At 38.1% G+C, this 60,948-nt stretch overlaps 2 protein-coding genes, 1 long non-coding RNA gene and 1 other non-coding gene across 6 annotated transcripts; 1 reads left to right on the top strand and 3 right to left on the bottom strand.

The window, feature by feature from the left end:
* Positions 1–1,702: 1,702 nt before the first annotated feature.
* Mynn (myoneurin) lies at positions 1,703–15,827 on the bottom strand. 3 transcript variants are annotated; one of them, XM_005332496.5, is made up of 8 exons: positions 15,158–15,826; positions 13,911–14,207; positions 8,796–9,586; positions 6,990–7,149; positions 5,130–5,308; positions 4,185–4,268; positions 3,035–3,121; positions 1,703–2,119 (listed from the first exon to the last, which is right to left on the bottom strand). In XM_005332496.5, exons 2-8 carry the CDS (start codon positions 14,174–14,176, stop codon positions 1,857–1,859), a joined length of 1,830 nt encoding a protein of 609 aa, XP_005332553.1. In that variant the 5' UTR covers positions 14,177–14,207; positions 15,158–15,826; the 3' UTR covers positions 1,703–1,856. The 3 variants fall into 3 exon arrangements, with proteins under 3 accessions (XP_005332553.1, XP_013217056.1, XP_077899737.1); XM_013361602.4 differs by lacking the exon at positions 4,185–4,268 and having other exon boundaries at positions 15,158–15,827; XM_078043611.1 differs by lacking the exon at positions 15,158–15,826 and having other exon boundaries at positions 14,041–14,180.
* A 1,099-nt stretch (positions 15,828–16,926) lies between these two features.
* Positions 16,927–16,999, bottom strand: Trnav-aac (transfer RNA valine (anticodon AAC)). The gene has a single exon. It is a non-coding gene; the product is annotated as a tRNA-Val (tRNA).
* Positions 17,000–17,337: 338 nt separating this feature from the next.
* Positions 17,338–21,253, top strand: Actrt3 (actin related protein T3). Its single transcript, XM_005332498.4, has 2 exons — positions 17,338–18,726; positions 19,233–21,253. Exons 1-2 carry the CDS (start codon positions 18,527–18,529, stop codon positions 20,149–20,151), a joined length of 1,119 nt encoding a protein of 372 aa, XP_005332555.1. The 5' UTR covers positions 17,338–18,526; the 3' UTR covers positions 20,152–21,253.
* A 742-nt stretch (positions 21,254–21,995) lies between these two features.
* On the bottom strand, positions 21,996–26,962 carry LOC144376318 (uncharacterized). The gene is made up of 2 exons (XR_013436631.1): positions 25,512–26,962; positions 21,996–24,697 (listed from the first exon to the last, which is right to left on the bottom strand). It is a non-coding gene; the product is annotated as an uncharacterized LOC144376318 (long non-coding RNA).
* Between the last annotated feature and the right edge of the window lie 33,986 nt (positions 26,963–60,948).

Below are 60,948 nucleotides of genomic sequence, written 5' to 3'. Positions count from 1 at the left end.
TATAGATTAAACTAATCTTTCCATTTTGGCAAACTTCTTGAAGAGGCTTGAGTGTTTTAATTTTTTAAAATTTCTTCACATTCAAATTTCCTACTGAATTTACGCTAAAACAAATTAGCTTAACATTAAACTTTATAGATTTTATTTAAACCCAGTATGTTAACTTAATACACATGCATAATTAGATTTTTTTAACTAAATGACCAAACATTAAATTTGCATTATACAAATGTAGCATTTTATACTCTATTTAATTAAGTCATTTCCACTGGTGGCAATTTATTGTGAAAATAAATTGTGTGTGCTAGGAAATGGTGAAAATTTCTTAGTCTACAAAATTCACTGTTTTTATTACATCCTTCAATATGTTCCTATGATTTGGAGCCCAAATAAAGAAAATTGTGATTAAAGAAATCAAGATGAATGAACACATTAACTTTATTATATGTGTAGTTTAAAACTCAAAAACAAATAAGCCACAATTAATGCATGGAAGAAATGAGAAATTATGTCACCATGATGTTCTATCAGCATTATGGGAAATGACTTTGTGAAACAATAATAATTTAATGTTCAAAGATCAAGGGTAAATAAATTAATATGTAGGAAAAGTGAGATGGAAAAGAGTGGTAGCAAATATGAGGATAAATACTGATTTTCCTCTTGGAAGATAAAGAACCAATATAAAACCATGACAACAACCCAAAATTGTGATTCAACTTAGAAAATTTAAGAACACAAAGCTTATATAAAATGTTTGATAAACTGAACTTTTGATAACCCAAAATGTTAACTGTAATTGAAGTTGATTTCTTCTTTTCCTTTTTTGAAGTGCTGTGGACAGCCAGTGCCTCAAGTTTGCTAGGCGAATTTCTTAAATCTTTATGCAATATAATGTATCAAATTTAGAAGCAAAGTGATTTCTAGTTTACACTATTTGTGTCCAGAAAATTCTTTTTAGAATATTTGTTTTAAAAAGTGTATAATAATCATGAGAGGCTTATCAAAAATTTTCAAAACTCAGTATATATTCCTCATTTCCAATCCAAAAACTCAATAAGATATAAACTGAATCAAATTTCAAAACTGTCTTGACTAGATTAAAAACACCAAATGTCTATTTAAAATACATTTTGAAAATATAGTCTCCAATAAATCAAAAACACCGACTCAACTGACCATTGGTTTAGAACCCAGAATATTGAGTTCTAAATGACAAAAATTTTTATAGTTTCCTAGTTTTTAAGAAAAAACAATTCTTTTGGTTTCATTAGAGAAGTTACCTCTAATGGAACATATAATTATAAAAACAGCACAGCTCTTACTCAGTAACTGAATTTTCATAGGTGGAAATATGAAAAAATTTTCCACCATAGTTTATGGTTTGATCTATGGAGCTTACAACACTTTAGGACTGATACTAGCATGGATTTTGTTTAAATTTTGAGCGGGAATGGGGCAGGGGAAGATTAGAAAATCCCACAGGTCAAAACAGAAGCACTACAAACTGACAGATTCTACTTCAATAAATGAAGGCAACTCTAAAATTCAAATAAAAATGGAATTAAGGAGGCTCTAACTTAAAAGAGAATAAAACTAATCCACCCACCCAAGATAGTGCTACCATAGAATTAATTCATTCCTTAAAAAGCTGTGTATATACTCTAGACATAAAAGCCCCCAAACAAAACAAGCACTGCAGTTATGAATGCAGCATCAGGTGCTTTTACTTCGGTGAATGAAAAGAATGGTCACAATTCAAATGAATGAGAATTTAATATGAATATATGCACCTTACCAGAGATGTTTATGCTTACTACCACAGATGTCTTAGCAATTCCACATTCCTCACAAAGTCAGTACAATTGTTGTAAAAAAATCAACTGTGGTTCTGAATATCCATTCACAGTTGACCTCAACAATGTATCTGATGTAGGAGACTGATTATCTGTGACAGGCAGAAGCATGTGGTGGTCCTCAGTCCCAAGGGGAAGACTTAATGGTAGAGTCATATCAGAAGGCTTCACATCCATAGTTTCTGACAAAGGACTTTTTTGTATTGAATCTTGTTCACTCAAAGTATGATCCTCCATATTGGGATCCAGAGTTTTATCTGTACCTGAAATGGAAGGGGAAAAAATTCACACAATCTTTTTTAAAAAACCCCAAATGCCTGAACCACACAAATCTACTTACTGGTCCCAGAACTGCACTAAACCTTTGCAGCTTTGTGTTAGCATTTTCTCTTTTACTGATATACCTGCCTTATTTATACATACTCCATCTGGGTCTCAAGGCTAATTTAAGCACCAACTCCATTATAAAAATGGAACTAGTTATTCTAGATAAGAACAAACTTTTTTTTTATTTACTTCATTATACATTTGTAAAGTTTCATATACTGCCTTGTGGCATCTCTCTCTCACTGCTATGTAACAGTCTACCTATATATGCCTTGAATCTTCAACTAGGCTGTAAATTCCTCAAATTTTACTCCAGTACCTTCTAAATACTGGAAAATAAAAAATTTGAGTGTTTTATTATTCTGTAACTCAAGTTCAGATAATGGCACTTTCATTTATATTAAGAGGTCAGAAATTCTGCTTTACTCAAGAGGGAAAACTTTCTACTATCTTTTTTTCTTGTTTTGTATTGTTTATTTCTTTAGCGATACTGGGGGTTTGAACCTAGGGAAGTTCTACCACAGTCACATATACCCCCAACCCTTTTTATTTTGAGATGGATCTCACTAGGCTGCTGAGGCTAGCCTAGAAAGAACCCTCCCCTACCCATGTCCATTCTTTGAACTCTCTTCATTCCTAAAATTCCTAAAATTAGAACTTTCCTAATACCCCAGAAAAACTATATCACTTTTGTATCTACTATGTCCTACATTTTCCATTTATTTATTAGATTTCTGGTCTTAGATTTTAAGAACTGATATCTAATTTAAACTGTTAAAATGTACACTCAACATTTTAACGAAACGCAGCAATGGGAGAACAACAAATTTTTTAAATATACAAGTCCTTACCAGAATGGACTTTTGTTTTGTGCTTCTTTAAATTTTTAATATCTGTGTAAGAATTTCCACATAATTCACAGATAAATGGTCTTTCTCCTAAAAAGCAAGTTAAAACTTTAATATTCACAAAACTGTTGAATGTTCAATGTTTATGAATAAGGCAAAAAAATCATTATATTTTTTAAGTTTGGTTTTAATCTACCATTTTAATCGCTTGGTTATAATATACTGAAATGAGAAATTCTATACACATAGGCATTCTTGTACTTCATAGTATATCCCTATTTCAGAAAAATTTGAGTATTTTTTTTTCATTATCTGAAATTTGTTTACAAACCAGAAAGTAACCTACTCTTTTACTTCTATCATTTAGGTACTTATTGAGTGTCAATTTATGCCAGATCCTGGCTAAAAGAGCTAGAGAAAACAATGTAATTATGGTTTCTGCTCTCAGCTTATAAATTAGAAAATTCTTAAATAATGACAATAGGGTACAATATTATAATTCTCTTTTTTCCCTTTTTTGTGGTGCTGGGGATAGAATCCAGGGCCTTGCACACATTAAGCAAGTACTCTATCCCTGAGCCACATCTCCAGCTCTGTAATTCTTTTGAAATAAGAGCGATTCAGTGCTTCACACCATAAACCAAGAAACATGAGAATACAGAAGTTGCCAATAAATTGATTAAATCTCTACTAGATATTCACACTAATCTACTTAGGAATTATGAGGAAGAATTCTTTAAAATAGTATACTTTAAAAGTGGTATTTCCTTTGTTTTAAATATTTTCTTTATATGCTTTTGTACTACTTTTTACAATAAAATGTTTAAATTTCTTGCATACAGAAAATAAGAAAATCTGATATTTTCTTGATATTATTGATTCCTTTTTGTTTCTTGGTACATTTGTGTGATTTAATTCAAATCCTATTGATTTCTGGCATATTTCTTGGAAAATCTTTAAAATTCCTGACCAAATTTAATTCATATTTTAAACAAAAAGAGGCAATTAAAATGTTGATATTCATACATTAAAATATTGTTATAGGTAAATTATGACTAGATACCATGTAGTTCATAATGGTTTAAAAGCCAAGGTTTACATTAAAAGAAATTAAGAGAGAACAAAAAATAATACGTTCTCCCTAAACACAGACCTGTATGGGATCGAAAGTGTTTGTTGAGCTCTCCTGAGGAAATAAAACTTTTCCCACAAATACCACATATGTATGGTTTTTCACCTAGATGGAAAATAAAAGATAGCGAAGTGGTGTACTATAACCAACATAATATTTGTCAATTACAAATAATCTAAAGTAAGCTTTCTAAAATATTTAATTAAAACCTATGTTGTATTTTAGAGGTATTTTCAGTGATCCAACTTATATGAATTATTAATAATCATTTTATTCTGTTCTTATAACCTGATACTTTTCATATACTGAAACTTTATTCCTACAAATGTCCCTTCTGGTAGAGATGAACTGGGCAAGTAGATTTTTAGGTGATTAAGATTATGTACATTCATGAATCCATATTTCAGATCTTGCATCTATTATATTATTCAAGGAGAATAAAGCACTTAAGGATGATTCTCTTTTAAACATACCTTACCAAAAAATGAGACTCAAATCAATAGTATGCTTCAAGACTGATAATATGCTGCATTATCTGTTTAAGTTACAAATCTCAGAATGTCTGTGTAGGAAAGTCTTAAGAAGTTTAAATTCTGTACCACCTAAACCTATTCCTACCTCTTAACTTCCCTCCACAATTTACCCAAAGGAAATAAATTCTCAAGAGGCTTAGGATGTTTTCTAAAGTTATAAAACATGTCTTAATTCAAGTTTATGTAAGTATCAAAATTACCTCAACTGATTTTAATGTGTTACATGATAAAAAACTTCATCCACCTGTATTATTCTAGAAAATGTGTCAGATTTTATATCTAATATTTAGGTGAAAATCACAATAGCTTCAAGAAATATGAACAGATATCTAACTATAAAATCTATAATCTTCCTTCTATAAAGGGCCAATTCCCCTTTTTCTTTTATGTACAACTTTCCTTATTTTAGGCAATCTCTGTGTTAAACTCTTACCTGTATGTTTTCGAGAATGAGTGATAAGAGAACTAGAGACAGCAAATGCCTTCCCACAGGTGTCACACACATATGGCTTTTCTCCAGTATGCCTACGGACATGATAGGTCAGGGTGCTGGCCTGGGCAAATCTCTGTCCACATCTATCACAAACATATGGCTTCTCTCCACTATGCTTCCTATTGGTAAATAAATATACAATTGTATTCTGTTAAGTAAAACAATTTAGAGGTAAAACTATGCAGCAGTCATTTTGCAAATAATATTTCACAGAGTATTTTATTTCAAATTAAAATCAATAGTTGTTTCAATGTAAAACACTGCCAAAATTAAATGTTAAATAAAATTATTAAAACATTAGTTCTGAGAGCCAGGAAGTTTTGCTATCATCTTTACATGGTTGCCAGTGAGTTCCTAATACTGCACTTATTTTTATTGGTCCGTTCACTCATTTGTCAAAATTCCTTCCTCAAATCACCAGCATATCCTCATCCATCCTTGCTCCCAGCTGACATCTTGCCTCCTATATCGTTTTGTTTTCCTTCTGGAAACAAATATGAGGATGACAGTTCATCTGAATCCAGAGAGACTATTTGTACAGTACTTGAAATCCTACTCAATGGCATCACTCCTACAATATACCCCATCCTATACCATCCATCCCTGCCACTGGATCACAGCATACAAACAGTATGTCTTCCCTCTTAAAACAAAAACAAACCTGACCCAGCTTATTCCTCCATTTATCTGTTTCCTTTTACCAAAACTTTGAGTCTCTAAAACGTTTATTTCCATTTCTTCTCTACTCACTTCCTTCTCTACTAACCTCTGCTAATAAGGCTTTTGTTATGAGAATTGCTTACCTCCCATTTCACTAAATTCAAGTAAATTCTTAAGTCTTCATCTCCCTATCACCAGAATTTAGGAGGTGATTATGCCCTTTTGGAATAATTGTCTTCATTTGGATACCAGGGCAGCCCATTTTCCTGGTTTTCCTCTTACACTGGCCCTTCTTTTCTAGTGACTGCCTCTGCTGGTTTTTGCACATATCCCAGATCTAAGAGCTCCCTAGAGTACTTCAGGATTTAGTCTTCCCACCTTTTTCTATCCACATTCATTCTCTTGGTGACCATAGACTGATGACTACCAAATTTGTCTCCTAAGCTCCAGACTTAGATAATAAATTGTCTATGGCACATCTCTTGTCAGATGTGTAGTAGTCATTTCAAATTTAAAATTTTCAGAACTGTACTTCTAAACTCTTGAGCTCCTCCTTAAACAGCTCTCTCTATAACCCTCCTCCATTAATGTCAGCTCCATCCTTTCAGATCCTCAGGCCCCAAACCTTGAAATCATCTTTGACACTTCTTACAGATCCTGTATCCAAGCTGTCAACAAATTCTGTTAGTTCTATTTCTAAAATGTCTGGTACCCATCCCCTTGCCTATTATGACCCTGCCCTAAGTCATAATCCCTTCACTTGAATTTTATGAACAGATTTCTAACTGGTCACCCTGCTTCCACTCTTGCAATCCTACAGTCTTTTCCTACTAGAGCAGCCCGAATGATCCTCTTAAAATGCAAGTCATATCACTTGTTTCTCAATCTCAAGAGGTAAAGCTCTGCAATGGCTTATGGGGTTGGGGGGAACTATACCATCCAATCACCATATCACCCTGACCTTATTTCCTAGTTTTTAGCCCTTCTTATTACCCTTCAACTACCACATTTTCTGGATTGTGCTAAGAATACTGAAGGCTGGAACCACTACTGTCCGGAATTTTAATATAGCAGTATATTCATAAGATTATGGTGATTAACAAACTAAAAGTTAAACAAGTCATTTTTTGTTTGTATTACCTTGCATGAATCTTGAGATTGCTAGAAGTTGCAAATTGTAAATTGCACGCATCACATTTATAGGGCTTTTCCTCACCATGATGCATGCGACTATGGAAGACTAGCTGGCATTTCTGAGCAAATCCTTTATCACATAATTCACATTTGTATGGCCTCTCACCTGAAGGAGCAAATAAATATGTTAAGAAGGAAAAATTCTGTTTTAGTTGCTAAAGTCATTTAAGTTTTCAAAAGTGTTCATCAACAGTACTAGTTTTGGTATTTAGAAAATGTTAACTGCTGGGCTGGGGATGTGGCTCAAGCGGTAGCGCGCTCGCCTGGCATGCGTGCAGCCCGAGTTCGATCTTCAGCACCACATACAAAACAAAGATGTTGTGTCTGCCGAAAACTAAAAAATAAATATTAAAATTCTCTCTTTCTCTCTATCTCAAAAAAAAAACCAAAAAGTAAAGAGGACCTCTTTCCAGACTATTGAAAATATTGGTAGAATAAAAGAAATTAATGTTTCTCATTATAATTCATAATAGTGAAAGGTGATCAATAAGAGAAATATATATTGTATATAAAAAAGCATAAATGTAAGTGTACCAATGGTGCTCATACTTTGCCACCAGAAAGAGAACAAGCAAAATAAGGTAAAGGTAGAAACTGATGAAAGAGTGTATATATAATTCTTTTTTTTTTTTCCTTCTGTACCGGGGATTGAACTCAGGGGTACTCAACCACTGAGCCACATACCCAGCCCTATTTTGCTATTTTGTATTTTATTTAGGGACAGGGTCTCACTGAGTTGCTAAGTGCCTCGCCATTGCTGAGGCTGGCTTTGAACTTGTGATCCTCATGTCTCAGCCTTCCAAGCAGCAGGGATTATAGACATGCACCACTGTGCTCATCTAAGAATGTATATATGATTCTTTTTTTTTTTTTAGTTGTAGTTGGATACAATATCTTTAATTAATTGATTTTTTTTTTATATGGTGCTGAGGATTGAACCCAGGGCCTCGCCCGTGCTAGGCAAGTGCTCTACCGCTGAGCCACAACCCCAGCCCCTGTATATATGATTCTAATAAACATGTTCAGAAGTCAACAAAGGAGCACATAATAAGAGTGGTTGGTAATATGTGAAAACTGGCTTAAGTTGTGATTATATTTTCTCTTACCAGCTGTAATCCTGTCTCTGTTGAATACTCAGCAAGCTAGAACCACGTTTATGCTTATTTTGAGAAAAAAGAAAATAAGGAACTAGCACCTTAGGATTTAAAATGTCAATTACAATAAAACTAACAACCATTAAATACTTGCTTATAATTACAAATAGCTTTCCAACAGTTTAACATTGCTAAATACTTCTATGAATAAAAGAACATGGCAAATTTTGATCATAAGTGGAAAATACTGTATGCTAATATGCTGCCTATAAAAATACTATTTTAGGTCAGGGAATAGATATTTCAGTGGTAGGCTGTATCCTTAGAATGTTAAAGGTTCTGGGTTCATTGCCCAGCATCCCCCACCCAAATCCTTGTAGCTATAGTATTAAAAAAAAAAAAAATCATCCTGGTGCAGTAGCACACTACAGTGACTAGGAGACTGAGGCAAGAGGATCACAGTTTAAGGCCAATCTCATGAGCTTAGCAAAACCCTGTCATAAACAATGAAAAAGGACTGGGGATGTAGCTCAATGGTAAAGCACCTATGATTTCAATTCCCAGTACCAAAACAAAAACAAAAACCACACACACACACACAAATCCAACAACAACAAAAAACAAAGAGTTGAATATTCCCACAGTCAACCAGTCTTACCTGTATGAGTTCTTACATGCGTTTTCAGCTGATTACACTGGGTAAATGCCTTTCCACACAAGTGGCAAACATAAGGTTTCACTCCTTTATGTATTCTCATGTGCCTTCTCAAGCTGCTGGCTTCAGAAAACACTTTCCCACATGTGTTACATGTTGGCTTGGCCTTGGAATACCTCTGATCCAGCTCTTCCCCAGAGTTCTCCAGCTCATAAGGACTCTTGATACTGGCTATATTAGACATAGAGTGTTCTTTCAGAGCACAATTTGGCTGTGATTTTCCACGCTTCCGTTTCACTCTAACAGTTTGTACAATATCTTGTGCAGGAAAAGTATTTTCCACAACTGATGTCAACTCGAGTTCTGAACTGTTTGTCTGTGCAACTTGTTCGACTACAGGTGTGGACAACTTATTTGCATCTAGAAATAATTCAACAGATGTATTCTCTAAAATGTCACTGGGATATTGCACTGTTTTATTCTGCCCTGTTTTCTGGGAGTTGAAAGTTTTTTTCTTCTTTTTAGTTTGAGAAGACTTCTTTGCTAAAGATCCTCGTTTAGAATTTGCCTGAACTAAATCTGTAGATACTTCTGACTTTTCCCGATTGTTATAATCTCGAAGAGTAAGAAGACAAGTCTGTTGATTCAATTCAATGTTTCCAGTGATACTAGATATCTCCGTAGAAGAGGGATTAGCAATAAAAGCAAAATCTTCCATCTTTATTTTACATTTAGTTACTACCTCTTCCACTTTGAGATAGTCAGCAGCCTGATGAATTTCTTTAACATTCCAACTGTAAGGAAACAAGGCTAAATGACAATACTCTGATCGAAGAAAAACTGTTTTTGAAACAGAGCTACACATATTTTAAAGACCAAATGAAACAGAATACTGAAAAAGGTATAACTTAACAGCATATTTACATAATTTAATCCATTCAAAATAATGTTTAGGCAAAGATCTTCAATTTTACAAGATATGAAAAGATGGAAAATAATGGCTACAGCTGCAGGTGGACCACTATAGGAAAACAATGCTTAATTATCTGGTTGCTTTTAAAAAACCATGGAAACAAAAATAGTTGTTGGCAACTCCCTGCTTCCTCTCATTCACTCTGAAATCTCTTCAGATAGCAACCCAACTTTTCTTAATTGGCAACAGGAAGAGTCTAATGAAACTTGTCTTCAACTATTCTGCCCTGCTCCTCTGGGAGACTTTTAACTGCTTCTAAAATTTCACTGTGTATGTGACTCACCCAGGAATTGTGTTAAGTAAAGGTTCAAATTCAGGAAGTCTTTACAGAGCCTGACATTCTACATTTCTAATATATGCCCTGGTGATGTCAATGCTTCAGGTCCATGGATCATAGCCGAGAAGAACAATGTTTTAGAATGCATTAAGCTCCCTCTAGCAACTTTCCCACATTTTTGGTGATACTCAGAATCTAAGTTGCCTTACAGTTTGTCATGTTAGAGTTATATAGAAAGACAAGTCACTCTGTTCAGCATTCTAACATGAGTGATACTGAGAGAGATATTAAGAAATATCAAATAGTCCCTGCTTACCACAAGTTTACAATATAGAGAAAAATCACTAGATTTGGCTGGTAGTACTAATAAATTAATTTGGGTGAGTCTGTACCTTTGGAAACTCCAATTTTCTGGCTATAAAATTAAGAAAGTTTATGTTATCAATACTAAAAATATGACCAAAGTGTCATACTGAGTATAGATACAAACAGACCACCTTCAAATAACTTTCCTTACTTGTCATTTCTCTCCTAAATTATTTGGTCCTCTAAGATGATCTCTTCTAATTTTAATTGTAGCTAATACTAATATAGTGCTGGTAATATTATTAGTTTTAGGACTAAAATTTGAATTTTAATTAAAAATAATAACATCATGAACCTCTAGGATATCTACAAGCATTCTACAGTACCTGCAAATCTCTACCTATTTCTCATCATCTTCCAATTAAACCTGCCTTGTTTTCTCTTATTCAATCTAGCATTACAAAGTCTTTTAAAAATTTGTATTTTATTGCAAACAATCAATTTTCAGTTCATTACAGATTAAGTAGATTTGTAGGCTAATTTGTAAACCTAACTTCCATCTTAGAATATTTTATTCTCTCAGAAAATCCACCCCACATTCTTAAACAGATTACAAATAAATTTTTGGTATAGTCTCAGTCTTTCCCCTAGATAAGAAAATATTACCTAAGATATTCTTATTGGCCATTGCTATAATTTAAAAATATATAATGACTCTTTGTAATCATGTTAATTCTCTACTTGCAAAATAGCACAAATGCCCCAAATATAATTATATTCACTTTTTATCCAATTTTTTTCTTATGGGTATACAGCATTATCAGTATCTAAAAACATCTTTCAGCATTTTTATTGACTTTATAATGTGTTACTAAAAGTACAATTAATGAGAAACACTACTAGGATAAAAATCAAACTTCCTGTACCACTTATTATACTTAACTAAAACAGATCTTGTGGTCTTAAATTAATATGCTCTGTGTTGCATAAAATGAACCAAACTACCAGGTCAGGTAGCCTTAAAGGCCTATAAAACTAGCATTAAGACACATTAATTGTTCAATACTGAAACAGTGATTTATACAAATTATTTGTTTATTTCATAGTCTATAATCTCAGTAACAGTTAAGAGAGCCAGTCAGCATTTGTTTTTTTTTTCAATAACTGATCTTTTGCTTTTGTTTACAAACACAAAGTTACAACATCAGACTTCTATCATTTTTTAATCATTGAAGATCATCTAATTACTTATTGCCACCTATATGACTAAATACTTTACAGAATTGGTTCACTTAATCCTCAGAAGGTGCCTAGAAATCTTTTATAATTCTCATTGTACATACAAATGAAAAATCAGGGGCTAGGGTATAAGTTAGTGGTATAGCGCTTGTCTAACATGTATGAGGCACTGGGTTCAATCCCCAGCACTGGTGAAAGAAAGGAAAAGAAAAGTCAGAGTTCCAAAGAAACTATGTAACTTGTCCAAGATTACAGAGTGTTAGAACTAAGATTCCAAGATTTGACCAAGACAATTTGGCTCCTGAGCCCACTTGATTTTCTATTACTCTGTTTAGGTTTTGTTTGTTTCTGGTACTAGGGATTGAACCCAGGGACAATCTTCCACTAAACCATATGTCCCCCTTTTTTTGTTTGAGTCAGGATATCAAACTTGGATCCTGATGCCTCAGCCTTGTAATCTGAGATTACAGGTACTACGTACCACCATGTCTTTTTTCTTAATAACTAAATTTTATAGCCTTTCTATTTTGGTATAAATCTTCTCTTACATTCCTGGCTGGGCTCAAACAATTAGTTCCCCAGCTCACCAGGAAAGATATGCATCGAAAAAAGACTGAACAAAACACCTGGCTCTTCTTCACATTGCTTCTTTGCATGAAGGCACAAAGAAAGATGCTCTGCAGTGAGTTCAAATCAAGTTAAGATCTTTTCCTGCACAGTTAACCAAGAAAAAGAAACCATTAAATTAAAGGTCAACGAAAAATCACTGGTATGTGGTTATTTTCTATCAAGTATTCTAAAATCTTAGATCAGAGGTACCTGCACAATCAACTATTTAGCAAATTTAAGTAATTTATTATGTGAGATTAATCTATGACACTGTTTTGTTCCTTTAATCAAACAGAACTGATTCACTTAAAAATTTCATTTTACCAAAATTTAAAAATAATTCCAAAACAGCATGAAAAGTTTCCTTTTCAAAAGGATGAAGCAGTATCTTGATTCTTACTTTTTTAAAGAAGTATAGTTCCATAATAAACTGCAATATAAAAGGGAAGAATTTTACTTAATGTGTACATGTAAATATCTATACAGATCTTCAGGAAAAGAATAAATATATATTAAAAAGTTATAGTGGTTATTAGGGGGTGGCAAAATTTCAGGTATTTTTTCTTTCTAACTTTTCTCTGAAAAATGTGGAATCAGAATGTGGGTGGGGAGTATAGAAGAAAAAAATTAATGTTATTCGTTATTAGGAGGAATAAACTAATGTTTATTGGGGCTTCAAGTAAATTCTCATGTGATCTTCACAACAATATCAAAGTAGTTATTTCTCATTTTTACAGATGGGGAAATTGAAGCCCAGGGAAGTTACAACTTGGTCAAGGAGACACTGATTGGCTGGCAAGATCTCATTCTAAAGCCCATAAATCTATGTCAGAAGATTATGAATAGTCTTGACTAAGCCTGGGGATGTAGCTCAGTGGTAGAGTTCTTGCCTAGCATGTTTTAGGCCCTGGGTTCAATCCCCAGGATTATCAAGAGATTAGGGGGCGGGGGGGACTGAGAATAGTCTACTTATATTCTTCTACCACTTTCACAAGTGGTAGCAGTAGGAAAACAGCAATAATATCATCAGTTTCTCTTTGCTTTATCCTCTCCCCCTTTTCTCCTACTACTACTAAATGTATTGCTATTGATTCTAATTATCTGGTTCATTATGTAGAGAAGACACACAGTGCCTATGTTGTCAGGTCCCTCAGAACCTACTGGTATGTGCAGTGACAGCAGTAAGCATTTTAGAGAAGCATGCTAGCACCAACCTGATTTAAGCATTAATACGGTGGGTTAATGTTAAGAGATAACAGAGTTACTGCCATCAGGAAGCTATCCTGCACACTGCTATTTATGGTTGGCAATGGAAGCACTACTGTATGAGACCAGAAGTTCTTCCTTCTTCCCCCATCTATACTCCAGATACCTTAAGAAGTAGGAGATGGAAGAAGGGAGAAAGAACAACAGAGGGATATAAAGATCAAAAAGCAAAGGGAAACTGGAATTTACTGTTTAAATTTTGCATTTACAAAGCTGAAATCACAGTCTTTGTTGTGGTTGACAAATGTGCTAAATTTTTGTTTTTTGTGCTTATCAAATACTTGTTAATCCCAAGTCAGTGACACTGACTTCTTTATTAAAAGAAAAACATTGTGTGCATAAATATTTGAAGAATGAATGAAGAGACCGAATAGAAAAAATACAAATGACTTGAGCTCTAAAGACTACTGAACAGCTTTTAAAACTGAAAATAAAATGTGTACTTTACCTGTCAAGATTTAAAGTTCCTGTGTATATAAACTCCAACAATTTCTGAAATCCATCAGCTTTCACCTGACTCTGATCAAGAAAAACATTGTTTTCAGAAGTGCTTCTGTAGATTGCACCAAAATACTCACTAAAGGAAGCAAGCACATTCCTATGGGCTTTAAACTGGAATTCCCCAATCACTATGGTGCAGTCACAAAGAAAACCTGCTTCCCGTTGTTTGTTCAGTCTCTCTAAAAGGTGCTCACAGTGGTGTGAATACTGCATTTTGATATCAGAATGGGATTTTACCCTTGATCTAAAAGACAAAGGAAAAAAGTAATCAATAATCACAATTTTTCATCAAAGGTTCACTCATTTGAGGGGAGAAGGGACAGAGGACAAAATTTAAAGAAAAAAAGGTCTTATTTTATCTCCTCTGAAAAGACTTTATCAAACCTGTCCAGTTAAAAATGCTGAGAGGCAGTTAGAGGACAGCTAGGGCAACTTAATGAGACCCAAAATAAAAAATGAAAAAGGACTGGGGATGTCAGCCAGTGGTAAAACGACCCGGATTCAATCCCAGCAACAAAAAAGAAAAAAAAACTGATAAATGATTTTGTTTTGCCTTGGACACTAACACAATCCTTGCACATAACAAATGACTGTGATGAACGTGAATGAAAATACTGCACAAACTGCAAAAAATAAAAATAAAAACCCGCACAATTTCAAGGTTTTACATCAGTTGAACCCTCAAAACTTTCACTCAGTAAATGGTTAACGGGAAAAAAAATAACAAACTATCAAGAAACAACTCCTTGGGACAGATGGGAAGAAAAATACTTTTTAAAAAAATTCCCCTCAAATCACCAGAACTTGTTAGTTTACACGGTGCAGTTTCTCCAAAGCGCGAGGCGCGTGCCCGAGGGGCGGGGAATGCATAGGGCCAAGAGTTGTCAAAGGTTCTGTCACTCGCCCCAGGAGGCCACACCCCTCCCCTCCTACTCCCCCCCCCCCCCGCCTGGCGGCTTCGGACAGTGACAGCAGAAGCCGATTCTCCCTCGGCCTCCACTGTCCTGCCCTCCGCCCGGTTCCCACTCCCGCGAAATCCCACAGCTGAGATAGGCCAAGGCCACCATGGGGGCTGCTTCGCACAGCATTCCACCTTCGCCCCGACCAGCGCTAGAACTCCAAGAAGCCTGCCCTCCCATGGCCCAGGGTCTGGAGAGAGCGGTGACGGAGGTCTAGGGTGAAGTGGGCACTCACCGACGGCCACCCAGGGGGAACAGTTTCTTCACTGTCTCTCCGCCATCTTGGGAGGACGTCACCGCGTCACGCTCCGCCTCTCCCTTCTTCCTCCACGGCAGCGTCACATCCGGCTCCGTAGTCCCGTGGTAACTCCGGAGGCTCTAGTGCCGTGGAGGTCCCACACAGGCCAAGGCCGACAAGCTGGCCCGTAGAAGCCTGACTCCCCAGCATGCCAGGCGTCCCCGAAACAGCAGGCACAGGGGATGCGAGACCTAAAGGCTGATGCACAGTGCCTCACTCTTCTTCCTCATGCTGAGCTCTCTGGCCGACAGTCAGCCTGTATCGGTCAGCCCGACTCTGGACTGAGGCCCGGCAGCCTGCACCGCCAGACTCTCGGGAGACCACGCTGCGCACTGCATGCTGGGGCTTGTAGTTGCTTGTCTTCTCCCGTCATCCTCCCTCCCGGCCCAGCCAGTGGAAACTGCTGCTTTATGTACTCTGGCTCTCGGCCGTGGGGGCTGTTAACGCAGAGGGCGAGCACCCCCTTCCCTTTTACGTACCCGAAGTCTCTTGGGACCCCCTGGGTTTTGTTTGTGCCAGCCAACTATAGCTCTGTTTCCAGGATGCCTTACCTGGTGAAAGAAGTCTGATACGCACGAAAGCAAACCAAAGCAGTAGAACACACTGGGCATGCGCAGCATCAGAGGAAGGTGGGCTTTATACCGGAAAAGGTTTTCCAACGTCTAGACCCGAGTAATTTTAATACAATTATTTACTTCGAGTTTGGGGTTAGTACAGTTAGGGAAAAGGCTATCAATTATGTCTACAATATACGAAAGTATCGAACAATAAAATGAGCCTTACTGATGTGTTAGGGTGGATTCTTTCCTATTAACTGTGGATATCATGAATCTCAAAACTACAACTTAAATATTTATTTTATCTTGTGGTACAGGGCTTGCCTCGCATGTGTGAGGCACTGGGTTCAATCTCAGCACCATGTGTAATCAAATAAATAAAGGTTCATCAATAACTAATAGAATATTTTTGTAAAAAAATTCTGAGTCAGCCCGCGCTGTTATGCACGCCTGTAATCACAGCGGCTTTGGAGGCTAAGGCAGGAGGATCTGAGGTCAAAGCCAACCTCAGCAACTTAGCGAGGCCCTTAGCAACTAGGTGAGACCCGGTCTCAAAATTTTTAAAAAGAGCTGGGGATGTGGCTCGATGGCTAAGCATCCCTGGATTCAGTCCCCAATACCCGCACCAATAAAAAGACTTTAAGGAATTTAACCTATGACTTTATTTTGAAGGTTAATCTCAACTTGAATTATTTCCTCTTCTTTCCGTGAGATTTTTTCTACTAGCTTCTTCCTGCTCTATGGATTTCCTCTTGTATGAATCAAATGTGTGAATAAAACCACAGCCGCTTTGTAAGAAAAAAAAAAATCTTAGACTGGTTCTGTCTTAATTATATCTTTTTTCTTGATTCCATTAGGAAGGGGTCAGAACCATTTTCCATAATTTATTGAGAAATACTTATAAACTTAATATGACACTATATATAGTACAAATTCAATTTTTTAGAATCTGGGGCAGTTCTTTCACGTGGCGAATCTCCTACAAAAACATTTGGTGAATGAATCAAATAACGCCAAACTGAAAAGTTCAGACTCTCAAAAGTTCTGCAGAGTTGTTATTAAAATCACATGCATGGAAAAAGTGGATACTTACTTTTCATCTTTGCTTTGTTACTGATTTTTAAAAAAAGAAAAAACCGAGCTTGCTATTGTTTCCGCCCGGTTTCGAACCGGGGACCTTTCGCGTGTTAGGCGAACGTGATAACCACTACACTACGGAAACCGAGCTGTTGGCGGGCCTCTTCAAAGTCCCTGAAGTCTATGTGGCAACATGCAGTTTGACCTAAAGGAAACGGAATTGTTTTAATATTTAATGGACAACAATATGTACATATAAAATAACAATCACCCAGAAAATAAAACCACATGTTCAATTGAACAGTACTCAAAGTATTTCGAAAGTTCGAATTTGAGTTGATTTCCTTGCAGAGCTCTCGGGATCGCTGTAAAACTCAGGCACCCGCTAATTGCCAGTTCTTTGGGCACACTTAAAAACCCATCCCCACCCTTCCAGAGCATCAAGCTGTTCAGAATCCCGGGCACGTCCTGGGGCTTTCTTTTTGGGAATGCGATCCCTGAGCGGATACCCACGTTCCAAAGCCCGCGACGGGTCGCTTCTCCGACCCCTAATGCTCTTAGTCAGCCAGCGACAAAGCGAACCTTTCGGCCTCGTGGAAGAACGTGTAAATACCGTTTTGATTTCCTTTTAGCGCTCCTGAAGACCAACCAGAATTTCTAATTTGTGTACTTGTAAAATTCCCTAAAGGGTGTGCCAAACCAGACACCAAGTACTTTGTTTTTTGAATACGCAATGTACTTTTTTTCTCCATATGACCTGCGTATGAACCTCACTTAAACTACAAAGAGGCAGACGCATGCTTATGCCTAAAAATCAAGAATAAAGACTAAGCTTCCAAAAACCGAGGGATATAATGCGAAGACATTGCTATTTAAACCAAACCAAAAGAAAAAGGAGGAAGTGTTTTGTTGTTTGGTTTTTGGAGGGGAACACTGTAGAGATTGGACCCACGGGCGCTCTATCACTGAACTACACCCCCGGCCCTTTTTATAGACAGGGCCTTGCTAATTTGCTCAGGCTGGTTTCGAACTTCTGCGATCCTCCTCCCTCAGGCTCCGAAATGGAACTTCAGGTGACCGCGTCCGCAACCCGCTTGATAATTTGTTTTAATTGCGTACATTTTTAGAAATCCCAGGCAAGAAATTCAAGGGAGCATTGCCCAGTGCACAGAAACAATGAAGTGTCTAAAACTCGGCAATTTTCTTTTCCTAAAAGTTGAGCCTTTCAGATACAGGACAGTGCCTCCCATGCTGCGACAACTTTCCCGGTTTCCAGGGCGCCTTCCAGAGTTTCCTGCGGACTCTAAAACGCACACGCGTTAAGTAGAATTCTAGGACTTTGGGGAACAATCTGTTTTCGTGGTTTTTCAGAGTGTTGAGAAATGCACCTGTGAAGGGGTAGATTTGCTATCTTTGAGGATTTTTTTCCTAGTATTTTGGTATTCCGCGATTCCAGGAAACGGAGGAGTGGCAGTCGCAGGCTGCACCGCGGGGCTCACCGCGGGAACCCGTCCGTGGGCCTGGCGCGCCCCGGACCGGCGGCCCGCAGCCACGGGGCTCCGACAGGGCTGCGCGGTGCAGGGCCTCTGTGACGCGGCGTTCCAGGCCGCTGGCCTGGCAGAGCCCAAAGAAGGAGCAGCCAGGGACAGCAGGCGGCGACGGCGGCGGCGGCATGAACTGCTACCAGCTACCAGTGGTGATCGACAACGGCTCGGGAGTGATCAAGGCCGGCCTGGCCGGGAACCGGGAGCCGGACTTTGTCTACCCGAACATTGTCGGCCGCGACAAATGTCAGAACTTGGCGGCCGACGGCGCGCTGGAGCTGTGGCTGGGCGACCAGGTGCAGGAAAGGAGACATTCGCTGTCGATCAGGTACTCCCTCCTCCCTCCTCCCCGCGGGCAGGGCCGGCCGCGAGCCTAGAGAGAGGGGGCGGGCTACGGTGAAAGAAGAGAAAGAAGTGAACACCGGAAAGCCTCAGCCTGAGACCTAGGGTACCAAACATCTAAAGGCTTTTATTTGTTCTCTGTATCTTCACAGACTTATTCAAACGTGTAAATAAAGCTATAGCTCACGATATACAAGTTCCTTTAATGGTGTTACATAATTTATGGTGCTGTTTGTCATTTGGAGTTTTATCTTCAAATAACTAAATAGTATAACTACTTAAGTTATACTATAATTTGGGAATTTTCCAGTTTTTTAAAATTACAGTTGTATAACTGCAACAGCCGCTTCTGCTGACAGTTACCTCCTCTGAAGGCTGTAGCAATTACTGCCTAGAAAGGGATACCCATAATACAGGGAGTAGTCGAGGTCTGAAAAAAGCAGAAACTGGGAAAATTAAAACCTACCATTTATCTTATTGCTCTCCCTACAGCTATCCTGTGGAGCGTGGTGTCATTACTTCCTGGGGGGACATGGAGATTATGTGGAAGCATATCTATGACTCTAACCTGAAACTAAAGCCCTGTGATGGCCCAGTCTTGATTACAGAGTCAGCACTGAATCCACTGGCCAACAGGCAAAAAATCACTGAAGTATTTTTTGAACATCTGGGTGTTCCTGCCTTCTATATGTCCATCCAGGCTGTGCTGGCTCTCTTTGCCGCTGGCTTCACTACTGGGTTGGTGCTGAATTCAGGTGCTGGGGTTACTCAATGTGTACCCATCTTTGAGGGTTACTGTCTGCCTCATGGTGTAAAACAGCTAGATCTGGCAGGCTTTGACCTTACCAACTACCTTATGGTGCTACTGAAGGACCATGGCATCATGCTGCTTAGTACTACAGACAAAAAGACTGTTGAAAGCATTAAGGAAACCTCTTGTTATGTGGCAACAGACTATGAAGAGGAAAGGGCCAAGAAACCTGAGTGCATAGAGAAAGTTTACCAACTACCTGATGGGAAGATCCTCAAGCTCCATGACCAGCTCTTTCGTTGTCCAGAGGCCCTCTTCTCTCCGTGTCTCATGAACCTCGATGCCCCTGGAATTGACAAGATGTGCTTCAGCAGTATAATGAAATGTGATGTGGATCTGAGGAATTCCTTCTTCTCCAATATTATCCTTGCTGGGGGATCAACCTCTTTCCCTGGTTTAGACAAGCGGCTAATTAAGGATATAGCAAAGGTGGCACCTCCTAATACCTCAGTGCAGGTTACAGTTCCCCCAGAAAGGAAAATATCAGTGTGGATGGGAGGGTCTATTCTTGCATCCCTGTCTGCTTTTCGGGACATGTGGATCACTGCTGCAGAATTTAAAGAAGTTGGACACAATATAGTACACCAAAGATGCTTCTAAAATACAGATAAAATGGTCAGAAGAAAATGTTTTGAGTATTTGTGGCAGAAAACTTTGGATATTATGTTTCTGGGAGAACAGAAAATATTTCAATTATTGGGATGTCCATGTCTGTTGCATTTCTATAATGGGGGAAATAAGAATGGTGATAAGGATGGAAAAATTGATACTTATTGAGTAGAACCAAGATAAATGCTATAGGAAAAACTATTCTTGACCTTGGGGAGCCTATGTTTCCCTTGGCATGAGACCAATTGGTGGTACAATGTGCTATGTGTCAGATGAGTGATAAGTTTAGGGAAAGAAGGTTGCTCTGGTGAGGAAAGTCTTCATAACAGAGGTATAACATCATGGATAGAGTGGTATTAGATAGATGTTACAGTGGTGAATGGGCAGATATTCAGATGAGCACCCTGGATATGAACAAAGCATATTCAAGGCACGTATAATAGACAGGTTTCATTAAAATGAAAAGCTCACAGGGATTAGAGTGAGAGCTATGACTAGGAAAGTAAATTAAGGCAAAGACTTAAAGGTTTTAAGTGTTAAATGACTTTTAGGCAAAGATTTAAAAGTAATAGACATAGGGAAATTATGTTAAAGTGAATGTAGGAGTAGTTTGGAGAATAAATTAGACTGGGAAGGCCCTGGAGATTCAGTGATCTCATTTGGTAAGTTATATAAAGTAGTCATCCCTTTTACTCCAGATTAAGAGAAATAGGAATTAAAAAGAATAAAATTATGAAAAACTGACAAGACTAGGTATCAAGTTAGATATGAAAGGGAAAAGAAGTTCTGAAATGACCTGGGTAGCTGAGAGAATGGTGATAGTATTGACATATAATTCAAAGTTTTTAGCATATTATTTGTGGAAAGTACTATGCCAAGTGTAATAAATGCTAAATCAGGAATCAGATTCTGTCCTTAAGATGATGAGACTGAGTATAGTGGCATGAACTAATAGTCCTAGGTTCTCAGGAGGCTGAGGCAGGAAGATTGCTTGAGCCCGGGAGTCGAGAGCCAGCCTGGGCCATATCCCCCTACTTTAAAAAAAATATGTGTATTAGTTGTTGATGAACTTTTTAAATTTTATTTATGTGTATATGATGCTGAGAATTGAAGCCAGTGCCTCACACGTGCTAGGCAAGTATTCTACCACCGAGCCACAATCCCAGCTCTAAGACCTCATCTCTTAAACAACAAACTCTGGCAACCTCGTAGAACAGACAGAATTCATTTATACCTAAATTATAATAATACATGGTAAAAAGTGATTTAGTGTCCCATGAGAAGTATAAAATGTTCTAAGGATCCAATATTAGTTGAGAGCTCAAGGAAGACTTTCCAATAGATTTGATTTGGGGCTAGGCTTGAAAGACAATGAGAATTTATACCTAATGGGAGTGCCTTTCCATAAGAATTTAGGGGCAAAATGTGTGGGGGTTTAGGTGCAGACTCTGCCAGCTACCAACTGCATGACTTAAAGCAAGCTGTTTAAACTTTATTTTTATTTATTTATTTGTTTGTTTGTTTTTGGTACCAGGGATTGAACTCAGGGTCACTCAGCCACTGAGCCACAACCCCAGCCCTATTTTTGTGTTTTTTTAGAGACAGGGTCTCACTTCATTGCTTAGCGCCTCACCATTGCTGAGGCTGGCTTTGAGCTTGTGATCCTCCTGTCTCAGCTTCCTGAGCCACTGGTTAAACTTTATTTTTTTTCAATACTGGGGTGCTGTACCACTGAGGTACATCTTCAGCACCCCTCGGCCCCTTTTGAGACAGGGTCTCAATAAGTTGTGTTATGCTCGAATTCGGGATCCCCAAAAGACCACCAGAGACCAAGCTCCATGTAAGCAGCAAAGAGGTGTTTATTCCGAGCTAGCTTGGTCTTCCACATGTACACAGCAACTGGTGACGCTGAGAGGCCCCAAGCCCAGGGTTTGCAGTTTTATACACTCTTTCGGGAAGGCAAGGACTTCACATACATCATAGCATCTCTTAGCAAATCATCACACACCACGGGAAAATCATAAAACAACTCTAAAACATGATTAGCACATTCACTGGTGGGAACAAGTTGGGTAAGGATGATTGGTTAGTACAAGAGGAGGATTCCTTTGAATTGACTGGTTTAAGCCATGAGGGGTGTACATGCTGAACTACGTGGTTTCCCAACACGTTATCAACCACCATAAACTACTGGGAAGGTCATCTGGCATCCCAGGTATTTTCCCTGTCTCGTGCTGATTGGTGGTTGCTATGGGTCCTCACCTAGCCTGACTGAGTCAGGGACACCTGGCTCCAAAGATCTCTCCTGTTATTTGTAGATAAGCAACTCAGCAGGGTGGGTATGTGCCTAGGAATGCTCTGTGGGTCTTTCCAAGGACAAGGGTCTTTTCCCCTTCCTTGGACAGGCTTTGCTCTGAGGTAGAGGCTGGTTTTTCAGTTACTTTGCTTGGCCTTGAACTTGCAATCTTCCTTCCTCAGCCTCCCAAATTGCTCTAATTATAGTGTGCAACACTGGGATCCAGCTGTTTAAACATTTTGAAGATAAATGTCCTCATCCATAAAATGGGGTTGCTGATTCCTATCTGTCTCACAGGGTCATTGTGAAGTTCAATGAAATAATGTACTTAAGGGATTTTTGAAACAACTTTTTTTGTTTTTTGCTTATAAAATTAAGAGAATTTACAGGCCCAGTTCAGATATTACTCCCTCCATGGCATCAAAATGATTCCTTCATATTTCTAGTACATTCTATTACTTGTACTTCAGCTGACCTCTTAATTTATGAAGTAATATCTTCTGGTTTGCTTGCCTCTCTCCCTCACTAGATAAGCTCTTAGATTTTCCTTTTCATCTCTGTCTCCTCCTCTGATGCCTACTACAGTACACTCCTGGTAGGTATATTGATATATAAAACTTGAAAGGAAAGTGAGGAACCAGGATATAGGCATGCAAGAAATGAAAGATGGAGACCAGGCAGAGATACACACCAGTTTGTCAGAGCTGACAAATAAAGGCCATCTCTCCATAGACAGAGGCAAAACAGGCTTCGGGTTCAGGACTTTTATAGGGCAGGCTCAGGGATTAGAAACAGGTGTGTCCAAATGTGGGCGGTTAAGGGTGGGGTTGGTACGAGGGCGTGGTGAGCTTTTGGAAGAAATGCCCTTGAGTGGGAGAGGGAAATTTTTCTTAAAATTGTGGCTGTCCAGATGTTAAGCAAGGTCCTTACAAAACTGACCATATAGCTACTTTTCCCCCAAAGAGAACTGTAAGGCAAAATTTCTGAGCTGTAAAAAACAAAACAAAACAACAACAACAACAACAACAAAAAAAGAGCAGGAAATAACTCCTTTGGTTTGAGTCAAGCATTTGTGAAGAGGTGCATTTTACTGATTGTCTGGATTGGGTAAAGTGTAAAATATGATTATTTGAGGGCAGTTTTAACAGTTGATGCTCACACTCAACTAGATTCACAAGCACTGAAGACAGAATGATCCCAAGCCCTCCTTTTTTTTTTTTTTTTTTTGGCATTCCAGTGGGCTTAATATTATTGAGATAAATTAACAAAAATCAAAATTTTACCAGTCATCTTTTCTGAACCTTATAAACTCAATTGAGACTCTGGTCTATATACAGGTACATACAACATAAACATCCCATAAAAAATAGAGTCCCACTGGAACACTTGCCAATTAACAGAAAGCCAATTTTCCTTTTCCCCAAATGTTTTCAAATTTGAGTTTCCACTATTTGTTTCTCAGAGGAACTGGTCCCTTGTGGCTAGGGACATTGGTGGGAATTCTCTCCCATTTTTACCAAACAAAAATTATTTTTTTCAAGTTTATTTTGTTTCAAAAAAATGGGAAGTGACTTTGTTTTGTCCAGACACCACTCCTTGGCAATCACTTGTTAAAATACCCAGCCCTGTCCCCTCACTCACCCTGCCCAGCATTGTCTAGTACTAGAGAATTTAAATACACTTCTGTAGGAATCTTGTCAGCTGTGAAAGGGCAGAGTTCAAGTGCCAGGCTAACTCCCTCTGACCTCATGAACAGTTAAAACCTTTGGACACTTAACTCTTTACCCCAAAGATTAGTTTTTAGATTAGAGAATAGCTTTTCTTTGGAAGTTAAAACAAAACCCTATCTTTATGAATATAAAGCAGAACTACACAAGCTCATCAAAGTCCACATTAAGTTCACCAAAAAGCTGACTTCAGCTTCCACAAGGCCAATTACTTTCCAACTCCTCATTTTATAATTTGTAAAGCACTTTAAAAAAGTAGGACTAATTATACATTATCTAATTTAAACTTCAACAACTTCAAGAGATAAGTCTTATTTCCATTTCAGAAGTTAAGAAATCTATATTTAAAGAGGTTGAGATTTCAGTTTAAAGTGATCCAAAAGTAGCTTGCATGGCTAATCCAGGCACACAGTCCTTAATCTTGGTCTCTTAAACAAGAACAACCAGCCTAGAATATTCTGTAGACTCCAGCCTCTTCCATGAGTCATAGGTATTATTCCTTTTCAGGTGAAATCTAGGGAACAAAATATGAAATTTCAGTTTTAGTTATATTTTCTCTGTTAACAATCATCATAAACCAAACTCTTAATTGTTGCCGAAAGCTTGATCCTTGTTCCTGATGCCTATCCATTGAGGACGTGGTTTTGAGAAAAAGGAAAAAGAATGTTTATTGCTTTGCTAGCAAAGGAGAAACACAGGTGACCCCTGTCCCAAAGGCTGTGATACTGCCTGTCAGCAGAAACACAAACGTTTTTATAGAGGTGTTTCAGAGAAAATGAGATTAGGGAAATGAAGATCAGGGAGGGGTAGTTTAGGGAAAAGAAGATTGGGGGGAAAAATGCAATTTTCAAACCCACAAGGGATATAGTCAAAACATCAAGTGAACCCCTGTTACATTATCATTTCACTTTTTGAAGGAGGGCCAACAGTGAGTTTTCCCAACTGAGCACAAGTAAAATTTAAGATCAGCTGCCAGTTATACACCAAACTACATCATACTGGCCACTGTAAAAACCTACCATTTGCGGTGGATTGATCCTATTTATCACAACACAACCTTACTTTCAAGCACTGTCAAGGACTGAAAACCTTTCTTTCCTAAAAAGGAGAGGTGGAGGTGTTCTTTATTTTTTCTTTTCAGGTACTGGGGTAGAACCCAGGGCCTCATGCACACTCTACCACTGAACTATATCCCCAATCCAGAGAGTTGGTTCTTATGTGTGAAGCAGGGCTAGGGATGTAGCTCAGTAGTTCAACCCTTACCTAGCACGCACAGAGCCCTGGGTTCCATCCCCAGTACTACCAACAAGAAAACCAGTTGTACTTACACTTAATAAAACCCATCTTCAGCACAAGAAGCTGAAAAAGTTCTTCCAGGTATAAGTGGGCAGGACAGGAATTCGTATGCTGCCCAGGAATCTGTTTTCATAGAGGTCTCAAACAAATGTGGGAATTGGAACTAGAAATCACTGTTGGGTTCTCGCCCCCCCCCCTTTTTTTTTTTCCTGTTAACTCCATCTTGAAGTGAAGGAACACAGCATCTGGTCCGTTTGGAGACAGAAAAAGGCACTCCGCCTACTGGCTCTAGAGAAAATAAAGCAAGCCTGCTCCATTCTTCCTGGTACACTCTGCAAGCCCTAGAGACAGACCTGGCCATTTTCCCCCTAACAGTGGCTTCCCCTCTACCCTCGAACTGGGGGGTGGAGGAACAATATGTGAAAAGGTTCAATAAATAAGACCAGAGCAGTGTCCTGGCCGCCCCACACTCTCATATATACAGTAATCAGAAGAATCTTAAAGACATTTAAAAGAAGAAAAAAGCGTTCTGAAGCACAATTGGTTTCATCTTTAAAGTATAGTAAAAGACCACACCGCGGCTTCCACAGTGGGGAGGGGGGCGGTGCTTGCCCTCATGGCCGGAAATGCAATCTCAAGAATTCTCCCCCATTCTGAGGCCAACTCTCGCGAGATCTGTGGCAAATACTTAGCCAATCCGCGCAGCGCCGTCCTCTTCCTTTATAAGGTGCTGCTGCACGCTTCGCGACGGGTTGCGGAGGGTGGGCCCGGGAGGGGTGGCGGTCACCCTTTTTCTAACCCTAACTAAGAATGGCGTAGGCGCCGTGCTTTTGGTCCCCGCGCGCTGTTTTTCTGGCTGACTTTCAGCGGGCGGAAAAGCCTTGGCCTGCCGCCAACCACCGTTTAGTCTGGAGCAAACAAAAAATGTCAGCTACTGACCCGTCACCCCTCCCGGGGACCTGCGGGGGCTCGCCCGCCCTGTTCCCGCGCCCCGCCTAAAGGCCGCGGTAGGCCCGGGGCTTCTCCGGAGGCACCCATTGCCGCCGTGAAGAGTTCGTCTCTGTCAGCCGCGGGTGTCTCGGTTGCGAAGGGCGAGGCTTAGGCCGTCTGGTCGCAGGAAGAGGAACGGAACTGGTCCCCGTGCGCGGTGCGCTTCCTTGAGCTGTGGGAAGTGGACCCGGGACTCGGTTCATACATGCATCCCCTATGGAATGGCGGACGCCGGTTGTGCTGTCCATAGCCCCTCGCTGTCAGTGGTGGGCTTCTTGACGCCTCGGACCTAGAAAATTGGACTAGAGTGCTTGTTAATTTGGCAGGAGACGTGGAGCAACCTCCAGAGTTAGCCCAAGTTAATGGGCAGTGACTTAAGGTTGCCAACTAGACGTTCCCGCTTAGAGGTTTATTTTGTTGCCCTTATTCTTACATTATTTAGTTCCTGAGTGCGAAGTGTGTTGGGGTTTTGTCCTTTTCAAGGTATGCAGAGCAGTCCCTTAGGCGTGGAAGAACAGTGTGTATGTGCACGAGCCTGTGTAAGATTAAAATTTTAAAAAATAATTTTTTAATTGATGATGGATCTTATATGCGGTGCTGAGACTCCAACCTAGTGTCTCACACGTGCTAGGCAAGTGCTCTACCACTGAGCCACAACCCCAGCCCCAGATTAAAATTTTTTAAATATTTTGGTTGTAGGTGAACTAAAAAAAAAATACCCTTTTTTTTTTTTTTTTAAATGTGTTGAGGATCCAAGGCAGTGCCTCACTTAAGCTAGACAAGCGCTCTACTGCTGAGCTACAACCCCAGCATGAGATTTTAAGTTTTTAACTAAAAGTTCTGGCAGTTTTCTAAGCGGAATCTTTGTTCCTTAATGGTTTTTACATTTCATTTTTAACTCTGCCTTTGGATGTAAGATATTAAATGGAGAAAGAAGGAAAAAATTACAAAGGAATATATACCCTTTCTCTAGTCCATCTCCATTCATACTCCCTCCCAAGGTATTGGGTCTGATTTTCTTTCAGTAAAGGAAATGAACTGATGGCTGGTTAGGTTAAACACACACACACACACACACACACACACACACACACACACACACACACACACACATACACACACATACACACACGCTATTTTTTCCCCACTCACCATGAAAAACTCTTTAGGTGTGATTCATCATCCTAATTTAGTGCCTTTACTTCCTTAGAATCACATTTCTAGGTTACCCTGTCCGGGAAAGCCAGGAGCCTGCATTATGAAGGCAAATCATCAGGGTTATGCTCAAAGAGCTCTAATCTTGATGCTTTTGAGGGTTAGCAGATGGCAAGTTTGAGGCCAGCTTGAGCAAGAATTTAAGGAGATGCTGTGAGCTGGGGGAATAGCTCAGTTGATAGAGTGCTTGCCTTGCAAGCAGAAGGCCCTGTGTTCAATCACCAGCACCACAAAATAAAAGAGGGCTGGTGATTTAGGTCATTTTGAGTCCCAGGTGGGTTCAATGAAGTATATGTAGCATCTCAGCCTATTACCTGAAATAGGTCCCTCAGAGTTGTTTATCAGAAGTATTTGTTAGCATCACATTGTTAAGAAATGTGAAAAAGTGAAATCCACAGTTGCTAGTAGTAATTTTCTTATTTTATTTCCCTGTTACCAAGGGTTTTTCTTTATTTTCCCCTGGTACCAGGGCTTGAACCCAGGTGTGCTTTATCACTGAGCTAGTTCTCTTTTAAATTTGAGACAGGTTCTCCCCAAGTCAATGAGGCTGGCCCGGTACTTGTGGTTTTCCTTGCCTAGGCTCCAAAGCTGCTAGAGTTATAGTTATGCACCATTTTCCTGGCTTGGGGAACTAATGTTCTCTAAGAAGGAAAAGAATTTTTGCCTGGTCTGTGTGGTTTTTGTGGAGAACACAAAATAAGGAATGAAGTTATAGTACCAATTTTGCCAATAATCTTTCTGGATTTAAATTAAAGTGGTCTACTTTATGTTTTGAATATAGTCCTAGCTGCTTGGCCACTGCAATTTATTTATTTTAATGAAGAAACATTCCTTTATTCATGAATAGGATAGGAAGATTCAATATTGTTAAAATATCAGTTCTTCCCAACAATCTGTAAATTCCACACAACCTCAAACAAATTCAAATCAATAACTCAATGTTTTGTGGAAAAGCAAAAGACTCAGAAGTACCAATACAATATTGATGAAAAACAAAGCAAAAGGACTGACAGTACTCAATTTCAACAATTACTATAATGTTACCGACCAAAACAATACCGTATAAGGAAAGAATTCATAACAAGATCAGTGGAACAGAACAGAGTCTAGAAATAGACCTACACAAATATAGTCAACTGATTTTTGACAAAGATGCAAAGACAATTTAATGGAAAAAGGAAAAAAATTTTTAAATGGTGCTGGAAAAATTGGACAACCATATGCAAAAAAGAATCAAGTCTAGACACAGTCCTTACACTTTTAACAAAAGTCAACTCAAGTTAGATCACAGACACATGTAAAATATACAATTACAAAATTTCAAGAAGATACCAGGATAAAAATGTGCATGACCTGGGGTTTTGTGGTTGCTTCTTGTTTGTTTTGGTACTGGGGATTGAACTCAGGCAGTACTCAAACACTGAGCCATGTCCCCAGCTTTATATTTTATTTCAAGACAGGATCTCACTGAGTTACTGCAACTTATTTTTAAATGGACATGTTTCTTTCTTTTCCTCTCTCCCTGCTTCTCCCTAATCTCAGGGAAAACAAGATTACCTTTCGTCCCCATTTTAGACAGATTTATCTGTCCTTGAGTACAAACCTACCATAGGAATGAAGTAATCCAGTCTTTGGGGATGGTACCAGAAGATCTCAGAAGGGACTATTTCCCAGATTAACAAGGGAATTACATCTCCAAGAGAGAACACATGGGCCCCCTGATTCTGCTGATGGGCAAAATCACAGCCTCTGGAGTCCTCTGTGTTTCTCCTTTGCTAGTAAAGCAATAAACCTTCATTTTTCCTTTTTCTCAAAACTGTGTCCTCATTATTGGATTGACATCAGGGACAAGGACTGAGCTTTTGGCAACAGAATTTTCAAGAACTCTGCTTTATTAAGCCTCCCTTTTCTCAGAAGGTGATCTCTTAAAACCCCTTTTGAAGACTGCAAATTCTTTAAACTAGAGCGATGCCTTTTGTTCCTGCTCCATCTAGTGGTACTTTTGCTTCTCACATTTATGAACTTTGTGGTAGTGAGCCCTTGAGAGAAGGATTTCCATAGACTAGAAATGCTTTTCTCTCGGTTTTTAAAAAAGTGATTTAATTAATTCAAATTTTAAATAAATCTATAGTTGTTGTTTAGCTATTATAGTTGAAATTCTATGATTAGTGTATATTATTTTTTTTTTAGAAAATTCTTAATATTTGTACTGAAAGTTTGGCCCTTGTCACCTTTGCCAATCCAATAGTGAGGACAAGGATTTGAGGAAAAGGAAAGTTTTATTGATTGCTAGCAGAGGAAAAATACAGGGATTCCTGTCTCAGAAGTTGGGGGGGGGGCAAGGGGAGAACCACAGGGCTTTTAAAAGAGGAATACAGGGATGGGTTCTAAATATTATCAGTAAATATAACTAATTAGTGTCCAACAAATATTCTTGAGAGAGTCCTACTCCAGTTCCCAGGTTTGAAGTTTATTCTTGCAGGCGGCGATATTCTGGGCAATGAAGGACACACTGGCTTAGCCTGGAGACACTTCAGGAATTAGTCATGTTTCCCTGCTGTTAGGGAGGTGGTAAAGGGAAGAAGAAAAGTGGGGGAAATGTCACTTTAAAAGTCTGCAGTCCAGCAGCATGGTTTATACTCAAAAGTATGAAGTCAACCCTCCCCATTTCAGTATTACAAACATTTGATACATTTTCTTTTTAGCAAAATGATTCTCTTCTATAATTTTGGAATAAGGGTGTAGCTTTTAAATTCATCTAATGAGACAGTTTGTGTGAAAAACTTTTGCAAATAATAATTATGACAAATGTAAGTGGCACTAGAAGATGAAGAAACTGAACTTACAGGGGTTTAAATGACTTGTCTAAATTTTTTTTTTCAAAGTTGGAACCAGTAACAATGTCTTTCAAGTTCCAGAACAGTATTCTATTCATTTTTGGCGAACGGGTGAGGGTGGGTGTGTGCTAGAACCCAGGGGCAATTTACCACTGAGTTATGTTCCCAGCCCTTTTTATTTTTTATTTTGAGAGTCTTATTTAATTGCTGAGGCTGACCTCGAACTTGCATTCCTCCTGCCTCAGTCTCCTGGGTGTTGGGTGTTCTGTTCATTCATATGTTGCATCCTAGGCTGTATTGGTTAGCCTGGGAAAGATAGCTAGCATTAAGTCTGTGATCATTTTCTGGGATTTGTTTTTTTGGTACAGGGAATTAAATTCAGGGGCACTTGACCACCGAGCCACATCCCCAGCCAGCCCTTTTTGTTTTATTTTGAGACAGGTTTTCACTAAGTTGCTTAAGGCCTTGATAAATTACTGAGGCTGACTTGGAATTTGTGATCCTCCTGCCTCAGTCTCTTGAGCCACTGGGGTTACAGGTGTGTGCCACCATGCAAGGTTTGAAATAAAATAACATCCTTCATGGGTTACATGCCTGTGTCCTTGAGTTCTTCCTTGTATCCACCTCCATCCCCACCTTACATTTAATAGGTAACAGATAGATGTGAGCAGTGGGAATATGAAGGGATACTTTCATAAACTGAGTCTACTATGCTGACCCCTACATGTGTTCTTTTAAAAAACAATTTATGCTGGGTGTGGTGGTGCATGTCTGTAATCCCAGCAACTCGGATGCCAAGGCAGGAGAACTGCAAGTCCAAGGCCAGCCTCAGCAATTTAGCAAGGCCCTAAGAAATTTAACAAGATCCTGTTTCAAAATAAATCATAAAAGGGGCTGGGGCTATAGCTTAGTGGTAAAGTGCCCCTGGGTTCAATCTCTAGTACAAAAAAAAATGCAATTTACCTGTAGTCCTACCTGGCTTAAGTCAATAGAATGTGTTATAGTCCTCAGCAAAAAGCCTTTTATCTGTAGGAGAAATGTAAACCCAAAGAAAGGCTCTTTCTTGATGATAAGAAGAATAAGTTACCCTGAAGGGAAGGAATTTTGTGAACTTTACAGAGACTAGATTCCAGAATTCAGGGATATATGATAATTAGAACTAGTTGGCATGGGCCAAAGCGACCAGAGTTGTTTTGGATCTTTACCATGCTCAGTGGGGACTTGGAAGTCTGATGCAATCTTGCTATCAGTCAAAAGTCAAGAGTTGGACCTAGGTGAGACTCTCTGAAAAGTTCCTTGGGACTCCAAATAAAACTGGAGGGCAAGATAGATGTGCTGTCCCTCTTCTCTCTGAGAGGAACCATTCTGTTTGGGAGTTTTCCCTTTTCCCTTTTTCCTGTCTCTTCCAATAAACTCATGCCCACTACTCTGAATGACATGTCTGAAACCTTTCCAGTGTGATCACTAGAACTATTAACTGAGAATATCTGCAGCTGCCTTACCTCCATTGTAGGCCTCTGCTCTCTTACACTTTTATGTGATTCTCTGTGGGAAGTTCAATGTGCATTTCACTGTTTTACAAGCGGAGTGATTCTCACCTTTTGCAGTAGTTGTTTTCTATAAATTCTCAACCAACACGGAATTGGTGAATAATGTGCCTTTGCTCCTAGAGGAAACACAAGATTAGGTTCCCGGGAGCCTTTGTCACATTTTTGTTAACTGGTCAATACATAATCTTATTTTATGTTTTTTTTTTTTTAAAACGAGGATTGAACCCAAGGATTGAGGATTGAATTCAGTGCTTAACCACTGAGCCACATCTGCATTCCTTTTTATATTATATTTTGATATACAAAGTCTCACTAAGTTGCTCAGGGCCTTGCTAAATTGCTGAGGCTAGGTTTGAACTTGCAATGCTCCTGTCTCAGCCTTCTAAACTACTGGGATTACAGGAATGTGCTACCATGCTTGGTGGGTGTTTTTATTTTAAAACACATGTTCATCAACACTGTAATTTATGCTGAAAGAACACAATTTTTTCCCCCTGTAAAGCATATCACAACTCTCTTGTGCTTGGGAACACTAGATAGCATTTAAACTCTTATTTATTTATTTATTTGGTCCTGGAGATTGAACCCAGGGGCACTGAACCTCTGAGCTATATCCCCAGGACTTTTTTTTTTTTTTTTTCAGACAGGGTCCCTTTGAGTTGCTGAGATTGGTTTTGAACTTACAATCCTCCTGCCTCTGCCTCCCCAGTTGCTGGGATTACTCTACTGGTGTATACTGTGGTGCCCTGCTAAACTCTATTTTTGAGTCACTTTAAACAGTAAAATCACCAATAAAAAGCACAGAAATGTGAAAAAAAATAGCACTAAGAACTAATTAGACCACAAAAATGCAGAATGTGCTGTGTTTGAGCTCAGTTAGTAGCAACCTGTATGTTGGATCAATCAAAATTTTCACTATTCTGCACAGATCCATGAATTATATATGAGATGTCCTACAAAAGCTCATGTGTGAGGCAATGCAAGAAAATTTAGAGATGAAATGATAGGGTTATGAGACCTTTAACTTAATCAATGCATTATTCCCCTGGTAGGGTGCTAACTGTAGGCAGATAGGGTGTGGCTGGAGAAGGTGGGTCATTGGGGGTGTGCCTTTGGGATATATATTTTGTCAGTGGTGAGTGGAGTGCTCTCTCTCTACTTTCTAGTGCTATGTCCTGTGCTGCTTTCCTCCACCACACTCTGCCATGATGTGCTTCGCCTAGGGCCCAGAGCAATGGAGCAGACTGTCTTTGGACTGAGATCTCTGAAATGTGAGCCCTCAAATAAACTTTTCCTCCTCTAAAATTGTTCTTGTCAGGTCTTTTGTTTTATTCCTTTTATATTATTTAAACAGTGATCCTCAAAGGTGTATAGTGAAAGAAAAGGTATTTGAAGTTCATCAATAATAATATTTGTCTCCTTTATTTTAGATACTCATGTTGAATTTCAGATAATAAAGGAGAATGTGAAAATATTATGCTCATGTAGGAGCTTTGGCTTTAAAAATATTGAGAAATGTGGATTTTGTTTTGTCCTTCCCTCAGAATTAGAGGCCTCTTTCCTAAGGTTTAGGGTTGGCTATGTTTTTTGATTCCAAGGATGATAATGAGTTTCAATTAATCCTGTTCCAATTCTGTAATTAAAAAAATTTCATATTAGCCTGACCCAAGACATAAGACAAATAGTTGGCTTAGGCCCAATGTGTGTGAACACCTGCACCCACATTCACACACAGTGTAGAGGAAGGGTTTTTGTTGCACAGGAGATGTGCCTGTGGAGTTGAAGTCATCAATTCTTGTAATTTTTTATTTTTTTTTTGTTCTAGGGATTGAACTCAGAGGCATTTAACCACTGAGCAACATTCCCAGCCCTTCTTTTATATTTTGTTAGAGACAGGGTCTTTCTGAGTTGCATAGGGCTCACTAAGTCGCTGAGGCTGGGTTTGAACTCAAGATCCTCCTGCCTCAGCTTCCTGAGCCACTGGGTTTACAGGTGTGTGCCACCAGGCCTAGCAATTCTTGCAATTCTTCAGGAAGAATTTCAAGCTAGTTGCGCAGAGTAACAAGCAGGAGTTTTTCAGAAGATTGAGAAATGAGGATAGTTTACAGTGTAGGAACTGCATGGACTGTCTCCAGAGAGAATGGTGGCTCTTGCAGAATCTAGGGTTTCTAAGGTCTTTGGGTTCTTTTGTTCTTGCCCAAGTTTCACATTTCCCTTATATAAAAGCCCTCAGTAAATATTCTTTGAGAGGGTTATGATGACATGGGGAGGGTGTGACATGATCTTGAAACAATAGTTCCCTTAAGAGGTTATAATTAACTATGATTGGGGGAGGTTTGGCATACCAATTCTCATTTTCCAGATGTTTGTCTGTTTTGATAAGGTTCCCTGTGATTCCCAATCCTGTGACCTATGGACTCTCTTTGATGTATATATCTGATGTCCTCAGATCAGCCTGTGAATTATAGCCTGTTCATTGTCTTTCCCGACCCACTCATGGCTGCCTAACTACCTAACAGGTTTAAACTCAAATGAGAGTGAAATGACAAAAGACAATTGTCACTCCTTCCCTGTTCATTCTTTTTTTAAGGTAATACTATATGATGAAAGTCAAAACAGCAAAAATACCCAAGATTTAGGCCAATGTTTGCAAATTTCAGTGCCTGCAGTGGACATGTTTGAACAAAGCAATGAGTCACATCGAAGAAAATAGAGCCGATGGAGATGGTGGGGACAATGAGTGTATTTTTTTAGAGAGGACAGTGATATGTGATGCCTAAAATTTCCAATATTGAAGGAAAGAGCACAATTTCATTTTTTTTTTTTTTTGGTGGGGGAATCAAATCCAGGGCCCTGCACATGCCAAGCAAGTGCTCTACTACTGAGCTACATGCAATGCCCAAACATTAGAATTTTATTGATTTTAAAGTGATAATAAATGTTGATTTTAAAGTGTTGATTTTAGAGGAAGGGAGCGGGGATGGGAATGGGAAAGACAGTAGAATGAATTAGACATAACTTTCCTATGTTCATATGTGAATGAATACATGACCAGTGTAACTCCACATCTTGTATAACCACAGGAATGGGAAGTTATATTTCATGTATGTATGATATGTCAAAACACATAAATAAAAATAACAAGTAAGAATTTTTTAAAAAAATGTTGATTTTTAAAATGCTGAATTAAAAATGTTGATAGCTAATTTGAAATAAATTTAAATACTGTATGAGTACTTAAAAAAGAATTTGGCTGGGCTTTGTTCTTTAATTTTGGGAAATAGCCTCTAAACCCTTGGAGTTTCTGGTGTGTTAGAAGTATCTTTTTTATTCACAGTGAGTACCTTGGATGGTACCTAAATAGTTTATGCTAATGAGAAGGCTCAGATAGGAGCTGGTCAGAGGGTGATTAGAGGGTTGGGTCTCTGGGGTCCTTGATATCAGCCTAGTCTTCCTTGGAGGGGAGAGGGTTAGGGATAAGTCATATGACCAACAATTCAACCAGTCATGCCCATAGCAAATCCCCAGTAAAAGCTCTAGATACATAGAAGCTTGGATGAACTTCCCCGATGGATAATATCTGTGCCTTGCCACATATCCATATGCTGGGAGGATATGAGGAGAGGGACAATGGAAGCCTTACCTTTTTCACCTTCCCAGACCTCACTCAATGTGTCTCTTTTTTTGGTTGGCTCCAAATTTGAATCTTATTGTTATAAAAAATTATAAATATAGCACCTTCCTGAATTTTTTAAGTCATTCTAGTGAATTATTAAACCTTTGAGGGTTAGTAGGAACTTCTGAATTTTTAGCTAGCTGGTCAGAAGTGAGGGTAGCCTGAGGATCCACTAATTTGTGGTTGTGTCTAAAGTAAAAGCAGTTTGTGGAAAATTTTGCCCTTAACTAGTGAAGCTTTGTCTAGTTCAGAGTTGCTCAAAGTCATTGCAATAGGCCAATCAAAAAACTCATGGAGATAAAATATGGTCCATTATAGGCTACTAATTTATGATCTTGGTCTTAGCAATTCAATGATACCAGAAGTTGGGAATGCTTTCTCTAGAAATGTAGAGTTGGGTCACCCTACCAGTTTAAGATAACCAAGATAAATATATTTTAGAAGAATGTACATGATTGGTTTCTTTTTTTTTATTATTTTCAAAGTACTGGGGATGGAACCCAAGACCTTGAAAATGCTAGGCAAATGCTCTATCACTGAGCCATATCCCAAATCCTTTTAAAATTTTATTTATTTTCTATTTATCTTATAGTTGATACTGGGAATTAAACTGAGTAATGCTGTACCACTGAGGTGCATCCTCAGTTCCCATTTTTAAAAATTTTGAGATAGGGTATGACTAAGTTGCCAAGACTAGCCTTGAATGGATCTGCCAAAACTAGCCTGCCTCAGTCCCCCAAGTCCCTGGGATTACAGGTGTGTGCCCCATGCTCAGTTATTGGTAATGTTCTTAGGCCCCCGGAGAATATCAATAAAGACAGAAGTTACAAATTTAAACTTTTATAATATCCTGAAATGGAAGTGCTACTCCTTTCCCCCATACAGAGCCTGGGACATTTACTCAGGAACTTTCTGCCTGGAAGATGTACCTGTCCTTCAGTGTTCATTTCTTTAGATTCCCCTGGGGCTGTGAAGATATTGCCACCATCATTTGATGAAAACAAGGCCATTTCCCCTATACCTGTCCTTTATTTTGATTAAGAGCCTCCCTCCTAGGAAGGTATGGAAGTGTATATATAGTATCCTCATTTGTGTTGCCTCAAATTATTTTTCCCTCCATGGGATTAAAAAGGAAAAAGGAAGACCTGTGAATAAGAGTTTCATTGTGGCCAGTATTCACCCTGTTTTAACTTAGCCAAGGAATCTAGCATAAGTCACCCAACTTTAGATTCTACATGTGTTAAATGGATCTGCCAAAACACCTTGAAGGATGACTGGGTGGATCCACAAGTAAAGAATGTAAAACAACTGGCATCATTAAGGAGAGGAGAGGTCTGTCTTATTCTTGTATTTTACAAGTAATGATTTTATAACACCTTTGATGGGTGTGTTATAGCTACCACAGCGGGAAGTAGTTTTTATTTGTGTTGAGTATACAGGTAAGGGATATTGGAAAAAGGTAAAGTGATATTGGTTAGTGAGTTTTTATATAACAGTGATTATGAACTTGATGCACACCTGCAATAAGAATGTAGCTATAGATGAACTGTGACTATCCTGAGTTTTGTCTTGAGGGCTGTAGATTATTACTTGCATGATATTTGTATGTATACCATGACTATCTATATTAGAAGTGTTAAAAAACAAAATTATAGCTATTAAAAACAATTTACATGGGCTAGGGATATGGCTTGCCTAGTATGCATGAGGCCCTGGGTTCAATCCTCAGCACCATAAAAACAAACAAACAGTTTACAGAAAGCATCAGAAAAAATGTAGCAATGAAAAAGTAAGTACTGAATTCTTTATATGACCAATTTTTGAATGAGGGTATTGTAACTAAAATGAAAAACACTATTTTTATATATCATTTGCAGAAAATAATTGCATTCACCTAACAATCTTTTTTAAAAATGCAAGTAGTTTGCTAAACTGAACCAACTGGCATATTTTCAGCCTCAGAAGAAAAACTCAATTAAAGCTACAATTGAACTGTAATGGCACCAAGGAGTTCAACTTGACCTCATATGGCAGAAGATAATCATCTCTCAAGTGTACAAACAAGGAAGCATAGTTATCAAAGAATGAGAAATACATTTGTTCAAAGACCATTTACTGCTTTAACAAGAGGTGAAAGCTTGCCAGAAAGTATAAACACCTAACCCAGTGCTATTCCCAGGCTTAACATATTCAAAGACTTGGGGGGCAATTTAAAACTATCTTTGATGTTGTGGGTATTCATCATCATATCTAATAATCCTTACTTTTGAGAACCCCTCTCCAAGGAGGGCAAAGCAATTTATCTGACTTATTTTCATGACATCCTTCAGAGATATGGCAACTACCATTATCTCCCTTTTGCAAATGGAGAAACTGAAACACTGGGAGGTAAAATCACTTCAGGAAGGTCAGCAGCAGTCCCAAGAATTTAAACACACACACATTAGAGCTTTTAACTCCTCTTTTAGTTTGACTACAGAAAACTAAACAAACAAAAAATAATTAAAAATAATCTAATATTTTTTTCATTCTCTTTTGAAAATTTTTTAACATTTATTTTTTTTCTCTAATTAGTTATACATGACAGCAGAATGCACCTTATATCTCCGTACACAAATACAGCACACTTTTCATTTCTCTGGTTGTACATGATGCAGAGTCGCACCATTTGTGCAATCATACATGTACCTAGTGTAATCATGTCCTTCTCATTCCACCATCTTTCCTACCTCCATGCCCCCTTTCCTCTCCCCTCCCCTTTGCCCAATCCAAAGTTCCTCCATTCTTCCCATGCCCCCTCCCTGATTCTCTTTTTAAGTTAAAGAATAATTAACAGTCAATCATGTTTTTTCTTGTCTGTTTTATTTTATTTTATTTTTGAGAGAGAGAGAGAGAGAGAGAGAGAGAGAGAGAGAGAGAGAGAGAGAGAGAGAGAGAGAGAGAGGGAATTTCAATATTTATTTTTCAGTTCTCAGTGGACACAACATCTTTGTTTGTATGTGGTGCTGAGGATCGAACCCGGGCCGCACGCATGCCAGGCGAGCACACTACCGCTTGAGCCACATCCCCAGCCCCTTATTGTCTGTTTTAGTGAAAAAAAAAAAAAAACTGTTAAAAAGGAGTTTTACAATAACTGGAATCTCTATCCCTCTCTCTCTTTCTCTCCTCTGGTGCTGGGTCAAACCAAGGGCCTCATGCATACAAGACAAATGCTCTTCCTCTGAGTTACACCCTGAACCCCAATAATTAGAAATTTAGGGTACACAGGATGAATGAAATATTTGCAAAGCTGTAATATTCATCTAATAAACATTACTGAATGCGTACTCTGCAGCATGTTGTTCAGGATGTCGAGATTTCAAAGGCAAAAAACATGTTCCCTATTCTTAAATATCATCTTGGAGAGAAAGATTATATAAAAAGATTATATGGCACAGTTCCTTGTTATTTAGACTTAACTAAATTCTTCATTTAAATCCCCCAGTCTATTTCTTCCTCACTGTTCTCATCTCTGTAAATGCCCCTGCCATTCATCCACTCTGAGCACCAGGTTTGATGTCTTACTCTCTTCTCTCTTCAATATATCCTCTGGTCTATCTTGAAAACTTATGCTGAAGCCTCATTCTAGTCCAATTTATCTTCATTGCCACTCTGCTTTTGCTAATCCAGCTCACCATTTTCTGCAAAGATCTTCTGGCTACTCTCTCTACTTCTTATCTTTTCTCCAATCCACCACCAATCATTCTTCACAAGGTAGCCAGAGTGATCTTTTTTAAAAAATATCTTTAATTGTAGATGGACACAATACCTTTATTTTTTTTTTTATTTTTATGTGGTGCTGAGAATCAAATCCAGTGCCTCACACATGCTAGGTAAGCACTCTACCACTGAGCCACAACATAGTCCCCAGAGTGATCTTATTAAAAGGCAAGAAGAGGCTTTTTTTTCTCACCTATATAATCCTTTAATGAGAGTTTCACATTTCACTTGGAATAAAATTCAAAATTTTATTCAATGTTTTGCATGATCTGGTCTCTACTTACCTCGCCAATCTCATTTTACCTCCCTTCTCATCTTGTACCAAGTTCTAGTCACACCAGCTTCCTCCTTTCAGTTCTTTCTTATCTTAGGTTTTCTGCTAAATTGGACTTATTGTTCCTGGCACCTTTTCATCCTCAAGTCTCACTTAGAAGTTTGTCTGACTCCCTTTTAAAGCAAGTTCCCCTTCTCCTATGACATTCTACTGGTTACCTACATAGCATGTTTTCCTAATTTGTAACAAATTGGTCAGTATCTATGTAATTCACAGTGTTATAAGCACAGTCAGCAGGCCAGTCATCTAACTTCTTGATAGATCCCTGGCACCCAGTACATAATAGGTGCTGTGTTAGTCAGCTTTCTGTTACTGTAACAAAAAGCCTGAATAAAGAGGAAAGGTTTGACACAGCCATAGAGATTTCAGTCCATGGTTAATTGGCCTTGTTGCTTTGAACCTGGGGTGAGACAGTATACCATGATGGCAGTGCATGACAAAACCACACATCTCCTGGATAGAAAGCAAAAAACAAAGAGGAAGAGACTAGGGGTCCATTAACCCTTTTAAGGGCATGTCATCAATGGTCTGAAGACCTCCTACTAGGCCCAACCTTTTAAAGTTTTTAACCACTTTCTGATAGCATCAAGTTGTAGACCAAGCCTTTAACACATGAGCCTTTGGGAAGCATCCCAGATTGATGCTCTGGCAATGTTTAATAATAATTTGCTGAATGAATGAATGAGGTCTATTGGAGCAGAGAATAGACCATTTAATTGTAACTTGCATTTTATCAGCACAGAGGCAAACTGTTAAGTAGATATCTGTGATTAATAATGCTTTCTATTTTTTTTCAGTTGCAAAATTAACAGTATCACAAAAAAGTTGAGGAATAGAAAACAATCAAATTTCAATAAAACTCAAATTATCATTTGGTATCTTTCTTTTCAGTTTATTTTACATGTATATTTTATATAATTGTAGCTGACATATACATTTTATACAATTATGTTTTTCTTTTTTTTGGGGGGGGGGTCTGATCCCAGGAACACTTCACCACTGAGCTACATCCCCAATACTTTTTATTTTTATTTTGAGGTGTGATCTTGCTGAGTTGTTGAGGCTGGCTTATAACTTGTGATCTTCTTGCCTCAATTTCCCAAGTTTCTGGGAATTATCATGCAGCACCACACCTGGCTGCACAATTATATTTCAAATTCTGCTTTTTTTTCACTGAGTAATAAATCATGTGTTATTATAGAGACTTAAGAATCATTATTTAATATTATGGCCTAATGTTTCATTGAAAGGATATACCATAATTTATATAACACTTCACCTACTGACAGATATTTAATTGATTTTCAATTTTTTTCTACTGTACATATTTTTAGATTATTCCTTAACTTAATTACTAGCTGAGTGTGGTGATACAGGCTTATAATCCCAGTGACTTGGGAGGCTGAGGCAGGAGGATCACAAATTCAAGCCTAGCCTCAGCAACTTAGCGAGACCCAGTCTCAAAAAAATGCTGGGGGTGTAGTTCAGTGATAGAGGGCCTCTGGGTTCAATTCCCAACAACACACATAAACACACACACACACACACACACACACACACACACACACACACATAGCAACAACGACAACCAAAAAACAAAAAAATTACTCAGAGTGCAAGATTAACACAAAGGGTAGTATTTGGTTTGAAGTATTGTCCAGACTATTTTACTTTTTCTTTTAGAGTTTTCCAAAACAGAATTTTTCTCTTTCTATTCTTTTTGGTACCAGGGATTTAACCAGGGGTGCTTTACCACTGAGCCAAGTCCCAGCTACATTTTTTTTTCTTTATATATGCTGGCCATCACCTCCTATAATATATAAAAAGCTTGCCCTTCCTCTTGACTTTTGAAATACATAGACTGAGAAATCACCCTGATTGTTTAAGCCAGTTGGAGTAGTGGTTTTGTTACTTCTACTCAAAAGACCTTTAACTGATGCAGGAAGATTGGTAAGACGGCAATATGATTACTGTCTTACCAAGTCATTGTATTGAGGGTTAGGGGGGCTTCTAGAAGAAAATGTTCTCTGAAACATGGGAGGCCGGCCTCAGAGACTTCTGGGACCCACTTCATTTTCCTCTTTCCTGGATGTGGTGACAGGAGGCATTGCCCTTTCTACATACAGGACATCCAACTTTCAGATGCTCTATTGGCATGTAAACTCCCTCCTATTTGAGGTGCTCTGTAACTACCAACTACCATGGTCATTATGTATGATTATTTATGATGTCAAATAGCAAAACACAGGGCTATAATTCAAGAGGCAGAACCAGTCTTGACAGTCTATGCTCTTAAGAGATGTAAGCCCCCAAACTAGGAAGCTGGGACCACAGAGTTGCTTAGAATATTTGTCCTTGCAGGTGAAAGGATTTTTTTCTTTTTTATGTATTTGTCAGTTGTGAAGCTTTTAATGACATGATAATGAAAACTCATAGTTCTCCTGCCCTTCTCCATCTCTCACTTTCACATTTTCCTTTTGCTGGTGAAATCCTGCTGGTGCATGCTAGCTTTCACCTTATTTGGTTGTTTACTACAGAGATTCATATGAATATCTTTTAACTGATTTGAGAATATTCTCTAATATAATTTTTGTCTTAAAGTTATTATTTTTAAAGTGAGTTTAAAAAGTTAATTAAATGTGCTGGACACAGTGGAATATTCCTATAATCCTAGCTACTAGGGAGGCTGCGGCAGGAGGATCACAAATTCAAGGGCAGCCTGGACAACTTAGTGAGACTCTTTCTCAAAATAAAATAAAAAAGTTTGAGGGTACAGCTCAGTGGATGAGTATTTGCCTAGCATACATGAGACCCTGGGTTCAATCTACAGTACAGAACAAACCAACCAACCCCAAAACAAACAAATAAACAAAAAAAGCATTAATGGTCATTTTTGCCTGTTTGGTAAGAATAATTTGGTGGATTGGGGAGTCAAGAAGCCAGAATACAGTAGACTGAGAAGTGAGTTGTGGGAATTGACATAAAAGTGGTAGGGTGGGTATAGATAGTTCTTTAGTTTGACTGCGAAGGAGAAGAGACAACTATGAGAGTGATCTAACAAGATATAGACCTGGAGGGAGTGTGGTTTCCAGAAGGCAGTAAGTAGAAACAGAACAGGATTAGCTTCAGGAAAGAAGAGATGGAAAAGAAAGTAAAAGTAAAAGAAAGATGGAAAGAAAATAAACCATTGGATATAAGTTTTTGTTTGTTTGTGGCAATGCAAGTTTAAATGAGGGACCCTCTACCACTGAGCTACTACACTCCTGGCCCTTTCTCATTTTTATTTTGAAGGAGTGTCTCACTAAATTGTTGAAGCTGGACTCAATCTCTCTAGTGGCTGGGTGTGTGTGCCACCACACCCAGGGATACAGATCAATTTGAAAATTTGATGATGGGAATTAGGTGGACACTTATGTCTTTTTTTTTTTTTTTTTTTTTGGTCTGTGAAGTTAGAGCCTATGTCATGTGCAAGGATTCCTTCATTCTTTTAATACTCAAACCACCCTCTGTTATAGAGGACAGATGAGGCAGGGCATCGAAGATAGCAGGAAACAGTTTTATTTGGCTGCAGCCAGGTTCAGAGGGTACAGCTTTCGCTGTAATCAATTAATCCCCTGAACCCCGAGTTCAGATAGTTTCAGAACTTTATACACAGCATGTAAGGGGAGGGGCTCAGAAGTTCACAGTATGCAGGAGTTCACATAAAAGCAGCTTTGCTTTCGCTGTTCTGGGGCAAGTTAGCTCTTCAAGGACAACACCTGAGAAGGGGAGAGCTTCTTCTGCCCTCTCTTTTCTACCCCTGCCAGCTGTTACCATGGAGCCCAGTTGGTAACTTCTCTTAGAAATGTAGACATCTCTGTGAAGCTCCAGCTCAAGGCCAGAGGCTTTGATAAAGGATCTTTTTTTTTTTTTTAAATCATATTTTGCATCTGCAAACATACTTTTGACAAACTACTATACTGGATAAATGTTTATGAAAAACTAGGAAAAGGGGTGTTCAGTACCTGGAGTGCTGATCTTTTCCAGGCCAGTGGCCAAGTAAAATAGAGCAACAGGAAAATAGGAAGTTTAACTACATTGAACTCTTTTTGTAGAGACTCTTCTGCTGACGGTCCTAAAATCAGTTATGGTGAAGATTTCTGGAGAAGCTTGGTAAAGATTTTCTGTGGAGGAGGTGGTGCCACTACACTTCTATTGAGTGTTTTAAAGTGATTATCTAATTCTACCAGTACAAAAACACTGCATGGCTGCTATAATTACCTAAATTTTGTGAAGGATAAAATTGAGGGTGAGCAAATCTCCCTTAAGCCATGATGCCTCTGTCCTCCCCCAGCCCCATCTTACTTATTGAACCTCTTTCCTTTCCACTAGATTTGTTAGGGTGAAAGGGAATGAGAGATACCCATGCTTTCATTGTACTGAAATGTAGGATATTAGCTTGAGTGTCTCAACTGATTCCTCCTTTGGGAGCCTTCATACAGTCTTTTTTGTCTTATTTTGGTGCTGGTGATTGAATTTAGGAGCCTCTGAGCAACATCCTCAGTCCCTGTTTATTTTATTTTGAGACAGGGTCTTGCTAAGTTGCTGAGGCTAGCCTTGAACTTGTGATCCTTCTGCTGCAGCTTCCCTCTTTATTAGAATTACAGATGTGTACCACCATGCCTGGTCTTTGTACCATTTTTTTTTTTTTTTTTGGCGGGGGTACTGGGGATTGAACTCAGGGACACTCAACCACTGAGTAACATCCCCAGACCTATTTTGTATTTCATTTAGAGAAAGGATATTACTCAGTTACTTAGTGCCTCGCTGTTGCTGAGGCTGGCTTTGAACTTGTGATCCTCCTGTCTCGGCTTCCTGGGATTATAGGTATGCGTCATACCTGGAATTTGCACCATTTTGATTATAGTGCTTGTATATTCTTTTCTTTTTTTGGTATCAGGGATTGAACCCAGAGGTGCTTAACCACTGAGCCACATCTCCAGCCCTTTTTTATATTTCATTAGAGATGGAAGTCTCGCTAAATTGCTGAGGCTGGCTTTGAACTCAACATCCTCCTGCCTCAGCCTTCTGAGTCACTGGGATTACAAGTGTGCTAACACTTGTATATTCTTTTAAAAAAAAATTTAGCTGGTTGCTATGGTGCATGCCTGTACTTGCAGTGACTTGGGAGGCTAAGGCAGAAGGATTGCAGGTTCAAGGCCAGCCTCAGCAATTTGGCAAGACTCTCAGCAACTTGGCAGTACCCTGCCTCCAAAAAAAAAAAAAAAAAAAAAGACTGAGGATGTAGCTCAATGGCAAAGTATCTCTGGGTTCAATCCATCATACCAAAAAGATTTTTTTTGTGTGCATTATAATTTTACATAATAAAATTATATTATATTTAAATTATATTAAATTGAGGGATTCATTAATCTATATTCATACATGCACATGACATAATTTGATCAATCTTGTTTCTCAGTTGCTTTGAGAAATTCATTTATACTTGGGTTTCTATTCCTACATGGTAAGTGGTGGTTATTAAGATCTGCTTTTCCTTTATCTATCCCACCCCCTCTTTTTCTTGTAGCAAAACTGAAAACTCTACCACTGAGCTCCATCCCAGTTCCTTTTTTAGTTTTTATTTGGGGACATATTTTCACTAAATTACCCAGCTGTCCTGAAAAGAGGTCCTCCTGCCTCAGTCTCTGGAGGAGCTGGGATTAAGGCATGTACCACTGTGTTGAGCAAGATCTGCCTTTTCCAACTCACAAAGATTTGTAAAGCTTAGATTAGGCCAACCATGTGGATGTGCACTGCTATGCAAGTTCAAGTTATACAACTCATTTCCTTATAAGAAATATTTTCAGTAATCTTTTCATATGCTGAGAATGAGAATAAAATAAATTCATCTAAACCCATCAAAGTGGTCTGTGCTGATCTTAGGATGTTGGGTGAAGCAGGAAATACAAAGAATAATCTAAGGAAGAATTTCAATCAGCCAGAATACAACTAGTCAAAGTCTTTAATTAATCATGGTTAATTTTTAAAAATTGACACTAAACCTCTGCTACTGATGATTAGACTTGCTCTGGTATTCCCTGCCCCTGGACTTTATTGTGTGAGATTATAAATATTTTCATTGTAGTGATACCCCTTCAGTTGGGGCTGTTATTTGCAGCCCAAAGCATCCTAACTCATACATTAGCCTTTATTAATCTTGCATTAGGTAATCTCAATTCTTTATTTTCATCAGATAGGCTTTCACAGCACATCTTTGATCTCTTTCTGGCTAGAACTAATACTCAAGAGTCCAGTGTTTCATGGAAGCAGCAAGCAGAAGAAAATAGATTAAAAGAAAAAAAAAGCTATTCTAGAATAAAAATTCATCCACAAACTGGGCATGGTGGCTATAAACCCAGTGACTCAGGAGACTGAGGCAGGAAGATTGCAAGTTCAAAGCCAGCTTTGGCAATTTAGCAAGGCCCTAAGAACTTAGCAAAATCCTGTCTCTAAATAAAATAAAAGGGCCCAGGATTAAGTGCCCTTGAGTTCAATACCTGATACCAAAAATAAACAAAAAACCTCATCCACAACATTATTCTGTCATTGTGTTGATCTTCCAGTAGCTGACTGTGCTTCCCTGGACTTAGGTATGTTTCTGTCCTTTATTTCTTTTGTTGGTATCCTTGAACTGGACCATTAATTGTCAAAATATCTGCTTCTATTTGATGTTTCCTGTCTAGACTCCCCTTATCTAAATCACCTTGTCCCATTACCATCCCACACCAACGAGGCACATTTTTACTTTGAAGTTTAGCCCTAAACCTAATACAGAGGATGAGTCCTAATGATTGCTGAATTGTTTCAAACCCCTGAGCTGAAGTGATCTTCCCACTTCAGCCTCCCAAGCAAATGGGACCACAGGCATGCTCCACCACATCCCCTGCTCATTTTTTTTTTTTTTTTTGATACCAAGAATTGAACTCGAGGGTGCTTAACCATGGAACCATATCCCAGCCCTTTTTATATTTTATTTTGAAACAAGGTCTCACTAAATTGCTTAGGACCTTGCTAAGTCGCTGAGGCTGCCTTTCAACTCTCGATCTTCCTGTCTCAGCCTTCTGAGTCACTGGGGTTATAGGCATGCACTACTTTAACCGAGGTATAAACTGCCCTATTTTCTCTTGCATTCTTGGTTCTATTCATCTTAGCATCCTGTTTCCTGACTCAACAATTGACACAATTGTGCATTTTTATACCTAGGAATTCTGTTGGTTCCATGTACAAGAAAGTAGGATATTATCATGCTTGTACTATTCCAAAGCATTTGAAAGGTTAAAAAATTGCATGAGATAAAATGACACAGAATTAGAGTGGGTCAATTGATTTGCTAAGCTCTCACAGTTGATGATGGTAGTGATAGGGTCAACTCCAACTCTTGGCTGTTAATCACCATCCTTCTCATTTTTCACTTGTTTATTTATTTATTTATTTTCATTTTATGGTCCTGGGGATTGAACCTAAGGATGCTCTACCACTGAAATATATACTCAGTCCTTTTTATTTTGGGACAGGGTCTTGCTAAATTGCCCAGGCTGGCCTCCAATTTGGGATCCTCCCAAATTGCTGGGATTGCAGGCATGTACCACCATGCACAGACATTTTTTACTTTTAAAATGGGGATAAAATAATATTTACCTTGAAAGACTGGCCTTATTCAATTTTTTTGAAAAGTAAACATATGGCCAAGTACTCACCTCCTATGCATTATCCTAGAGAAATGAAAACTTAGATTCATACAGAAACCTTCACACAGTTATACATAGAAGCTTTATTTTTAATAGCATAAAACTGGAAATAGCCAAAGTGTCTTTCAGTGGGTGAATAAACTGCACTAGACCCAATCTTGACATATTATTTGGAATAAAAAGGAACAACCTTGTTACTTACAGGCAATAGCTTGGGACATCTAAGGCCTCATGCTTCCATTTAATCTGTATGATTAAATATAAAAAAGCTAGTCACATAAGTTCACATGCTATACAATTCCATTTACATGATATTTCCAAAATGACAAAATTGTTGAAATGGAGAACAGATCATTGGTTGTGGGTGGATGAAGTTGGCAAAGGAAATGGAGAGGTAAATTTAACTATAAAGAGGTGAATGAAATAGTTTGGTAATTATATTGAGTGCATTGTTGGTTATACAAATCTATACATGTGAGAAAATGACAGAGAACTATACACACAGTGTATCAATATGAATTTCCTGGTTTTTATATTGTGCTATAGTTATGTAGGATGCCTCCATTAGGGGAAATTAGGCAAAGAGTACCTCTTTATCTTATCTTTGCAATGAGTATGAAGCTGTAATTATTTCAAAATTAAAAGTAGCTTTATTAACAAGATTCCTAAAGCATAAGAAATAAAATAAATAATAAATGGGATGGATTCAAACTAAAAAGCTTCTCAGAAAAGGAAATAATCAATAATGTGAAGAGAGAGCCTATACAATGTAAGAAAATCTTTACCAAATGCACCTCAGACAGAGCATTAATCTCCAGAATATATGCAGAACTCAAACAAACTTAACACCAAAAAATTAACCCAATCAATAAATGGGCTAAGGACACTAAACAGAAGAAGAAATATAGTCGATCAACAAATATTTGAAAAAATGTTCAACATCTTTAGCAATTAGAGAAATGCAAATCAAAACTACTCTAAGATTTTATGGGCTGGGGATGTGGCTCAAGCGGTAGCGCGCTCGCCTGGTATGCGTGCGGCCCAGTTCGATCCTCAGCACCACATACCAATAAAGATGCTGTGTCCGCCGAGAACTAAAAAATAAATATTAAAAAATTCTCTCTCTCTCTCCCTCTTTCTCTCTCTCTTTAAAAAAAAAAAGATTTTATCTCATCCCAGTCAGAATGGCAATTATCAAGAATACAAGCAATAATAAAATGTTGGCAAGAATGTGGGGCAAAGGGTTCACTCATACATTGCTGGTGGGATTGCAAATTGGCACAACCATTATGGAAAGCAGTATGGAGATTCCTTAGAAAACTTGGAATGGAACCACCATTAGACCTAGTTATCCCATGCCTTGGTTTATACCCAAAGGACTTAAAATCAGCATATTACAGTGATACAGCCACATCAATGTTTATAGCAGCTCAACTCACAATAGCTAAACTATGGAACAAACCTAGGTGCTCTTCAACAGATGAATGGATAAAGAAAATGTGAGACACACACACACACACACACACACACACACGATGGAATATTACTCAGCCATCATATGAAATTATAGAATTTGTTAGTAAATGGATGGAGCTGGACAATATCATGTTAAGTGAAATAAGCCAATCCCCCAAAACCAAAGGCTGAATGTTTTCTCTGATATGCAGATGCTAATTCATAATAAGGGTGGGGGGAGCTAGGGAAGAATAGTTACTTTAGATTAGGTAGAGGGGAGTGAAGGGAAGGAAAGGGGCATGGGAGTAGAAAGAATAGTAGAATGAACCAGACATTATTATCCTATGTACATATATAACTATATGACCATTGGGATTCTACATCATGAACAATCATAAGAATGAGAAATTATACTCCATCTATACATGATGTATCAAAGTGCATTCTATGTTTATTTATAATTAATTAGAACACATTGAAAATGTTTTATCAAAAAAAATAGTTTTATTTCCAGACATGGTGGTGCACACCTGTTATCCCAGTGATTCTGGAAGTTGAGGCAGGAGGATCACAAGTTTGAGGCTAGCCTGGGCAACTTAGTGAGACCCTAATTTTTTATTTTATGTCTTAAAATAAAAAATTAAAAGGATTGGAGATGTAGCTCAGTGGTAGAATACCCTGAGTCCCTAGTTCTTAAAAAAATACTCTTTATTTATCTCTTTCTCTATTCCCTCTTTCCCAATCCATCTTGTCACTCTTATCAAGACTAGGCAATATTAGATTCATTGTTTTTCTTCCCCTGTAGTCACTCTTATCAAGACTAGGCAATATTAGATTCATTGTTTTTCTTCCCCTGTAGTCTGAGCATTCTCAAAGTCCTGAATATTCCAACTTTTTTTTTTTTGAGAGAGAATTTCAATATTTATTTTTTAGTTTTTTTCGGCGGACACAACATCTTTGCTTGTATGTGGTGCTGAGGATCAAACCCGGGCCGCATGCATGCCAGGCAAGGCGCTACCGCTTGAGCCACATCCCCAGCCCCTATTCCAACTTTGTGTGGCATCTCTCCTGTCTCATGGCCCTCCCCACACTCCCTGCCTCTGTTCTGGATCAGTCTCTCTAGTATTAGCTTTTGCAATAGCTCTCTGCCTGACCTTCTCTCCTGGACCTACTTTTCACAGTGCTGGTGAATTTGATAAAGTATAAATCAGATCCTATTACTTTTCTAAAAAAAAAAAATAATGATGGCTTCCTAATACCTATAGTTTCTAATCAACTCCTCGCAAATAAGAACCTTCAATTCCTGTTCTGTGCTCCTTGTAGGGGCAATAGATCTAGAAGTCTAGAGAGTACCTGACTTATGATGGTCTAACTTAATGGACTGTTCAAATTTTATGATGGTGAGAAGTTGATAATATTCAGTAGAAGCTGCATTTGGCATTTGGAATTTTGATTTTTTCCTGGGGTAGCAATATGTGGCATGGCACTTTCTCCCCACACTGGGCTGCAGCAGTGAACCACAACTCCCAAACAGCCACAGGATCTGTAGTGTTGCAAAGCTATGGTGCTTGATCGGCCAGGTATACTATCTTGGAGGCTCATCTGCTCCCCATTTTCAGTAGATTAGTAGAGAGCTGGCTCAGCAGGTCAGAGTTAGCTCCTCAAAAGAGTGGGCTGATACCAGCCCTGTGCCTGTGCCAGAGTCCCTCCAGTTCTATCAAGGCCACTTCTCTGACCAGGAGTGTCTATGTTATACAGGGGCAAAGATGTTTCCTGTTCCCTTTAGAACCACGTGGGGGCAGAACCTCTTTCCAGTGGAAAGCTTTGGCATAATGAGAGTTCAGGGGATTGTGAGCTCTACTTCTCTGCTTGTAAGCTTTCTTCTATTACATTTATTTTATGTCTTCCCTGTATGACACTAACCATCTATATCTGGGACACCTCTGCATGATACTTCCTCACCAGACTCACCTGCAGATGCCCACTGGCATCCAACAATACCCTGTGATTCTCAAGAAGTGGCCCTTCTCTGATGGCTCAATGCTATTCAGTTCACTCTTGCCTTCCTAGATCCCTGCTGTGTCTCTTCAAGCACAAGCAGACTTGCTGTCTTTTATTTTACATATGCTCCTTCATTCCTCCACCAGGGAACTTCTAACATTGCTTTTCAAATCCAGCTGTGAGGTTTGCTTCCCTTTTACCTCATGTAGACTGTGAAGCTCCTTGAAGGATCAGATAGTTTTCTTTTTCATTTTGTATTTCTGATACCTGTGAGAGCCTTGCATATAGTTGACATTAAGTACACATTCGTTAAATAAACAAATATATTGTGACCTGCATAAGGATGTTTTAATACAAGAACAAAGTTATACCTGTGTTTGTTATGAACATCTTAATAAATACCTTAATGAAGGCAGTCAAATAAGTCATAATGTTTAGAACCTGAATCACTGATAAAGGAAAATTTGGTAGCAAAACTCTAATTTTTAAAAATACCGGTTTCCTTGTACACACACACAGACACAGTGCAGACTGTGTGATAGGCTTTCATGCTTGACCTAACACACTGCAAAGATTAAGGTCTCTTTTCTCTTCACAGACATCCATGTTGGAGGCTTGTCCTGCACCATCCACATGTCACATTTCACATCTGCTTCTCTCAACTACGAGAAAGCTGACACAGGACATGGCATGATACTTGGCTGTTGACAGAATTAAATAAGTATTCTCCAAAGGGAAAAATACTTTTTTTTATGTGCAAAAACAACTGAATTTTGGCCATCAAATAATTTCCTCCAGCTCTGCACCAGCTGCTAGAACAGAGACAGGTCATTCTTCACATTGATTGATCTGGAGGCTTAGAACTCTGTCTCCTATTACTAGTTGCAGAGTCTGGAGGTGGCTGGACTCCCTGACTCAGATGCATTGCTTCTGTGGTAGCTTTTTGCCCTAAAGTGGCTTGAGTATGTAGTATTAAAGGCTTAAAAAAGCTATGTGGTTAAAAAAAAAGTGTATTTATAAATAATTCTAAAATTAAAAATTGACTTTGTCATGTGCACTTCTAGTGGCTTTATGAGAAAACAACAAATTGATCAACGTCAAGTTAACTTTTGAAATGAAATTAAGACAATTTAAAAAGAATATTTAAAAATATTACTTATATTTCTATTCCTTCATTGTCGTAGCTGATATAGTGGACCAAATGGAAACATGATTTGTTTTCAGCCTTTAATCAAAAGTAAGAATAATTATATATAGTATAGCAATCTATATCTATATCTATATATTTTTTAATTTTTTTGGTTGGTACTGGGGTTTGAACCCCAGGGTGCCTTACCATTGAGTTACATCCTTAGCCCTTTTCATTTCTTAATTTTGAGACAGGGTCTCATGGAGTTGCTTAGGCTGGCCTTGAATTTATAATCCTGCTGTTTCAGCCTCCCAGGTCACTGGGATTACAGGTGAATGACAGTATGCCCAGCAGGAAGAAATGTTTTCTGACTTATTTTACTTTCTATTTTGTTTAGTTCTCAATTACTTTATGAATACTAAATAGCTATAGAAGTAAGAAGAAACTGACTATTTTCTTTAGGCCACTCCCCCCCCCACACCACCACCATTTTAAACTTATGATCCTTCAAAACCTCAACAAAGCTGAAAACTTTTGGTTTGGCCATTTTATGTTTTCTCAACAGTAGATGGCAATATCTGTTCACCTGTAGCAAAAACTCCAAGCACACTGAGTAACTGTAGACTTGGATTTTTTTCTTTCCACCCTGTGGAGGGAAATCGGTCTATTTAAAATTGTAAATGGAAGGCAGAAACAGTTTGCATGTCAGTACGATCTTACTTTTAAAATTTTGATTGAAGAGGTACAAAAGTATGTGAGTACATGAAAACTATGCGTCCTTTCACTCCAGGGTAGCCAGGCAGGCGGCCCCAGAGAAGGCTGCTGGATGCGGGTGAACAAAGGCAACAGAGAGGTAGACGGGCTGAGGAGAGAGCAGGAGAGGTTAAGCTAACAAGTTTTAGTTAGTTCTGTTAAAATTTATGCTCAGCTCTTGTTACATACCCATAGAGGGTCTTTTGCTTTTTTTTTTCTTTTTAATTCCAAAGTATGGTTTTGCTTAGACTTTTTAAAACTTTATATATATTTTATTGTATTTTCTTTTTTCCTTATTTTTATTTTCAAGAAATACAATACAAAATAAAGAACCAGAACCTTGCCAATTTTCTACCCAAGGCCTGCCTCTATTTTTTCCTTCTCAAAGTAGAAGTGAGGAAAGAAAGGGTCAAGGCTAAAATCTAAGAGGTTTCCATTAGATCAGATCCTCCTTTTGATCCACTCAACAGGGTCAGTTACACTTTGTAAAGTAGATTCTAGTGTTGGTTTGAAGTAACGCTTCAAAAACTTCAAAAATCACAGCTGGTGTTTTTTTTTTTTTTTTTTTTTTTTTTTTTTTTAAATAGCTGCTCTACTAGTTAAACAGCTTTACTTTTGTAGAACAATAAACAAGGGTTTTTCTTTTTTGGTAAAGGAATAATATACATTCTTATCTATCTTACCATCTAGAATCATCTATGTCTTTGAAAACTCTAAAGTGTAGTGTTGTGCATTATGATGAGAGGATGCTAAGGTACCAGAACTCTGTACCTTTTGTTTTTGGAATTTCCATAATGAATGTTAGCATTCATTAACATCTATTATTAATATGTAACCTCTGGTAAAGTGGTTTGTTTGTAGGCTGTAACTTTTAGTTTCATGTTTTAAAGCAAGTCACCCATTGTCGGTATTGTTCCACTGACACTTTGCTCTTGGGAAGACTGTGAATGGAGACAATTGTTTTCAGATAACTTCTAGGAAGCATAGCAAGTATCTGCACTGTATTACCAAGCCTGGCACCATATGCAAAGCACAGAAAAAGAAAAGATAAGTTATATTTGGTGGTATCAAATAGCTATGGTTTCCATAACATTCTGCTGATTAAGACTTCAAAGATTTTTTATGGCTTGCATTGATATTGGTTCAATTTTCATTAAAAATAACTTTATTTTTTTCTGTAGTTGATAATCAGTCTCTCAGAATTAATGTATAGGATTATAATCCCTTTGGATTTATTTTTTTAAAGAACAAAGTGATTCATATTAAGACACTAGATTTTAAAAACAAATGTTTTGAGGAGTCAAAGGGGACTAAGATATAACCTATTTCTAAGGTCAGTCTGTGTTGGCAGCTGTTGATTTCAGTAGAAAATTCCTCAGAATTCTGAAGATTTACATTGATATTTGACTTCCTATTAGAGAGCAGTTCCCATGAAAGTCTGTGGGTCTGTCTCTTTCTCATTGTTTAAGAAGGCTACAGCATGTATGATTTACTGAATACAAGTAGTGCATAAATACAGTAACCACATTCCATGAAGTTTTGATGGGTTAATGGTCAAATGAAGGGAATTATTTTGGCTTTTTCTTGGTGGATGTTTTCCATAGAGTGTTTCTCTCATTATTACCTGTGAGGTGATGGGTTTCACAGTGGAAGCTTACTTATTTTTAGGATCACTGGACATCTGGCCAGTTTTACTATTTAATAACCAGTCTTTCTTCATGCAAAGAACCAAATTTCATCATTTCTTTCATCACATTAATATGCCTGTAAATGAATGCATTATGAGATCTACTATACTTAGGAAATCTATAGTGGATATGTATACCTATGTATTTTTCATCATGGGAAGCAGCTTGAATTTCTTTGTAATAATGGAACTCTCATTTATCTTGTTTCACAACAGCCTTTTGCTGTTCACCTAGTTTTATGGCCCTATGTACAAAGATAAGTGTAGACTCAACTACAGACCTTATGATTGTAGGCTCCCCCACATCAGAATGTATTAAAGGTTCAGTTTAATATTATGCATCTGTAGGAAGCTTTGAACAAACAGAGCATGATGGTTGTGAGTGTGAACTGGCTAATTTCTCTTCCATTCCATTCACTCTTATCTCAAATTCTCCAAGGTGGGACTTTTATCTGCATGTTTCCAAGAAGGTGTTCAATTAATAACTGAGAAGAATTAAGGCTGATATGATCATTTCCTGTCTTAATTTAACTCTTTTAAGTGGACTGCTGAGAGGGAAAAGAACCATTTTCATTTTTTAAAAAATTCCAGGTTTATTTTTTTATTGTATTTGTCATGTTACAGATTGAATATTTTCCTTTCAGTAGTGTATCACAGGCAACTTGATATTTGATCACTTACTCACATAACATATGCAAACTTAAATTTAGATGAAGAATATTTAAAATGCTGATTTGTAATCTCTACAGGTCTGCTCAAACCACAGGTCCCCTTCTCTCTTCAGTACAACTACCTCCTGTTAAGATGTCCCCATTTGATGCCTTACGTATTATCCCTCCCAAGTTCTGCTCTAACCTGAAACTTGTGTATTGCCTTTTTTCCTGTCTTCCCTGCGTGCTAGGCCTTCTGGGTTCTGCTTTTAGTTTTGCATCAGATGTTAGAGAGCTGGGAGGAAGGAGAGCTAGTGCAATCAACCCGCAGCTAGGACTCTCCACACTTGAAGATTTAATTAAAGGAACTCAACCTTTCATCCAATATGAGATGAAATATGAGGCAACCTTGCCACCTTTCCCCCCTCTCTTAGACCTTTTTGAGGGATCTTGTGTGCCAGACCTAGACTCTTGTATTTTACCTTTCTGGAAGTTTCTGGAAGTCTCTTTCTCCATTTTACTTTTCCTACTCTCTGTGTCTTCTGCCCACTTCCACATGTATCTTCTTGCTGCACGTTGTCCAAATCCCTTCAGTGCTTAAGCTCCTGTCAGTTCAGGGCTCTATGTGTAGTCTCTGTGAGGTTTGGAGTCATGAACCTGCACAAACCACTTATAACTGAATTTCAACATTTCTATTCTCCAAAACTCTTCCTTCCACGAGGGAGTTGCTGTCTTTTCTGGCTTGAGACCCAGATTTCAACATTTCTATTCTCCAAAACTCTTCCTTCCACGAGGGAGTTGCTGTCTTCTCTGGCTTGAGACCCAGAGCTCCCTTTTTCCTGGTTCCAAATTCTCTCTTCATTCCCAGTTAGTTCCAAACCCCACAAATCCTTGTTCTTTTCTTGTGCAGAAGAGTTTTGCTATCTTTGTCTTATTCCTATCTCATTTAAGGTCTGCCCCAAAGATACTTTCCACCCCTGAAAGGACACACCAGGATTCTGTATTTCACCAATAGAAATTGTTCTTTAAGATGAACTCTGCCACTAGCTGCTAACTCGTATTTGTTTAATGTGCCGTGCTAAATGTTAACAGTTAATGGATTAATCTCCTAGAAATATTTGCACGTTCTCAGGGGATTAACCTAAGGAATCCACTAACTTCCTCCACAGAGCTTTGGGACTACTCATGGTCTCCTTTGGTGAGAGGTGTCTAACTGGGAGGGTCTTTTTCTGTCTCCCACTCTTTGTTCCTCAGAAGCCAGATTGCTTTATTTTTCTAAATATCTTATATTTTTCTTCTCCTTTTTGTTTTCTCTTCAAGCATGTATATTCATATGAATGTGGAGAGAGACCTTTGAAAAGTAAAGGATTTTAAATGAAAGTAATCCTCTTTCTTTAAGCATAAGTAGTGTCTTCTTTGCTAACCCATTTATATGCATTATTTAAACAATCCTGGGAGGACTCTGTTGTGTGAAGGAAACAGTCCCCTATGAAGAAATACCCTCAAGGTCATATATGCAGTGAATTCAATCTAGATGGGTCTTATTCCAAGTCCTCTCTCTGTCGCCATTAGGCTATAGTGGTAGCCAACATGTATCTTTTCTCTGTAGAGCAGTTCATTACATTTCTTCAAGGGCAGTAGTCCATTAAGTTCAATGCTATTTTTTTTTTCTAGTGAGTAAATACAGCATTGTTCAAACAGACACCATTTTTTTAATATGTGAACAAGAATCAATTAGTTGTGGAATATGTTGGTTGTATGACAAGTTTAAGCCAACAATAAAGCATTGAGATAGCACAATATTGTTTAAAAATTAACCTCAATTCAAAAAAAGGTTAACCTCATTTCCTTTATAAATATGCATTGTGTATGCATATACAATATAATATAAAATCTATTTCCCCCTTTATTTTCCTGCACCTGCTTGAATGTCAAGAGAGATTTATATGTTCTAGTTATTTGAAAGTTTTTATTTGTTGAATTATAATAATGTGATAAAAATTTTTAAAGTAAAATATGAGAGAGCAGCCAATATTACTAATTGAAATGCAATTGCTTTGACCATGATTCTACTGAAAAACAGGGATAGTCATAAATACATTTGCAAAGTCATTTCATCACAAAAAAGTCTTGTTTTCAAATAATTTATCTAGAAAAAATGTCTAATTAAGATTTTATTTAAAAATTTTCAGTAGATAATGTATTAACATTGTTAAAAATTCAAAGTTTTAAAAAGATATATGATGAAAATTTTCCTTTCTACTTTTGGTTTTCCCTTATTTCCTGTTGCCTCAGCCTCCTTTTTTCAAGTAGTCACTGTCATAAATATTCATAAATATGGACACAAACATTTCTCCCATCTTATATACAAACACTAGAATATTTAAACACTCTTATGTACCTGAATTTCTTTAATGAACAATATATCATGGAACTTTCCCAATATTAACATATAAAGATTTTTTTTAATTTACTTTTCAGCTGAATAATATTTAGTTGTATGATATTTCTTACTTTATTAGTACTCAATTAAAAGACAGTAGATTTGTTGTTTAGAATCTTTTACTATTTTAGACAGTGTTTACACAATTTATCTGGTGTCATTTTGTCCACAGTTGAGTATATCTGCAGGAAGTGTGTATAATATAAGTGTGCCTATGCATTTATAATTTTTTTGGTGGTATTGGGGATTAAACACAGGAGTGCTCTATCACTAAGCTACATACCAGCCCCTTTTTATTTATTTATTTAGAGACAGGATCATGATAATTTGCCCAGGCTGGCTTTGAACTTGCAATCCACCTGTCTTAGCCTCCAGAATTGCTGGGATTACCGGCTAGCTGCCACCTAGCCTGACTGCATTTGTAATTTTGATAGTTATCATAAATTTCACTCCATAGGTTCTTTAATGATTTCTAAATATGTTAAAAAAAATAGAGCTAGGATTGGCAGCACATACCTAATCCCAGAGACTTTGGAGGCTGAGATATGAGGAATGAAAATTTAAGGCCAGCCTGGGCCACTTAGTGAGACCTTGTGTTAAAATGAAAAAAGAAAGAAAGAAAGAAAAAGAAAGAAAGAAAGGAAGGAAGGAAGGAAGGGAGGGAGGGAGGGAGGGAGGGAAAAGAAAAGAAAAGAAAAGAAAAAAGAAAAGAAGAAAAAAAAGGACTGGAGTTGAAGCTCAGCGGTAGTATGCTGCTGGGTTCAATCCCTAGTGCCACAAAATAATAATGATACTACTAATAATAGGAAGAAGAAGAAGAAGAAGAGCAAGAGGAGAGAAGAAGAAACCAATGTTCAGTAGTTTCTGTTTGCCCCCAGTCTTGCTGATAGTGTGTTAGAAAACTTTGGTTTTTGCTAATTTGATATGTGAAAATCTTAGAAGTGTATTATTGTATATTTTTCCTATTATGAATGAGGCTAAATCTCTTTTCATATACTTAAGACCAATGTGTATTTCCTCCTCTGTGAGTTTGGTCATATCATTTGTCCATGTTTTTCTTTTTCTTTTTTTTTTAAAGAGAGAGTGAGAGAGAGAGAGAATTTTTAATATTTATTTATTTAATTTTTAAATTTTATCGGCAGACACAACATCTCTGTTTGTATGTGGTGCTGAGGATCGAACCCGGGCTGCACGCATGCCAGGCAAGGTGCTACCGCTTGAGCTACATCCCCAGCCCTGTCCATGTTTTACTATTGGATTATTGTTTTATCAATTGCTATTAGAGAGATTTATCTGGCTTAAGTATTGTAAATGTTTCCCCTAGCTCTACTCCTCAGAGGTAACCACTGTTAACAGTTAGAAATCGAAATGAATTTATAGGTTAGTTTGATTTCACCTAAAGCATTTTCAGAATTGCCTTTTGTATGTCTTTTGTTTTTTCAAATCCCAATTTCTTTTTTTGGTACTGGGGATTGTACCCAGAGGCACTTAACCACTGAGCCACCTCTCCAGTCCTTTTTTGTATTTTTTATTTAGAGACAGGGTCTCACTGAGTTGCTTAGACCCTCACTAGGGCAGAGGCTGGCTTTGAACTCGATTGAGATCCTTCTGCCTCAGCCTCCTGAGCCACTGGGATTACAGGTGGGCACTACTATGCATGACTTCAAATTCCAATTTTTTAAAATTGTTGTGCTTACATTTGTCTTGAGAATTTCTTGTTAAGGTTATTTCAAGTTTATGGATATTTGCTACATATATTTTCTTTTTGGTCCAGACACTATCACCTCTGTGGTTCAGTGTCCTCCTGCCTATAGGTCTGTCAATGTCCTGAACTTTTTTTGGGAGAAAACTATTCTTATGTTCCACATTGCTGTTGGTGAGGAAGCAGAGCAAAAGAGAAAGGCCAGCTGGGAAACTGTGATACATGTCTGTAATCCCAGTGACTTGGAAGGCTAAGACAGAAAGGTTGCAAATTCAAGGCCAGCCTTTGCAATTTAGTAAAGACCTCTGCAATTTAGTGAGAACTTGTCTCAAAATCAAAAATAAAAAAGGGATGTAGCTCAGTAGTGCTCCTGGGTTCATTCCTAGTATTAAAGATTTGTGTGTGCGTACGTGTGTGTATCTGTGTGTGTGTGTGTGTGTGTGTGTGTGTGTGTGAGAGAGAGAGAGAGAGAGAGAGAGAGAGAGAGAGATAAAGACCACCATGGTTCTATGGTTCTTACTCATTACTGTTGAGTTGAGAAAATCCATTCTCTCATAGTATTCTGGAATTAGGAAAGACAAATTCAATTTTGTGTCATTGCTGAATATGCAAGGAGTAATTAGTATCTAAAATAAAAAGGTATACAAGTATTCCAGCTTACCTCAAATATGTTAAAGTGTAGAGAATGATTTTGAAGCTATTATTTGGATTAACTATAAACTGAACTATAAAAAAGAATTATTTGAACACAAAATGTAAGATTTCCTCTGATGATCACATTTCTAAAAGTCTACTGTTTTTCAAAGAAACGTGAGCCTCACTTTACTCCACAACTAGTTGTTGTGGACATACCAAGTTACTTCTGCATATACTGGAATATTCTCCATTCTTAAAATAATTTGATTGCAGAATGTCTTGTAGTTTGAATGGCATAGTAGGTAGCCTTTTCAGACTGGCTTCTATACTTCCTAATATGCATTTAATTTTCCTCTGCATCTTTTCATGGCTTGATCATTTGCTAGTTTCTAGTGCTGAATAATATTCATTGTCAAGATGTACTACAGTTTATTTTAACCACTTGCTACTAAAGGATATATTGGTTGTTTCCAAATTTTGGAAATTATGGATAAAAAGTGCCATAAACATCCATGTGCAAGTTTTTATGTGGCCATGTGGCTTTATTTCCTTTGGTATGAAAAAATGTGGTCATGGAATCATATGATAAGAGTTAAATTCAGTCTAATAAGAAATGACCAAACTGTCTTCCCAAGTGGCTGTGTGAATTTGCATTCCTACCAACAAGAAATACATTTCTCTTGGGGGCTGGGGATGTGGCTCAAGTGGTAGCGTGCTCGCCTGGCATGCGTGCAGCCCGGGTTCGATCCTCAGCACCACATACAAACAAAGATGTTGTGTCCACCAAGAACTAAAAAATAAATATTAAAAATTCTCTCTCTCTCTCTCTCTCTCTCTCTCTCTCTCTCTCTCTCTCTCTCCTCTCTCACTCTCTCTCTCAAAAAAAAAATACATTTCTCTTGCTCTACATCTTTGCCAGTTT

The sequence above is a fragment of the Ictidomys tridecemlineatus genome, chromosome 3 (assembly GCF_052094955.1).
Source record: "Ictidomys tridecemlineatus isolate mIctTri1 chromosome 3, mIctTri1.hap1, whole genome shotgun sequence".
Lineage (NCBI taxonomy): Eukaryota > Metazoa > Chordata > Mammalia > Rodentia > Sciuridae > Ictidomys > Ictidomys tridecemlineatus.
Note: the sequence above shows the minus strand (reverse complement) of the source record. Positions and strands in the feature narration are given on the sequence as shown.

Bases quoted from the DNA above. Each gene is read 5' to 3' on its own strand.
- Mynn (XM_005332496.5), bottom strand. From the start codon at position 14,176: ATGCAGTATTCACACCACTGTGAGCACCTTTTAGAGAGACTGAACAAA. The intron at 3,122-4,184 runs GTCTGTGTTTAG...CTTGCTTTTTAG, and splicing joins ACACTTTCGATCCCATACAG to GAGAAAGACCATTTATCTGT. The intron at 2,120-3,034 runs GTAAGGACTTGT...CTTCCATTTCAG, and splicing joins CAAAACAAAAGTCCATTCTG to GTACAGATAAAACTCTGGAT.
- Actrt3 (XM_005332498.4), top strand. From the start codon at position 18,527: ATGAACTGCTACCAGCTACCAGTGGTGATCGACAACGGCTCGGGAGTG. The intron at 18,727-19,232 runs GTACTCCCTCCT...CTCTCCCTACAG, and splicing joins AGACATTCGCTGTCGATCAG to CTATCCTGTGGAGCGTGGTG.